Source organism: Chenopodium album, chromosome 22, assembly GCF_948465745.1.
Source record: "Chenopodium album chromosome 22, dcCheAlbu1.1, whole genome shotgun sequence".
Classification (NCBI taxonomy): Eukaryota; Viridiplantae; Streptophyta; class Magnoliopsida; order Caryophyllales; family Amaranthaceae; genus Chenopodium; species Chenopodium album.
Window position 1 is genome coordinate 20,977,571 of NC_137855.1, and position 72,089 is coordinate 21,049,659.

General features: G+C 36.4%; 1 protein-coding gene and 1 non-coding gene across 2 annotated transcripts; both read left to right on the forward strand.

Annotated features, from left to right (window-relative positions):
* The first annotated feature begins 7,353 nt into the window (after positions 1-7,353).
* LOC145605369 (NAC domain containing protein 50-like) lies at positions 7,354-14,927 on the forward strand. The gene is made up of 4 exons (XM_081661413.1): positions 7,354-7,870; positions 8,515-8,792; positions 11,115-11,282; positions 14,153-14,927. The coding sequence occupies exons 1-4, from the start codon at positions 7,624-7,626 to the stop codon at positions 14,699-14,701; spliced, it is 1,242 nt and encodes a 413-aa protein (XP_081517539.1). The 5' UTR covers positions 7,354-7,623; the 3' UTR covers positions 14,702-14,927.
* Positions 14,928-63,581: 48,654 nt separating this feature from the next.
* On the forward strand, positions 63,582-63,687 carry LOC145606525 (small nucleolar RNA R71). Its single transcript, XR_014105384.1, has one exon. It is a non-coding gene; the product is annotated as a small nucleolar RNA R71 (small nucleolar RNA).
* Positions 63,688-72,089: the final 8,402 nt, after the last annotated feature.

Consider the following 72,089-nt stretch of genomic DNA (forward strand, 5'->3'; position numbering starts at 1 on the left):
CTAAACCGGGCCTGGTTTGATTCTTATCTATGACCCAATGATCTAGAGGAGGGCCTATTACTATTCCTAAAGCTAGTAGGATTGATTATAGTCTTCTAGAATCATCTAGAAGATTCTTTTTTATCCTAGTAAGATTAGGATTGATAATTATTCTTTACGAGTTTTACTTGGAATAAAATAAGTGTTTTTATCAAAATACGATTTTACCCTTAACACGGATTCTAGGACTGAGAAGTGGATTCCGTGTGGAAAACGTGTTAAATGCCATTGCACCACCTGACGACAAGTTTGTCGCCTGGCGACGCACCTGTCGTCTGGCGACAAGATATGTTTTATTTCTTTTTAAACTCTAACTCTTTTCTATCGGTTTCCGGACTATATTCTTATAAATAGGGTCCTTGGACTTCCGTTTGCAATCATAAACAATCACCCAATTCTCTCTCTTCTTTCTAAGCTAAAGCTTATTCTTTCTCTCTCTCTTTCTAGCTAACCCCTTTTACAAACGCAATTCCGCATTCACAAGTTCTAGAAACACTTAGACACGTTCGAAGTTGCCTTCGCCCCAAACGTGAAAGGTTGATACCTTTCTGAGGGTTTGGTCCCAAATCTAGTATAAACTTTTTATCTCTTTCTTTCAACTATTTATTTTAATTCTTTGATTTATTATTTCATTAAAGTTTACTAACGCGTGTATTTTGTTATTAGAAAGAGGCACGAGGCAAGTATTTAATCTTATTGCTTTTTTCTTGTAGAAAGCATGTTTAGATTTTATTAATTCCTAGTATCATGTTAGGATGTTATTGCTTTCTAGTATCATGTTTAGGGTGCTTCTTATGCTTTCTAATATCATATTGATATCATGTTAGGGCTAAAGCTTTGATCTTTGATATTTAGTGACATGCTAGGGTTTGTTATTAATCTTGTTAGTATCATGCCTAGGATCTTGATTTTATTATTATGCTTTAGCGTTGATATGATTGTGATTATTATGATGTTTGTGTTATTATTATGTTGCTTGATATATTATTGTTATTGGTTGATCACGCCTTTTACGCAGGTTTAAAGAGAATTTGTACTTGAATTCACGCCTAATAAGATAATTAATAATTTGGTTTAGGCTAATATGATTTTAATTCAAGTGATTGCCAATAATATTTTTATTTGTGCATTTATATTCAACCAATATAGATTAACCAGATTTAGGGTTAATCTAATGATTCCATGTCAGTCAGAAAGTGCACATGAATACGAGTAGAATAAAGTAGAGGCCTATTTTATAGGGCAGGTTCTTTCTCTTTTAGATTGGATTCGTACCCTCATCCCCGAACACTAGTCATGGTTCCAGACCTATTGGAGTTGACGATCTCCTGGATCGTTAAGGGGTGTAACCTTCACCCTGTGAACGGTTTACAAGTTCCTAAAACTTGTTGGCGACTCTTTTTCTCTAGCTTTCTTCCCTTTGGACGCCACCATGCTTAAGTCTATGATCACAGTGAGGTTCAAGTTTGAGGTAATGCCTGAAATATTCCCTACAGTTTTTGGCAACTCCACTGGGATGATTTCTATTTGAATTCCTAAAATTTATTTTTGGCAATGATTTAGAATGAGCGGATGAGACTCGAAAAGTTCTAAGTATTTCATGTGCGTAATTTTGATTAACATTATTGTCATATGCACAAAAAAGGTCCTCATTGGAAAGACCATCCGAAATGAGTAAAAAACGTAGGTTTTTTACACGTAGGAAATTTGAGAAATATCTTTCACAACTAGAATCGAAATAATACTGCAAAAACTGGAAAACTCTAAGAACACCGAAAGCTGCTGAGGCATGTAGGAACTAGCGTTGAGAAAATAGAGCTCATTGCCTGTAAAATAGCTCTGTCGCAAGGCGACGACAATGTCGTCTGGCGACAAAGTTATTTTCTGGCGACAGACTCTGTTGTCTCGCGCTGTGTTCTTCCAATACCGAGGCAGATTTCTGCCTTCTTGTTTTGACTTGTTCTAGCACTGTTGGCTCGATTCTACTTCTTGATTGAGTTTTTCTCTCTTTTCTAAAACCCATATGTGTTCTACTGGCCATAACCCTCTGGGAGTTCACGCTCCATCTACTCAATCGAACGCTGTTGGCAACGACGGGTACATCCGAGTTTGTGAACGCACCAAACTGTGGAAGCAAGTTTAACTTGCGGGGTTCCATCCATACGTGCCAACCCTTCTAAAAGTAAGGATTCCGAGCGATGCATCCGGACTCATAACCATGGAACCTCTTTGACTAACCTATATCCTTGAACTTTAGAGAACTAGAGCCATGGTTAGGTTGCAAACTCATTGCATCATATTGTGCTTACTTGACTACTTGTGCGTTCTTTGCTTGTGCATAACCTATGTGTGTTTACACTAACCGCTTGTTTGACTTGTGATTGAGTCTAAATAAACCAATTAATGACTAAAAGGACTTTGGCTAATTAATTAGTTAATTAATTTGAGTATATTAAAGTCTAATAAATTAATCAAAACTGACTTAGTACGACTTTAGGTCTGTCCCTTTAGAGTAAAATACTAGAAACAGTCCCAGATTGATGTTCCAGCAATGGCGCTAAGGTTTAGGATGTGGCGCCAAACGCTGTTGTGCAACGCCTGGCGACAGCTTTATCGTCTGGCGCTGCACTTCAGTGTGCGGCGACAGTCTTGTTGCTTTGGCGACAATCCAGTTTCTTGGTCGAGTCATCACGATGAGTCTAATTAAACAGTTTGTCAATTAGTTTGACCAATTTATTAATGGCAGTAGCAATATTTGGTCCTTAATTGAGTCTAAAAACTTAGTCCCATGGTCATACACAAGAGTCAATGCATGTCACTTGCACTCACTAATAAAGCACACACCTAATATGCATGTCTGACTAGGGTTGAAACTAGGTCGTTGAAACTAACTCTACCATAGGCCAAACAACATTTATAGTCTCTTAACACACCCTTACACAAGTATAATGGTAAGTTGAGGGTCGAACCACTAAGGAATTGAGGGTGATTATCTATTGTCTAAGTCAAGCTATTCCAAAATAGAAGGGTAAGGTGTGTACGCTAAGGACAAGGACAACTAAAGCAAACAGGTTGAAATCATGTATATAAAACACTAGGGCTAGGATCCACATATAAGGATTCAACTAATTGGGAGGTCAAAATGACTAAGTCGGATGATGCGAGGGAAAACCAATCATGCAATCAAAAGCTATTTTCCTAGAGGTCTAACTAGCGTCAACCACGAGAAACTCTAGCTAGGAACGTCACAAGACACCTCAATCGACAAAAGCAAGCCACAAATCCATTGTCCGTATCAATGTGAACTTACAATGCAATCTAGTGCAACAATCAAAGTTAGCTACTCTCGGAGGGATTGATCCGAGATTGCCTACATTGATTCAAAAAAAAATAAAAAACTTAAAAATTATAAAAAAAAACTTGCGAATTCAAAATTTTTTTAAATACACAATTACACATCTCGAAGGGATTCTCTCGGGTCTTGAACCTTTCACCCTTTGTTCTTCACCTATAAGCTTAACCACTTTACAACCCTCAAAAGACCTCTTTGAGGTGTACACATACTTGTGCAAAATTCGGTTAGAGCTACGTTCGGCCTAATTCCTAACGGATACGTAGGCAATCTCACATCGAGGTGCGGCCACATTCATATTCATATCCAGCATGATCAAGTCATATCCAATGCTTATCCATACCCATATAGCGCTAGACTTGGGGGCTTAAACCCACATCACTTACATTACCCAGCCTAACGAGAGTCATCATCTTTGACTCTTCTCACCTCTATTTCTATCACCACAACCTTTACAGCCAACCTTAGTTTCACTTTCACACACTTCACTCACACATACCTAGCCATATCATCCTTCCCTTAGGAACCCCTTATCATGAAATCTTGTTTCAAGAAAACATTCATTAAAACACGGTATACTTGCTTAGCTTCCTGACCTGAGCCCTTGTTTCACGCATCGCATGTGGTGCTTAGCTTCCTAACTTGAGCGATGTTTATCAAAGATCTGTAATAATACAAAGCATATCGTGCTTAACTCCTCGACCTAAGCAACATTCATTATGCAATACACATCGATCACTTCATCTATATACGTGCTAAGCTTCCAGACCTAACACTACTAAAATTCGGCGAAATTGCGACCGTCAGAGACGGTCGCAGATTATAGTAAAAACGGTCGCAATTAGTAATTGCGACCGTCAACGGTCGTAAGGTGGTGGTCGTTATTCACGCGGTCGCAAAAAATCATTATTGCGACCGTTTGGCGGTCGCAGATTTTTTGCGACCGTTTTTATTAATTTCAACAACCGGTTAGACAACGGTCGCAAATTTTACAAATTGCGACCGGTTACAAAGCAGTCGCAAATATGGATTTAGCGACGGTCCTAGGCGGTCGCAAAAAAAATTAAAAAAACAAAAAAAAAGAAAAAAAACGCAGCCACCTCCTGAACTTCGCAACCTACCCCACCACCACTTCCCACCCAAACCCTCTTTACCCACCACCACTGGCCACCCTAAAACACCACCGCCCAGCCTCAACCACCTTTAACCACCACCCATATTCAACCCAAAAATTGTATAAATTTATAAAAAATAATTCAACCCCAAAAAAAAACCCACAAAATTTCGAACAAAATTACACAAATCAAACCGAAAATGTAACAAAAATTAAATCAAAATTCGAACAAAATATAACCCACAAAAACTAATTAAAATTTGAACAAAAATAAAAAAAAATTAAACCCAGCAAAATTGAAACCCACAACGAACAGAAATCACAAAAAAATTACGAACAAAACTCGAAAAACAAATCAACAAAATTTGAAAAAAACTTCGAACCAACATTCAAACAAAAATTCGAACAAAAACTGAAATAAAACAACAAAAATCGAAAATAAAACAAAATTATTTTAAAAAAAATCAGAAAATCAACATACCTTTCCTAATATTTCTTCCTCATGGGGTTTATATGGTCAAATTCGACCATGAAAACTCCAGATCTGGAGTTTTCATGGTCGAATTTGACCATGAAAACCGAAATTCTTGAAAAGGATGGTGACGGCGCGTCGATCTCGTTCATTCGTTGCTTGCTGTGACTGTGGGGCTTGATCTGATGTGATTTAATGAAGAAAGGAGATGAAGAGAAAGAAAGAAAGAGGAGATGAGAAAGAAAGAAAGAGGAGAAGAGAAAGAGGAGATGAAGAGAAAGGAGGGCGTGAGAAGGGAGAAGGAAGGAGAAGATGGAGAAAATGAGGAGAGAGAAAATGATGAGAAAAACGGCTGCTTCAACAAAAATTAGGGTTAGGGTGGGTTGGCAGCACTTTTATACTGCATTTTATTAAAAAAAATCATTATTTTATTACGACCGCTCTTAGCGGTCGCAATTGGTCGCAAATTGCGACCGTTTCTATAACGGTCGTAATGGTTGCAATTTGCGACTGGTTTTGGCGGTCGCAAATGGTCGCAAATTGCGACCGTTTATGTAACGGTCGTAAATGTCGCAATTTGCGACCGTTTTTGACAGTCGTAATAAAATTGTTTAAATTTAGAATTATTTTTAACGTGTATATTATTTTAAAAAAAATTTTAAATACTTTTGCGACCGTTAAATAGCCTAAAAACGGTCGCAAATCTGCGACCGCCTTAAAAACGGTCGCAAATCTGCGACCGCCTTAAAAACGGTCGCAAATATTATATTTTGCGACTGTTTTAATGACGGTCATAAAAAACGGTCGCAATTTGACCGAATTTTAGTAGTGTAAGTTACATTCAAGATCATTTCTTTACACCATATATGATGCTTAGCTCCATGACCTAAGTTAATTCATCTATCATGTCACATGATGTAATTGTCTTTAGCCTCCTGACCTAAGAACATGTATCATGCATACATTATCTTCAAGATAAGCAATTTGATCCATGCATGCGATTCATTTCGTCTTGCTCGACGAGGAAATTCAAAACTTCTTCCCTTTTTCATGTTTTTTCTTTTTGGGGAACTTTAAAAACTTTTTCAAATTTCTTTTTCGAAGGAAGTTCAAAAACAATAATTCAACTTTCACGTCTTTCTTTTTCAGGAGAAAGTCAGTACCCTCCACTCATCTCATTGATTATGAATGGGGTGTAACCTTCACGGGTCAATCGTTGTTGCCTATTGTTTGTCCCTTTATTCGTGGTTGCCTTTTTATGATCCGTGAACAGTTTACAAGTTCCTTAAAAACTTGTTGGCGGCTCCCTACTTTGCTTTGTCCCTTATTGTTGTCCCTAATCGTAATGTCAATTCCCACTTCCTATGAGTGCCAAGTATATTCACACATGCTTTAACGTAGGCGCACTTCGAACAACGCCTACGGTAATGGATAGATAACATAGCTCATTAATGACAATATAGTGTTTGTCATTGACATTTGGTGAATTTTGAAAAACCCGATAGCATTTGGTGAATTTTTAAAGTACCAGTGGCATTTGGTGAAATAGCCGTAAAATAAAAGATGACTTACACTTTGTTTGGGTAGCAAATAAGGATGGAAAGGAAGGGGAGGGAAGTAGGAGTAAGGGAAGTGGAAAGAAAGGGCAAGGGAGGTGACCTCCAATTTCCCTCCAAATCTTTTCAATTTTGGAGGAATTATGCTTATTGAAGAGAGTGGGAAAATCAATCCATCCCCTTCCTTTCTCTCCTTCCCTCAATTCTTTACCCAAACAAGTGATTTTGTTCCCCTCCCTTTTCCTTCCCTTTTTTCTTCTATCCAAACAAAGTATTGTCTTACTAAATCATTCACCAATATAAAGCTAAAAATAATATTCCCTCTGTTTCAATATGATAGTCCCATATGGAATCAATCACATAAAATAAGAAAAGAGAAATATTTGGAATCTAGCATTAAAGTAAAAACAATTCACAAATAGTTTTGGCTTGTTTAATTTTTTTAGGAAAGCATTAGCCATAATGGCATAAATCATGGGAGTAATTTCTTTACTTAGAGTCATTTCATTAATTCACAATCAATTAATTTAAGCAATCAGAATTTATTATGTATAAAATAGGAAAAAAAAACTAAGTTAAAAGTAGAATACATTCAATGTGGGTAGATCTTTTTGAAACGCCCAAAATAGTATATGGGACTAACAAATTGAAACGGAGGGAGTAAAAAAAAAAAAGAAAATTATAAAAAAAAAAAAAAAAAAAAAACCAAATGGCAAAATCACTATAATCCAATCTTTCTTGTTTGAGTATCTATGATAATGTGATAATGATGATGATGAATGCAGTAGCGGCAGAACACAAATAGGGGTAACAACAACAATAACAACAACAATAACAACAACAGAAGCGGGTTTAACTTCAATGGCACGCCTCTCTCGCCTTTTCTTGACCCTTACTCAATCCCACCCACTCTCTTTCTTCCTCTCCACCCTACCTTCACCTTCACCTTCACCTTCACCTTCATCTCATTCTTCTTCCTTTCAATTCCTTCTCTTACCATTCTTGTAATATCTCCAATTTTTCTCCCTTAATTCTTCAACAATCTGCCAAAATTCTGCTCCTTTCTCTCTTTGATACCACACCTTCTTCTATGGGAACCGAACCTCCTCCTCCGCCTCCGCCGCCACCACCGCCGTCGTCTCCGCCGAGGTTGCTTCTCCCTCCTCCGTCGCCGACCCCCGCAACGGCTACATCGCTTGCTCCTGGCTTCAGATTCCATCCTACTGACCAAGAGCTTGTTAGCTACTATCTTAAACGCAAAATTTGTGGCAAACCCATTCGCTTTGACGCCATTTCTGAGACTGATATCTATAAGTCTGAACCGTGGGACCTACCAGGTTCAATTCTTCACTCTAATTTTTTTTTTCAGGTTGATTATTGATGATGATTAAGTATGGGGTTGAGGGTATTTACAAATTTTAATAACTCGACGGAGTTTTGACATGCAATTGTTTTTTTTTCTGGTTGTCTATTTGAATTGGCAAAAATTAGAATAAAGTGAATTAATGGATTTTTTTTTTTTTTGAGGGAAGTGAATTAATGGATTGTTATTTTTTAATTGTTATTTTTTTTAATTGATTTGATTATGGTTTAAATGTTTTTGTTTATAACTTTTTGTTGATTTATAATGTACAAGTTGTGATTTAATGCTAAATTATGAATTGGTCAACTGTATTCGATGTCAATTAGAATGCTTTGTTCTTTGAAATACTGTGTAAAAGCTTAGGATATGGAAATTGAAGTTGGGTTTTTTTTTTTTTTTTTTTTTTTTTTTTGAAATTGTTTAATGAATTGGATTTTGCCTAACAGTTTTAAGATTTGATAATTTACCAGTTTAAAAAAATGAATTGATTTCTTGTGAATGCTTGTTACCCTTAGAAGATTTAGTTGCCCGGAAGTTGTGTTCAGGGTATAATTTGGTTGTAATTTGGTTGTAATTTGGTCTAATTTGGTTTTGTTTACTTTGTGTTGTTAATTACAGCTTTGTCAAAGCTGAAGAGCAGAGACAATGAATGGTACTTTTTTGGTGTACAAGATAGAAAGTATGTGAATGGTTCTAGAGTGAATCGAGCAACAGGTAAAGGGTATTGGAAAGCCACAGGTAATGATCGCCCTATTGTACACAACTTTCGCACAGTTGGTATGAAGAAGACTCTTGTGTTTTACAGTGGACGAGCACCCTGTGGGAAGCGTACGAATTGGGTTATGCATGAGTACAGATTAACGGATGAAGAGCTTGCTAAAAGTGGTATAGTAATGGTAAGATCTGCCAAGAACTACTGTGTGGATGTTCTCTTCTTTTCTTTCATTTTATTTCTTATGTGTTTCGTAAAAGGGATGTCTATTAGTGTCAAATGATATGGTAGGGGCACATCATTTACAACCTTCTTTTAGACTCCACCACTGGTGGGACCCATACTGTGATGGCGCTGTTTTGCAATACATATGTCAGTTTTCAAAAGCTCATGAAGAGGCGTTGTAGCTTACCTATTTTATATACTTCCCCCTATATTGTCTTAACACCTTGCTGAACATGAGTGTCACATGTTGGATCCTCCAATACTTCGATACGACACAACAGCCAATCATATAGTGGCCTTATATGAAATTTTATAAAATCTAGATTGACGGAGGATCCGTCACCGTGTTAGACATGGCACCAAAATCTTTTGGCGACATAACTTCCTCCTTTCTCCTTTAATCTCAAAGTGTTTTGCAAGTTAATTGCAACATAACTGTATTTGGCCAGTTCTGCTATCTTTCTCTCCTCTTCACATGGGTCATTCTTTTTTTTATCTTCCTCTCTCTCTTCTCTCCTAAAATATCGTGTATCCACTCCATGTTGTGATTAAATGTGAACTATGGAAGTGTAATCTAGGTTGCAATTTTAAAACTGATACTGTGTAATGTGAGTGTATCGTGATCGATGAAGATTCTTCTACCAAGGGTGTAATTCATCCCCTGGCAGGTTTGTTAAAAGAGTAGCCTGCCGTTGGAGATCCTATCAAATGTGAAATGTCTATAAGGCTCATGGATTTATAGGCCTTTTGTTTTTTGTGTGGTAGTTTTATCTTCTAAAGCCATGCTTGATCATAACTATTATTTTGTTATTTTGTGTCCCTAAAAATGATTTTAAACTGATTGGAAAGCTTCCATGGCAAGGACTGCTCACTAGTAAGACTGTAAGAGAAACAAAGATCACTGAGTTTGTAAACCTACAAATTTTGGTGTATGTTGCTACGATCTTTGCTAGGCAAACCAACATTGACACTTTTCTTGTAAGCATAAGTATGTTAAGCTTGTAGATTTCAAAAGAAATGTCTTGAAGAGAATTTGCTTGGAATATGACAAAAATTTTGTGATTTGGTAGCTAGGGCTAGTGTGTTCATCATAAATACATACCTGCTTTTCTTTCCAGCGGTTGAACGGTTGGTGGAAATTGAGTTAAGTTGATTCTTCGGACAAATATATGATATAGGAGTCACGGCAATATCTCTGTTCTTTCCATTTCCACCATTTTTGTTATTTTCCAATTACAATATTGCAGAATGCCCCTTTTCCCATTCCAGATTCTATACTGAGGTTTTGGTACCAGTTTCTTGGAAATGTTATATGGTGTAGAACTTCTAGAAATTGTGATTTTGAGTTGTTTATCTAAATTAAAAGTAAAATATTTCGTCGCATCGGAGGGCTCTGATGCCAGGGTTCAAAGGATGATTTTGCTGTCCTTATACCCTTGTTGTGTAAAAAGAGTATTGTTTGTTACTTTGTTTCGAAAGGGTTTGGGATTTGCCAAACTGATCCCAGGGTTTTTTTTTTCCTTTGTTTTTATTTTCATTTAAGGTTTTTTTTTTTCTTGCATAAAGTGACTAGTTAGTTCAGGAAATGTTTTTCTATTTTGTTCCTTCAAATTAGCATTAATTGCAAATTATTTTTTGCAACTGGATTATTATGTCACCTGGTACCAGTGGAGTTTGTGTATGTGTGTGTGTGTGTTTAACTTAAGATTAAGTTCATTGTCAATTTATACTGCCATATATCTTTCATTGCTTGTTTTTTCATCAAATTGTTCACAATTAAAACCTTCTCTCTTATGGACTATTTGAAGTTATATACCCCGTAGTACACTTAAGTTCTTATTAGAATAATTCAAGCTTATTACCTCTGTTTCAAATGATCTGCAACGATTTGACGTACAGTGTGAGTAGAAAATGTCTAATTGTTGCATATAATTCGAGACAAAGGTAGGAATTTAAGCCTCTTGCATGACTGGGTTGGACAAAATTTAGCCCTATTCTAATGTGATCAATGAGGAAATATTTTGTTTTCTTTAATGTGTAAATTGATTTTCTTTTTGAAATGAAAGTTATGGTATTGATTTTCTGTCTTTATAACTTCGTATATGACTTCAAATAACTTCATTGCAGATTTTTTTTATCCTTGTTTTGGAATATCATGATTGTCAATTGGCTTAATTAGCTTTTTTGGGCGTCCATTTTATTGACATATTAAACATGTGGTAAAATTAGTACTCTCTAATCTGTTATATACTATATTAACTAGTTCATTTTGGATGCATAGGATTCATATTTACTATGTAAAATATTGAAGAAAAGTGGTCCAGGATTTAAGCCTGGTGAGCAGTATGGACCCTTTGTAGAGGAGGAATGGGAGAAGGATGAATCTACCCTTGTCCCTGGAGAGGAGGGTGATGATGAGGCAGCCGGTAATGATGATGCACGTGTTGAGGTGAGTTGAACTTTAGTTGGATTCTTCATGGTTTGTTTTTATTGGTTAACAGGTAGTAATATTATTATGTTTAAATTCATTGTTGGCTACTTTAATAATGCTTGGCTGAGCAATGTGATGTTGAGTTGGGTGTTGTACGTTTCACTTTTCAGTTGCCTTTGTGGAAGCATGCTTAGTTGGGTATTTGAGTTTTTGGCTGATCTGTGGCCTATTTGTTTTCCTTGTTAACGTTCTGAGAGTAGTATGTGATGCATGATGCTCTTACTAATGTTAGCATGTTCTATAGTACCTATAGGAAATTCCAGTGTTAGTCTAATGCCAGTCTGTCGCAAGCTCTAAGATTTCCTTTGGTAGGTTATTGGTGAAGATTTGGTTGGCATGATGTGATTCTGATAGATTTCATGTGAAACTTTATTCTTTTCCTGTTGCAGCTATTTCCTTTTTGGTAATTTTTTGATAGTTGCCAGATTATTTATTTGAATTCGTCTTCTCTGTTTCACTCTCCTCAACACTGGGTCCCACTTTTCTTTATTTTCTTTATTTTCTTTCTTTATTTATTTTTTATTATTAAATCTCTCTCCTCATCACATGGGCTCCTTGATATGAGGATCTCACCGAGTTGGAAAAAGAGGGTACGTCTTTTTCTTCCGCACGGAGTTTGTGACTAATTAATGAATATCCCATCTGCGAATTTGTCAACAACATCTGTGACTTAAAAAGGGTGGGTCAAAGGATTTGGAGTTAATATCGGTTGTTACTTGTTCTTTTTAACTTCCTGCACTGTGATTTGGTTGCATATCTTCCGCTGCACCAGCGGGTTGATGGCCTTTGTATTCGTTAGTTTTTCTGGCGTCAAGGAGAACTGTTGTTTTCTCTAAGGAATGTTACTCTTGGCATATATCTGGCCGTATTTGTCAAATAATTGCCACTGAATTACTTAGACCATTAATCAACTTCCACAGCCTACCTTTCATTCTTTTCATTTGGCCAACACAATCTGTTTCGTCAAGAAGAAAGTAAATTAGATTGCTGAAACTATACCATGTTTGGTTGGTAGGTGTAGATTTTAAATGGCTGTAGCTTTTGTATGCACAATGGTCTTAAACGAAATGAATTTAGAGCATCAGTCACTTGTACTATGTAAATCTCATATCATCAAGTATCTACAAGGCTACAAATACTTAAAAATTATTTTACAGTGATCTGGTTGTATAAGGTGACAAGCAAAGGTATTTCCGAGATAATATTGATTGATACATGTTATTTTTAACTACTTTATTTTTTTTTTCTCTATCAGATATGTGCCTAAAACTACAAAATGAATATTGATAAAATGATTAATTCTTTGTCCTTGCTTTTGTGTTATTTGTTCTATCTTTCCAATTATAAAAAAAGATCTGTCACAAACATTAGTTTGGCCCATTTCTTGAAAGGTTATAATAAAAAGAAAAAAGAAAAAAAAAAGACAGCTGTAAAGTGTTGAGTTGTGTATGCAATGACGTATGTGTTGAATTCTTGAAACATGTTTTTAGATGTCTGATAGAATTTATGTGAATCTTGCATTTCCGAATGCATATTCAATTCTCTTGAACTTTTCCATTTTTTTGTTCGAGGATGGTTCTTGTTGGAAGAGGTGATTAGACAGTTTGGTGTTTTTAATTGCCAATACCATTTAGATCATGGTGTTTGTGAATTTCTATAATATCAACAGTACAGGGAATAACTCAAATATTTCTCTCTTTTCGTATATCAGTCATGAATAATAGGGAGCTATAGTTTATAATTTCATATTTGTGAAATGTGAGGCTATTTTGTATCATCCCTGGGGTTCAGAAACTCATACTCTTGAACTACAAGGATATAATTTTCATCCTTGGTTTCAATCCGAGATCTTGGGCACCACCCGTCAAAGATTGCATTAGCATGATAAATATCATTGTCTTTCAAACACTGCCACCCAAAAAGAGAAAACAGAAAGTTAAAAATGGCTCTGTTTAGGTGATGTGTTATGTGAAGTATGCCCATATGTTTAATGTAGACATCTAATGTGCCCCAAGTGTTTCGGTGCCAGAAATAACAGAATTAACTCTGCTAATGCCCCTATTTCTTTTTCTAAAATAATCACATAATAATATTTCCTTTCCTCTTGCATTATTTTGTTTCAAGATCATATAGCTTTCGCACCATTTCTTTCTTTCTTGCATCTGCAAGTCAAATATTATACCCAAGTGCCTTTACGTTGCATCAGTTCTGCTTTTTGCTGAGGTCCATTTTGTCTTTAAAGAGAAGGATGCTCTCCAAACTTTCTTGTTAATACATATATAACCATTGAAGGGGGTGAAAGAGGGGAGATAACAGGCTAACAGCTATTTTGTGATCTTTTACATGCCCATTTTTTCCTTTTAGACAATTGTCGCACAGTTTCAGACTTGCATTGTGTTTGTTACTTCTGATGCCGGCAATCTGCCCTTGTGTCTTCAACATCTGGCTGATAATCTCCAATTTGGTGATGTTTTCTTGTTGATCTCGAAGTTGATGGTTTCTTTGTTTGCGGTAAAGTATAAAGAGGAAATTCAGTCCATGCAACTCAAGCAAATGATGTGAAACCGTCCTATATTCTCCCTGTACTTGATGCAAAAGAATGTTAAACTTAGTTTACAATGAGAAGCATCCATTAGCAAATATTTCTTTGTGAAGTATGATTATTTTATTTAATATTGCTGATGTCTAAAATTCTGAATTCCTTATTTTTCTTAAGTCAAATCTTATAACTAAAGGATGGGTGTAGTAGGTGGGTTTGTGGGGAAGACAGTGCATAAAGTGTTTTTTTTTTTCCCCCTCCCTTAAATTCTGCTCTTCACTTGTTTCAGGATTCCATCCCGTCCATTAACAATTCAGAATCTGCCCCAGTAACCAGCTGCGGGCTTTCGACTGAGGTTCAAGAGATTCCGCCTCTTTGCAAAGTGGAAAGGGCAGAAGAAGGTCCAGTACCTTGTACTGTTGATCCTGAACCATTGTCTCTTGGGCCAAATAAACGTTTAAGGCGTAGTGAGCTTGACACCTGTCATTCTAACGCTTCAGAGATCTCAACCACAATAACACAGGGTCCCTGTTCTTCATCTACTGGGACTACAAATTTCTCTTCTGGGCTTTTGGATTTCCCATTGCTGGAATCGATGGAGCCAAAAGAGCGGCCCTCTCCTCCTCCGGCAAATGTCATAGACATTAACGTCCCTCCAAGCTATTTGAAACTATTCGAAGAGCTGCGCAATGAAATTTATCGGACATCAATAGAGAAAGAGTCTCTAAAGATTGAAGTGATGAGCGCCAGGACCATGATTAACATTCTTCAGACAAAAGTTGATCATCTGACGAAGGAAAATGAGGACCTGAAGAAGTGCAACTCGCGGGATGGCTAGGTTTTGTAGAGGTTTTACCCCCTTTTTTTGGTTGTAGGCACATCTGTTGTAATATCAAATTGTCGCATTGTTCGACAATCATTATGAATAGCGTTGTGCTCTCAACTCTTGTAGTTTAACTGTCAGACATCTAGTTTTTGTATTTCTTTTAGTTACTCCTGCTAAGATTGTCTGCCTTATTATGTTGACATTATTATGGCTATTATATCTCTACCCTTTCTCTTCCCATTCTGCTTCATTGGATATACCCACTTAAAATGTTTAGATCTTAACGTAATTATGTTTTTAACTTGCCATTAAACAACATAATGATTTGTAAATGTTCTTAATTGAATTACAAAACAAATTGACTTTACTTAACAGTTTGGTTGAATAGATTCAAGTATTTATGTTGGTTCAATTAGTTTCGAAACCTCTTTCTCCCTCGATTTCCTCTTCAACCAAAGTCTGCAAAATGCAAACCCTAGGACTCTTGGAGAACGTCGTTAAAGAAATAGGAGTGTTGGTAGGTCAATTGATTTTTAACCTGACCTGAAAACTTTACCCAGCCACCCATTTTTCATGGGTTTTGAACAAATCTTTTTTTTGGGTCGATACTCTATTTAACCCAAATCCGTTTAACTTATAAGTTTGCTTGTCAAACTCGACTCGACCCAACCCAACTTATAAGCCTAGCTCTTTCATTGCAATTAGTCTAATGTACACCCTTCTGCACCTTAGATAGGTGCAACAACGTAAAAAAATCAATACTACGCACTACAAAATGAACATTCAGTTAAAAAATATGAACATTTAATAGAAAAATATGAACATGAAAAAAATGAATATTTAATAATAAAAAATGAACACGTAAAAAAATGAACATTTAATACTTATAATGCATATGTTTTATAATCATATTAGTTTTTATTACTTCAAATTTTTATGTTCATACTTAAATGAATTATATTCATAATAATATTTTATATGTTCATATATAATTTCAAATATTTATAATGTAAATATGTAGTGTTGTTCATGAAATATTAATTAAATCTGTTTATGCATATGTTGTCTTTTTTAAATATTTGTGTTCATATTTTTTTACGTATATGTTCACCTTTTAAATGTTTATATTCACTTTAAGAAAACCATTGCTTACATTCATATTTTGAAATGTTATGTTCACTTTCTGAAATGCATAAGTTCATATTTTTTATGCCTATGTTCACTTTCTAAAAGTTAATGTTCACATTTAAGGGAACCTATGCATATGTTCATATTTTGCATGATTATGTTCACTGATAAAAAAAATGCAGAAAATTAGATAAAATTCAATTCATTAGAATTAAGAAAATCATATACAACCTCCGTTAACATTTAGTTGCAACTTTGGAATATTTTATGTCTCTCAAATACTACCTCAAAGTTGCAACTAAATGTTGACAGAGGTAATATAAGTGTATAACCTAATCCCGAAATTAATCACAAATTCACCACATAAGAAATCAAAAATCACACATTTTTATGCCCATGTTCACTTTCTAAAAAGCTAATGTTCATATTTTTAATGTCTATGTTCACTTTCCGAAAAGCTAATGTTCATATTGTGCTGTTGTTACACCTATTTCTAGGTGCATGAGTGTGCACCTAAGAATATGCGCTTTCATTGGATTGATCATCCATTCACCATTCTACATTCATTTCTCTCTCGTCTGTCTATCTCAGATCCACACCAATCGCTAACCACACCAACCTACTACCCCGCATGATACGAGTATATATTGTTGTGGATCAGAGATAGACAAACGAGAGAGAAATGATATATAATCCCTTTGATTAATGTAGATAACATATTGATATATAATCCCTTTGATTAATGTAGATGATATGTACGAGTATATAATCCCTTTGATTAATGCAGATAATATATTGCTAATCAAAAGCTAAAAATAACTAAATAAAAAAAAATTATTTCTAAACCCGTCAAGTTGACACGAACCAGAAAAGACTGAGTTAGGGTTGAGAATATCTTGATCTGGGATTCGAAATGAGCTATGACTCGAAGTGATCCGACATGATTGACAAGTCTAAGTGTTGGGTTTCTCTATCGCTATCGTTAGGGGGTCGCCATGACAAAAGAATACCATGATAGGAATACGGTAAAGGTAGGGTTAAGGTTTTGTACAGTGGCAAATCTAGCATTTTACGGGTGTTAAGTTACCGTCATCCATTGATAAAAAAGGTTGATTTTATGAAGGATGATTTTTTGATGGAGAATGATTTTGTGAAGGACAAGGATGACTTTTAGGACTAAAGAAACTTGTTGTATCACATTTATTTTTACATTTTCATTCTAAAAATTAGGAAATTTACACTTTGGTGTCCCAACGTTAAAGTAAATTCCACTTTGGTGACCCATGGTTTCAATATTCCCATTTTAGTGTCCTGTCATTAGATAATTGTTCAATATTAGTGCCTAATAGTTAACGGTGTTTAATTCTCCGTAAACAAAAAAAAGAAAAAAAAAACTAAAGTTGTATAATTAATGAATTATATTAGGGTCTCTTAAATTTCCCCCAAAACCCATTTACCTCATCTATCTCTCTCAAAATTTCCCACTAAGGCCCTGTTTGATTCACCTTAATTTTGCTGAACTGAAATTATTTTTACTGAACTGAACTTATTTTTACTAAACTTAACTTAATTTTACTGAACTGAAATTATTTTTACAATTATTTTTACTGAACGGAAATTATTTTTACTGATTTTCTATTATAATTCTTCTTTAAGAAAACTGAATTTTACTGAACTGAACTTTTTTTTACCGAACTGAAATTATTTATACTGAACTGAAATAAATTTTACTGAATTGAACTTATTTTTACTGAACTGAAATTATTTTTACTTAATATTATTTTTTTAAGGTGAAGAGAACAGGGCCTAACTTCTACGCCTCTAGGTTCTACACTGCTACCCATTTCCAAAATTCATCACAAACTAAGTATCTCCTCTAATAAAATAAAATTTGTCTCATTCATTGGTGAAGATAATGCCGCAATCGTAAAACTCAATCCAAGCGACAAGATCTTACAACAGTTGCATCATCGCAATACGCCAAGTTCCTCACTAAACAATAGTATTCTAGGGTTTTTATTTTATTAACATTATTTTTTGGGCATGCATGTAGTCATGAAATTTTTTGGGTTACAAAAAATGATGTTAAAAGTGCAGTACATTGACTTTTTAATTATTTTTAATCAATTTATGCATGCCTAAGGATATATTTTTGTTTAATTAGCTGTAATCTTAGTTTCATGAGGAGAAAGAAGTTCCACTACTATTGACATCTTTTACACGTAGTAGTAGTAGTAGTAGTGTGTATATATATATATATATATATATATATATATATATATATATATATATATATATATCATGGTCTGGTTATGTTTTAATGCTAATATTTAGCTTTAGTGCTTTAGTTTAATTAAAATATATTGATATTTTTCCAAAAAAAAAAAAATAACGGAGAGTTTAACACCGTTAACTATTAGGCATTAATATTGAACAACTATCTAATGACAGGACACTATAGTGGCAATATTAAAACCATGGGTCACCAAAGTGGAAGTCACTTAAATGTTGGGACACTAAAGTGTAAATTTTCCTAAAAATTAATTTACAATTTCAGTGAGATTAATTCATATTACTCATATAACATAGGTTACTATTATGGACTACATAGCTAGGATTAAACAAATAAAAGTAATGACGGATTCAAAGCATATCACTTATGGGTTTGGACTTTCGGAGTTATTAAACATTGTATAAGATAACTTAAATTAGTTAATTGATGTATATAATAAAATACATACATGTACAAAATAAAATTATGATTGTGTTTATACATGTACATAATTTTATTTCGTTATATATATATATATATATATATATATATATATATATATATATATATATATATATATATATATATTATATACGGTAAAAAAAATAAAAGGAAGAAAAAAAAATTATAGAAAATAATAGGCTAGTATAGTATGTAAATTGTCAATTGTCAAAGAAAAAGTATGAAAGTTTTTTTTTAAAAAAATAAAACAATTAGGCCCAAACAATAATATATACAAATAAAATGAACAACAGAAAAACCAAATATAGTACAATCTAATATATATATATAAAGGGGAGTTTTTCCCGAGTTTGTAGAGAGCCACGTAGGATTTAATTTTCTTAGTGCGCCACGTAGGATTATAAAGTTTAGTTGTAGCCAATTAAATAAGAGATTATTAATTTATTTTACAATTAAATAATTCAAATGCCACGTAAGCAAAATTGACAAATGATATATTTAAGTTTAAATTAATTATATATAAAAATATTATCTTTTGATGTTAAGAATTTTATCTAAATATGCAACAAGTTTTAGCAAAAAAATATATTTTAGAAAATTCAAACAAACTGTGCATCGCACGGGCTTCATCTAGTACTGTCTAATAGGCTACTGTAGCATATAATAATGGAAAAGAAAAATGTCTAATAGGCTATTGTAGCATATAAAAGGGGAAAAAAAATATATAAAGGGCTTGGTATGGGATCCGGTCTGCTGCCAATGTAGGAAACAATTTCACTCAATGTAGTTACTGCTGATATAGAGAGCATCATTTGAAACACTCTTGCCTTAATTTATTTTTATCCCTTATTTTTTCTGGATCACGTGACCCATCGTGAACAACGTTGGGTCCACCATTGGTTTTGTAGACCTCTTGTGATTGGCCACAAATTCTCTACTACTTTGAGTTTTTCTTTATTGAGGTTACACTTGGTGGGTAACATCTCTTTTGTTTTGGGGTTTTGCTAGGTGCCTCCATTTAAGTGGATTATATTTAAGTGCGTGGCTCAATCTTATGGCTAAAAACTTTAGTTGACTCATAAGTCGGTCTTCATATTAGCCTAAACAAAATTATCAAAATCTTATTAGGCGTGATTTCAAGTACAAATTCCCTTTAAACCTGCATAAAAGGTGTGATCAAGCAATAACAATAATATATATCAAGCAAAATAATAATATTGATACAACAAATCATCATCTTCATAATAAATCATAATAATATTAGCAAGATCCTAGGAAGGATACTAACAAGATTAATAACAACTCCTAGCATGTCACTAAACAATAAAGATCAAAGTTTTAACCCTAACATGATACTAACATGATATTAGAAAGCATAGGGAGCACCCTAAACATGATACTAGATAGCAATAAAAATATCCTAACACGATACTAGAAATTAATTAAATCGAAATATGCTTTGTACAATAATAGAGTAATAAAATTACTCACTTTGATGCCTCGTACCTCTTTCTAATTACAAAATACACACGTTAGTAAACTTCAATAAAATATTAAATTAAACAATTAAATTAAATAAATGGAATAGGGATTTGGTTCCAAACCCTCAGAAAGTATCAACCTTTCACGTCGAGGGCGAAGACAACTTCGAACTTGGTTAGGTGTGCCTAGAACTTGTGTATGCGATATGGTGTTTGTAAAATGCTAGTTTAGAAAGCGAGAGAGAGAAAGAATAAGCTATTGCTTAAGAGAGAGAAGAGACAGAATTGTGATGATTCTAGACGATTGTTGGTGATTTGAAAACTGGGAATAAGGACCTTATTTATAAGAAAAATAGTCCAGAAACGATTGAAAAGAGATCGAATTAGACTCGGAAATAAACTAGCTTTTGTCGTTCAGCGCTAAACGAAAGGAATCACGCATGGCGACAGTCGCAGTGCGACAAACTTGTCGTTTGGCGCTGATTAAAAGATAAAACTCGCTTTTGTACAGAATCCTTTTCCTAATATTATTAAGTAATTAGACTCCATGTTTATTAGGTTTAAAATCAGGTTTACCATAAAACACTTTGTTTTATCTCAAATCAAACTCTTTATTTTCTAAAAATATAATTATTAATCCTAATTCCATTAAAATTTAAAAGAAGCTTTTAGATTATTCTAGAAGATTATTTAAATTACATCCTAATAACTTTAGGAATAGTAATTAATAGACCCTCCTCTAGATCATTGGGCCGCATATAAAATTCATTTCGAGCCCGACTTAGTATTTTGGCCATAACTTCCTCCTTATTCATCAGAATTGGGCTTTAAATATATTGTTGGAAAGCTCTTTGCGAACCCAATCCAACTACAATATTATTGGACCCTTATAATGGACCATGCTAAATTGGACTGACTATTTTCATAAATAGAGTACATTTTCGAAAATAGAAAGAAGGTATTTTATTAAAAACAACCGCATAACAAGACTTTTCACATTTTCACTTCGTTCGATAATCATTGACGTGAAAGGTATTCATCACTGGGTTTGGTTTTTGGGGAGACACATTTGGGTGTCTACAGAAGTCCCCACTTTGACTGAGTTTGGAGAAACGTATGTTTCGAAAACAAAAGTCAAAGTAGCGATAGGGACGGAGAATGACTTAGAACATTCTGCGATCCTAAATCATTCTTGTAACACCAATACCTGCAAACTAGCGTTAGTTAAACAGATAAAAGAGTTAAAAAAATACGTGTATCTTGCACCATCGAGCACACGTCTCTGGGGTAACCGATTTTGTTGCTGCATTTTTGTGACGACCTTCACAATGACTCGTTAACGCCATCGTCTAGGACCACTGCTTGTAGCCATCTTCATTTGTTTGTGACAATCCTCCACATCATAGGGAACAATGTCGAATGTGACTGCTTGTAGCCATCCTCAGTTTTGCTGTGACAATCTTCTCATCCTAGAGAATATCATTGAAGACCACTACTTGTAGTTGTCTTAAGATTTTCTATGACAATCTTCCACAACCTAGGGAACATCGTCGAAGACCGCTGCTTGTAGCTGTCTCCAAAATCTCGTTTGTGCCTTGAATTGATCCTTTAATTGGAAACTTTCTCATCCTAGTGAAAGTCGTCGAAGACCTCATTGCCTTGTGATCCTCTATCCGCTGATGCTTCACTTGAATGCTTGTTATGTTGATGCTTTGTTGTAATTGCTTTCCGTGCCAGTACCTCGGCGCATTTTGTAAATGAGTCGGCACTTTAGCGCTTGTGCTTGCTTATGAACCATTACCTCGGTGCTTGTGATGAGCCAATACTTAGGCGCTTAAGCTAAGTGAGACGACCGTTATCAGGTTAATCAGTTACTGCAATTGTAATCGAGTCGACTACTAATCATGTCAATTTCCTTATAGGGGCTAATTGGTGTACCACGGAACCCAAAATTGCTACATATGGTCCGCATAAATCATTATGGGGCCATAAGCTGTGTCGCTGAGCTAGCGCGTACTTCTACGTAATGTCGTTGAGAATTAAGGGTATCACAATGTGACAAGAATCACGCATCGCGTGATATCTATCGTTTTGCGCTGGAGTAGGGTTTTCCGAATAAAACCCCTTCTTCCTCATTTCGCTGCTGTTGTTCTTCGTTTGTGTTCTTCTCAAAATCGTTCGTTCTTGCTCGTTTGTCAACCAAATTTGCTCAAACTTGTTGCAAATTAAATCTCTTCATCTCTAATTTCCTGATCTATGTAAGTTTTACTCAAACTTACCTCGGTTTTGACGAATTTTGTGTGTTTTGCTCGCTGGTTTTCGAAAAATTCAAACCCAATTATGCTTAATTTGCTTTTTTTGTTAAATTTTATGCTATGAATCTGCTTGTTTATGCTTCTATATTTCTTTGGGAGTGTTTTGAAACTTGTTTGACTCAATTTGATGAAGAAATGAACGTTTTGCCATTGTTTAGCCCTTTGAGTTCATGAGAACAATGTGGCTTGTTCTTCATGTTTTTGCTAGCTATTCATGCTAAATTTGTTACAACATTTGTCATAGTATTGCAAGAAATTATTTAATTGCTTGAAAATGCTATTTCTGCTCGAATCAAAATCATGCTCTATTTTAGTACTACATAGTACATACTCTGTGTTTGATGAACATAGTGTCATGCGACTAGGCGAACCTTAGATACTAAGAACCTTTAATTTACTGTTGCTTTGCATAATTTAGCATGTCTCGACTGAAGGAATTATGTCTTCAATAAGTGCAATTACTAGATATATCAAGGATCACTATTATGGAGATAATAAGTTCATTCTTTTGGGTCGTTATTGTTTGTTGCTTCATATGACAAATGATCCAATAGTTAAATAGTCCAAAACTCAATAGAATGGATCCTTTTAGGTCACACAACAAGGGTGTTGGGTTAAAAAAGTAAGAGGCCCATTAATGGGTCTCATGAGATTATTTTTTTCTTGGTGTTTAAAGAGCCACGAGGGCGGGGTGAGAATCGATCCCAGGATCTCCTGGAATCGGGAGGGAGCTCTAACCACTTGAGCTATCCCTCACTCTCGGTCTCATGAGATTATGACATACCATGTAGATTGTTGGGCTAGAGTAGTTTGTTTAGGATAAAGTGTTTGGGTTTGACATGGACTCTTATTTAGAGATATGATCTATAAATAAGATCCATGCCTAAGGTTGAACTGTACAATGAACATTCAGTGAATTGTGGAACAAGCAACCAAGTCCCAAAACCCTAAGCACTTTCCTCACCTCACGGCCCTCCCCTCTCTCCTCACGTCCGTACGTCCGGCGCCTTCTCGTGGTGTCTCGTGGTGTTCGTCGTGGTGGTTCGTGGTTAGTTCATGTCTCTCTTCTCCGTTTAAGGTTGATTGAAGCGTTCATTCACGACTAACTAGCATTAGTACAGGTTTAACTTGTGCCCGTGGACCAAGTAGCGGAATCACGCTTGGGGTTCTTTATCTCCCATTGTTCTTGCTCGATCGCACGTGGAATCACGCTTCAAAAGTACAATTATATGTTCTTTATGTGTTATGCATTAGATCTTGGGATTAGGTACTTTATGAATATGATTCATGTTTTTCCGCAATCAATACCTATAAACTCTTACAGTGGTATCGGTTAGCCTACTGCATTTACACATATTGAATCTTGATTCTTTGATAGTCCACAATTTTATTTCAATTAGGAGGGAGAATAATTTAATTATGGTTCAATCTTTATATTAAATGGAGATTTAATTTTTAGGATATGTTTAAATGTGATTTAAATTGCTCAATTCATCTAGAAAAATCCGTATTAAGCCCTAATTTTCGAAAATTTTGATTAAAATAAAGCCTTAAAATTTTGATTTTGTCCTTAATTTTGATTATTTTTGAATATTTATGCTTCATAAATTTAATTAGACTGATTTGATACATAAAATTTGATTTTTTATATATAATTAATAATTTGATTAAAGAGTTAAATTAAATTTGAATCAATTTAGTAAAGAATCCTAAAATTGAAATTGAATTATGAATTTAATTTCAAAATTGAATTAGGCATAAATTTTAAATTGAATCAATTTAGTGATTCACAAGAACCAAAGGCTCCTCAAACAAAGACTGCAAGAGAACACGCTCGCCTAAGAACCAAGCGTCTGTCCTCTGAAGCACAATAGTCCCTGATAAAGGGCCCGGAAACAGCAACGAACCATGCCTGCCCGGACATCCTCAGGGACCCCGACGATCAAACTTCAAGGATGGAGATCGATCTACAAAACACAACTTGTAGGGAATATTTCAAGCTCTATAACCCCAAGCTTGAACCCCACTGTGATCATACACTTAAGTATGGTGGCGTTCCAAAGGGAAAGAAAAGAGAGAAAAAGAGTCGCCAACAAGTTTTAGGAACTTGTAAACCAATCACGAGGTGAAGGTTACACCCCTTAAACGATCCAGGAGATCATCAACTCCATAAGGTCTTGAACCAAATAGGGTTCGGGGATGAGGGTACGAATCCAATCTATAAAAGAAAGGACTCGCCCTATAAAAATAGGCCTCTACTTTGTTCTACTCGTATTCATGTGCGCTTTTCTGACTAACATGCAAACATTAGATTTACCCTAAACCTGTTTAATCTATGTTGGTTGAATATTAATGCACAAATAAACCTATTATTGGCGATCACTTGAATTAAAGTCATATTAGGCTAAACCAAATTATTAATTATCTTATTAAACGTGATTTCAAGTACAAATTCCCTTTAAACATCATAAAAGGTGGGATCAAGCAATAACAATAAAATAAATCAAGCAACATAATAATAAGCAATAATAATAATCATAATATAATCATAATCATGATAAGGCATAATAAAGCTTAATAATAATAGCAAGATCCTAGGTATGATACTAACAAGATTAATAACAAATCCTAGCATGTCACTAAACAATAAAGATCAAAGCTTTAAACCTAACATGGCACTAACATGATATTAGAAATAATAAAAGGCACCCTAAACATGATACTAGAAAGCAATAAATAATATCCTAACATGATACCAGGAATATTAAACAATCATAAACATGCTTTCTACATTGTGAAAGGAATAGGGGGTAAGCTAATCTACTTACTTTAAAGCCTCGTACCACTTTCTAACAACAAAATACACAAGTTAGTAAATTTCAATGAAAATATTAAAGAATTTAAGGAATTAAATCACAATCAAATTAAATAAAGTTTTGAAGATTTGGACCAAACCCTCAGAAAATATTAAACATTGCACGTCTAGGGTGAAGGCAACTTCGAACTTGGTTAGGTGATTCTAAATCTTGTGTATGCGGAATTATGTTTAATAAAAGGTTGGTTTAGAAAGAGAGAGAGAAAGAAAGCATATATTGCTCAAGAGAGAAAATAGAGAGAATCAAGTAATTCTTGATTAGAGTTGATTGATTGTTGATGAAAGTTGATGATTGTGGATGATTGGAAAAGGGGAGATATGACCTCTATTTATAGGAAAAAAGAGATTCGAAGAATAAGAAAAGAATCCGAATTCGAATCGAAATAAAACTTGTAGACAACAGTTTTTGCGTATTTTGTTTTTATCATATCTTTTGATCCAGAAGTCCAAATAAAGGCATATAATATGTCGTTGGAAAGCTCTTGAAGTCTACTTTTTAACCCAATTAGAATCAGATTAAAATATTTTGTAGATAAAAAGATATGGCCGAAATAATAGGACGGTGTCAGTTTTGGATAGAGTTTCGTATTCCTTTCATATCTTTTTCGTTACAGCTTGGAATTAATATTATAATATATCAAGATAATTTCAAGATCTATCCAACCATATAAAATTTGGATAAAAAATATGAGGTACAAAAATAATATCTTACTGTCTTTGAACATCTTTAAATCCGAATAGAATTAGGACTCTAAAAAAGGAAAGTTTTATTCAAATTCAAACTCTATAATCTTATCTTTTCAAAAAAGGATAATTAAGATATTTTAAAAACTTATAGAAGATTCTAATCAATCCTAATTAGTTTAGAAATAGGATTAAACCTTTGGACCCTCCTCATGATCATTGGGTCGTAGGTAAAATTCGGTTTGGGCCCAGTTTAGTATTTTGGCCATAACTTCCTCATTATTCATCGGAATTGGGATTATAATATATCGTTGGAAAGGTCTTTTCAAGCCCCATCCAACTACACTATTATTGGACCCATATCATGGACCAAACTAAACTGGATTGGACGTTTTCATAAAATTTAGTGGGTTTTTGAAAACAGGAAGAAAGATTTTTAATAAAAACTAACCGCAACACTTGACTTTTCACACTTTCACCTTATTCGATTATGATTCGACATGAAAGGTATTCATCACTGGGTTTGGTTTTGGGGAGACACAAATGGGTGTCTACACAACCACATGAGAAAATCATTCAAAAAATATACGTATATATGAGCATGTGTGTTATCAAAATACTAACCGACGCACAAGTCGCCAAAAAAATCCTCTAGCAAAAGTCGTCGGCTGATGTTGGTCGTTTCTTCCTAATCATGACTAGACGATGGTCGATAGGAAAACGAGCCTCCTCAAGTATCCTAGGGACTAAGAAAGGCAGGTATAAGCTTGATCCTTGGTAGATAGTAGGTCCGGACGACATAACATCCGGATCGGAGTGTTCGCAAGAACCAAAGGCTCCTCAGATGAAGACCGCCAGAGAACACGCTGCCTAAGAACTAAGCGTCTGTCCTCTGAAGCAAAGAGAGTCCCTGAAAAAGGGCCCGGAAACGGCAACGAACCATGCCTGCCTGGACATCCTCAGGGACCCCGACAATCAAGCTCCAAGGATGGAGATCGATCTACAAAACACAACCACATGAGCAAATCATTCAAAATATACGTATATATGCACATGTGTGTTGTTAAAATACTCACAATAAAAGCAACTGGCTGCAGAAGTTGATGAATAATAGAATAAACATTAATATTAGAAGCAATTCAACAATAAATCCAACAATATAAAATCGTTAGAAAAATAATAGAAATAAAAGGAACATGATTCCTTACTTAATAAAATAATAGGTTAATTGTAGGCGTCGTTCGAAGTGTGCCTACGTAAAAGCATGTGTAAATATGCTAGACACTCATAGGAAGTGGGAATTGACATGCGATTAGGGACAAGGAAAGTAGGGAGCAGCCAACAAGTTTTTAAGGAACTTGTAAAGCGTTCACGGATCATTTAAGGCAACCACGATTAAGGGACAACTAAGGCAACAACGATTGACCCGTGAAGGTTGTACCCCATTCATAATTTATGAGATTATTAACTCCATACGGTTCGGAACCACGAAATTAGGATTGGGAATAGGGGTGAGCAAAACCGGGTACCCGGTTGATTTCGGTGGACCCGGTCTTGGAACTGGTTATACCGGGTCCTAAATATTTGGAACTGGTCTTGGAACCGGTTATAACGGGTCCTAAATTTTTGGACCCAGTCTTGGAACCAGTTGGAACAAGTTCCAAAACCGGGGACCCGGTTTCATTTCTTTCCCCTTCATTTTCACAAATTCATTAATTTCAATATCAACATTTCATCATAATCTAATCCAAAAAAGAGCAAAATTCGCATAAACATAGACAATAACTACAAATCTCAAGCAATATAAATCACCCATAAAGAAAAAATAAAATAAAAAAACAGAAAATTTACAAGGTATAAATTAGTAATACAAGCTCAAAAACGATTCTTTAATAAGACGAGGCGTGACGGCCGATCTATGAACAAGATAAGCCTTAAAATGGGCTTAATAGTTTTAGCAGCACTGCAGCAGTATCTTTAAAGAGCAACTAAAAGATGAATATTTCTAATTGGAAGATTCAAGGGAATGCATTGAAGGAGAAATAACAGTAAATAATTATCTTGATTATTATGAAGTGGGTGTCTTTGATTTTGATGGGCTCAAGAGAAATTAAGGTTGTAATTATGGGGGGTTTGAGTTTGAAAAAGCTGAGTGGTGTGGAGGTTTTGGAGGCGTGATGGTGAAGGGGTGAGAGATTGAGAGGTAAAAGAGTATGTGATGGAGGCTGTAAGATTTTAGGGTTAATGCAATATACTGTTGACATTGAGAAAGAATATGACTAAAAATATGTTGGGCTTGTTTTGACTTGGGCTGTAAAGATTAGACACAAGTACTAATTTACTACTATTTAACAAAGTCAGCCCTGTAACAATTTATCTCAGCTATACAACCGGGTACCCAGTGGGTACCGGGTCCAAAAATTGTGGATCCGGAATTGGAACCGGTATCAACCGGGTCCTAAATTTTGGACCCGAAATTGGAACCGGTGAAACCAGTTCCGGGTCCGGACCCGCCGGGTCCAAACCAGTTCCGGTTCCAAAACTGGGTACCCACAATTTTTGCTCACCCCTAATTGGGAATGATGGTACGAAGTAAGTCATGGAGTCACATTCGCCCGTATTGGCCTCTACTCGATTTTTATTGTGAAAAAGCATTGTTGTGAACTCAAAGGCATACAAACAATTATTCAATTTGGTCCAAACTATTATTATGCTAAATTGGTTGAATATTAATGCAACATATAATTCTAAATTATCGTGATCACTTGATTAAACAACAAGATTAAAAAGGAACCTAAACCGGTCATCCAAATTATGTTATTAGGCGTGATTTTCAATTACATATTCCCTTTAAAAATGCAATATGGTGATCATAATAAATAATAGAATAAACATTAATATTAGAAGCAATTCAACAATAAATCCACCAATATAAAATCGTTAGAAAAATAATAGAAATAAAATGAACATGATTCCTTACTTTGATTTTTCTTGCTTGTAACTGTAAAAACAATAAATGCGTTAGTAACTTCAAGGAAAACTAATAAAACGATGATTAAAATGAAATTAAATAGAGTTGGTTTGGGGCCAAACCCTCAATTAGTTCTACCTTTCACCACTAGGCGAAAATACAAGTTAGCCACCGGTTCAAAACCCCCCTATGCCACCGGTTTTGAACCGGTGGTCATTTGGGGGGTGGCAATACTCCAAAGCAAGGCCACCGGTTCAAAACCGGTGGCAAAAAGGGGTATTGCCACCGGTTAACCGGTGGCAAATATCGTCTCGCGCTTTTTTTTTTGGGTATTAATTATTTTTGCCACCGGATAACCGGTGGCAATAACATGTATACATAATAATTTTATTTATTTATTTTTTTTGTCTTTTTTCAAAAAGAAATATAGCAGAACAATTCAGTCAAAAAAAATTACAAACATCAAAATATAAATCAAACAATATCAATCTATATAATAGAAATTTTATTTATAGTATAAATCAATAAAATTGATCAATTACAACATATAAATCAAAAAAAAAAATACAATATAAATCAAAAAAAAAAATTACATCATCAAAATAAAAAAAAACCCATACAACATCAAAAACAATATTCCTGCATCATGATTCTTCGATTAAGATCTAAATCAATGTACCTGCATCAACCAAAACAAAAAATAAATAGACTAATATACATAAGCTGCGAAAAAAAAAACAAAACTCAAAACACTATGCATGTATCCATAAATCGAGCATGTACCCATAAATTGATTAAAATCATTTTATAAAAAAAAAACCCAGAAAAAGCATGTACCCATAATTAAAATCGAATTAAGCCCATAAGAAGATCGAATAAAAATCAAATAGAAATCGAATTAAAATCGATTTTAAAACTCATAAAATTCGATTTAAAAAACCCAAAAAAATCGATTTTAAAACCAGAAAAAACCAGAAGAAATCGAATAAAATTGATTAAAATCACATAAAAATCGAATTAAAATCGATTTTAAAACTCAAAACTTGGATTTTAAAAACCCAGAAAATTCTAATAAAAAAACCAAAATATGCTAATAAAAAAGACCCAGAAAATTTCTAATAAAAAACCCAGAAGAAATCGAAGAAAATGAAGAAAATCGATTAAAATCACATACAAAACCGAATTAAAAACCCAAAACTTCGATTTAAAAACCCAGAAGAAATCGAATCAAAAGCGAATACAAAGAGATTAAAATCATATAAAATCGATTAAAATCAAACCCTAACCTTGATTAAAGTCGTTGTTGCTCATGCATGTGTTCGTGGTTGCGGCGGTGGTCTTGGTGGTGGTGGAAATGAAAGAGAAGGAGAAGGAGACAAGAAGGAGATCAAAGGAGAAGAGATCAGATCGAAGGAGAAGAAGATGAGAAAGAGAAGGAGGAGAGGGGAGAGAGGAGAGATAAAGAAAGGGGAGAACTGATGTCGGATTACGAAGCAGGAGAGGGGAGTGCAGGAGAGAGAAAGAGGAGGGGGGGAGGGGAGAGAGAAACGGCTGAGGAGGAGGGGGGGGAGAGGAGTGATGATCCAATTAGGGTTTGGGGTTTATAATTAAGGGGCGAATTTTTTTTTTTTAAAATTATATCTAAGCCACCGGTTTGAACCGGTGGGATTTTTATTTTCCCACCGATTCGGTTTGAACCGGTGGCAATTCTAATACCTCAAAATTCCGCCCATTTCTTCCTCTATTTTTGCCACCGGTTTTCAAAAATCGGTGGCCATTGAGCGGTGCCTTTTTAACTTTTTCTACTAGTGCATGCCTTGGTTTAAGGACAGAACCTCGAGTAAAGTACGGACTCCTCGGAGTGCTTAAGGAAGGTATTTTGAGAGAATAGGGTAGGCTAGTGTTTAGGCTAGAGCTTAGAAGAGAGAATGAGAGAGTTAATTGATGCCCCGTACATCAGAAATGAGGGGGTATTTATAGGAAAAATGAGTAGAGGGAACACACGAAACCCTAAAATGGATTTAAAAAAACCATAAAAACACTACCATGACACGACAAATACTACCGTGACACGAGAGAAAATGTCGCGACACGGGAAATATTTGTGTGACACGGACATATTTGACCTACGGGAAGTGAAAACGCATGAAGGGTTTACGCGAAAAAGGCACGGAACTGTCCCATGTCACGGTACTGGCACCGTGTCACGGGAAACTGTGCCATGGCGCGGCAGTGTGTCCCGTGGCGCGACACAGTATGCCGTGACACGGCAGACCATGCCTCCCTTTTTCCGTCTAAATACATTTTTTCCCTAATTATTCTCAGCCTTTTTATGTGTCGTTTCATATTTTCGGGCTATTTTTTATTTATTATTAATTAATTAGGCTAGAATAATAGTGATTTGGGTCAAAATAGAAACTAAACTATGCTTTAACTAAACATGAAGACTGACTCGTTGAATATTTTATGAGCTGAATTCGATTAATCATGAATTTTAAGCACTCCCAGGATTAAATACTAAACCCGAAAAATAGTGGCGGTGAAAGGCTCTTCATCATTGGGCTTGGTTTAGGGGAGACTTTTTTAGGTGTCTACACTCACCGACGCACGAGTCGCCGAAAGAATCCTCTACCAAAGTCGCCGGCTGAAGTTGGTCGTTTCTTCCTAATCATGACCAGATTGATGGTCGATGGGAAAACGAGCCTCTTCAAGTATCCTAGGGGCTAAGAAAGGAAGGTATGAGTACCCCCAAGCCTAAAAGAAAAAAGAGAAAACAATGAGATCAAAAAGCCAAAATGGTGATTAAGATAAAAAAAAAATTAAGGAAAATACGCACCTTAAGGATACGACCATGCCACTAAATGGAGATCCGAGGCACCTCAGTAACTGCCGCGGAATCCATCACCCGGGTCCCCTTGCCCATAACTATAAGCATATGGACATACGACACCTCCGCCCATCTCAGATTACCTACTTTCCCCAAATCACTAAGGTAAATAAGTAACCCGATAGCGAAACGCTCTCCCTGATCACTCAAGATAGTGACTGAAATAACGTGAGCAATGTATATATGAGCCAGCTGCTCAGGTGTACATTGCCGACCAACCTCGTTAGCCGACAGCTCGTCGGCAAGTACCGAGTACGGACAAGACTGCGCGTACATATGAAGGGCCGCCGCAAGGCGGTCCCTCATAAGGTTACTTAGTCTCTCGTCTAACCCATTTACAGTCTCCATAACCACAAGCTCACCTCCAAAAGGAAAGCCCATAATCATAGAGAAATCGAAAGGGGTAACTGTTATGGGGTAATTTTGTACAATGGTTGACCGATAATGATAGTCAACGATCGACGCTACAAGACCATGTCAAGATAGTTAGCAGTGGTCCCTAAAGTCAAGGAGAAATAATAGGTCAACAAGAATAAGTACTCAAGGTTGTTACGATGTATGTACTCCCTAATAAAGTCCAAGATCGTCGGAAGACCAAGTAAAGATGTCAACCGCCACCTCCCACTTCCAAGGAGTTCATCCCTACTACTCTCCAACCATCTACTGTGTACTACCTAAAGTTCTATAAATAGAAGGGTCTTCTTCTCATGAAAAATACACACATCCTACGTATACTAGCCTTATATACAATCATGTAATATCTATTTCTAAGCCCAAGCCTTCCCACCATAATTATCTAATGCCAACCCCAATATACACCCATGAATCCTTCGTATCAATGTCATTTCATTCTTAATAAATCATCCACCTAGACAATCCATTACAAAGGACCTATATACACTTTGTAAGCCTTGATTCCACTCTATTTATCTCCACATATACAATCCACTAGCCATACTACTATATTTTAACCCTTCAAGAACTAACTTCCACATATGTTATTCCAATTATCCCCCTGTCATACTAACAAAGCTATACGCCCGACTATGTTTATTCCTCTACATTATTTTGTATCTATATATATTGAGTGCACATTGTAATTGTAATATTTGGCTTCGTGCCCATACTATAGTGGATTGGTGGCCTCATTGCCACCCGCGGTTTTTACCCATCTTCATTGGGGTTTTCCGCGTCACCATATTGTGTCTCCCCTCTCTTTCTTTATTTTTCCGTCATTTAATTTCCGCATCCAACATTCCTTATTTTAATTTTGTTGATCCGTAGCCCGTATCCCACATCAATTCCCACGTCCGAATTAAGTAAAAGGCAAGGACATTGCAAATTCGTAAAAAAAAACAAAAAATTGAAAAAGTGAAAAATTCAAAGATATTTTGATGTATTCTTTTCGCCTTCTAAGCATTGAGGACAATGCTTCATTTTAGCTTGGGGGAGAAGCGTGTACGCTTTTTGTATATATTTCTTTGTGAGTATAGCTTCAAGTAAGCTTGGGGGTGTTGTTTTTGTTTGGTAATTTCTTGATTGTGGTGTTAAGGATTGATCACCCTTTTGCTTCACTTTTTAGGAAAATCACCAAAAATTAAATTTTAGCCTACCTTCACCCTTTATGCCTTACGTTACAACCTTGGGGAAAGACCTTTCGACCTAGATAGTTGAGTCACTATTCGGGGGAGGGAATCATGGGTCATTGCCTAAGGAAAGGGGATGCATAGTCAAGATTATCGAGTAGCCTAAAAATAATTCTTTTTCCGGTTCCTTCGAGGAATCATTGGGATACTCACTAAGGGGAGATTTGAGACTAGTGGGGAGAACGCGGTAAGATTGTTTGGGATGAACGTGGATTGTGATGACTAGTTCCTATGCCTAGCATACCCTATGTTTCAATCAACCTTAGATATCTTGAAAAGTGCATACCTTAACTACTTGAGAAAGATTGTCATTCACTTGCATTATAGTCTTTATGTGAGTTCATTTCGCAAAGGTTTTTTTTCATTTTCTTTTCCTTTCTTTTTATGGTTTGCCTCATTGATGTTTGGTGGAGAGTTATGGGTCAAACTCTTAGGATACCCTTACGAGACCTCACTCGTCCTCATAGGCGACTTTGGGGTTTAAAGGGCTTGTTGTAGCTAAAAGCAACCGTGATTCCTACGACAGTGAGTCTTAGTGTATATTCTTATATTGAGTTTTTCTTTTTCATTTTCAATAAATTTTTCATCCTTGATCTTTCTTGCTTTGTTTTGCTTGAGGACGAGCAAAAGTTTAGCTTGGGGGAATTTGATGAGTGGCATTTATGGCACTCATTTGGTCCCTTTTTGGATGAATTTCATTTCATTTTATTACTCTTTTCTTTAGTTTTCCTTAGTTTTATTCTTATTTTCTTCATTTTATGCTTTTTGTAGTTAGTTTCTCTATTTTATGCATTTTCTAGTTTACTTGTTATTTTTCCCTTTTACTTGCTTTTTATCCTTTGTTTGTAGGTTGTGATTGATTGTCCAAGAATTCCCGAGCTTCCTCTCCATGATCTTTCATTGTTTTTCATGCCTAATGCTTGTGCAAGGAATTTCAAGTCAAAGGTGGATCCAAGGAGCATGCTTCAAGGCCTTGTATATGCTTTTCTCATGGCTTATACTCTTCAAGAATTCCAAGGAAGTTGCTGCCTACCTTGTTCTCCATCATCATCATCTAGGATGTGTGCACCACTAGAGCTAGGACGAAGAGAAGAAGAGGCTATACCCAGCTTTATGCGGGCGCACTCGGGGAGTGTGCGGCCGCACACCTGGTGCGTGCGGGCGCACCTTTCTGGGTGTGTTCCCATGCGCACTTCTCTCTCTTCTCCAAGCGCCCGCACCGGCGTGGGTCTATTTTTGGGCATCATTACCGACCTCCTCTTTGTATATATAGTTATTTCTTTCTATTTTTGGATAAGTTTTAGACATTATAATTCATATAGTTAGTTTTTTATTAGAATTTTAGAGAGAGAAACTCAAGGATTGAAGAGAGAGAAACTCATGGTTTATGGTTGATTGTTCAAGAATTCTTCATTGTAATTGATCTTTAGATCAAAGTTTGTAAGGATCTTCTTCTTGATTTAAATACAAGTTTGATTTTAGTTAATTTCATTTGTTTTCCATATTATTGTTGATTGATTGAAGTTTGTTTGATGTTTGATTGAAGTTTAATTGAAGTTTGATTGATTGTTGATTAATTGTTGATTTGATCTTTGATTTCAAATATGTTGATGATGAAATTGATGATTAGTGTAGTTTTGATCTTGATTTCCATGGCTAGTGAGTAGTTTTCTAGCTAGGGAAATGGTGAAGCATGTTTGAGTGATGGATTAGAGTAATTTGGGGATAATTGATGGAGTTGATGATATGATTAAATTTGGTTGATAATTCATGTGCATGTGTGTAATTGATTGAAGCATGACAATCTTTAATTGTTGCACTAGATTGCATTGTAGGCTTGCTATGATACGCACCATTGATTAGTAACTTGCAATTTCACGATTGAGGTGCCTTGTGACGTTTCCCAGGTAGTGTTTAGCGTAGTTGACGCTAGTTAGACCCCTAGGAGAATTATCTTGGTATGCTCTTTTGGATACATGATTGATCTTCCTTCATATCACTTGACTTAGTCGGTTTGACCTCCCAAATTACCATTCTCCATTACAATTACATGTGGATCCATTGCCCTAGTGTCTTTTAGATTGATTTAATACAAGTTCTTGCATCATTTAGCTCTAGCTCTAGTTTCCATCATAAACCCCTTATTTGATTTCGGAATAGATTGACTTAGGCAATATACATTCGACCTCCATTCCTTTGGGTTCGACCTTGACTTACCACTACACTTTATAGGGGTTTGTTGAGTTACAAATTTTGTTTGATTGGGTGGGGTGGTAGCCCAACGACCTACCGTTCTTCATCCCATCAAAATGGTACCAATATCGAATATGACATCGGGGGCTAAACCTGACTTAATCTTCCCGAGTGATCCAACATTGAGGGCTCGATTTAAATGACATAAATTCTTATCAAGGTAACTTTCCATTATTTAAAATGTATGTCGACTTCCATCAATCCTGTCACAAACCGTGGTAGTTAATGACACTATTGAGGTACACCACATTATCGCTTTTAGTTTCTACATTTACATTGTCATGATCATGCTCTTTAATTTATTGTCTAGCTTAAATAGTTATTTCTATTTCCATTGATCATCTTCATTAACGTACTATTACTTTGATTTTCTAATTAGCATTGTCATTTACATGATTCTACCGCCTTAAAGTTTTACTTGTTATGTCTATCATCTTGGTTGACGTAGTAATACTACATAGTTAATTTATGTTTTCGTTATTTGGCCTATTTCTTATTCTTAATTGATTATCAGTAATTCTCGTGATGAAACATGTGGTTACATCTTGATTTATGAATCAATGTCATATGCAATATCTAAATCTTTTTATGCATCGTTTACACTTCAAATTTTCAATTTATTAATGACTAATGAAAAAAATTCGACATTAGTGTTCAAAGTGATGACGAATAGGTTACTTGACGACGAGATTAAGCATAACGACTTCAATATTATGTATGAAAACATCATATACCTCAACGCCATGATAATGGTGATGTAATCAAAGTCCATGACGGCATGTGTGAAGACGAAACCACAATGTTATTTCGGATGATATACTACAAGAGGGGAGGTGAATTGTAGTATGTTCCCAGTGCCTACTTTTCGCGGAATATAAAACTGATTTCTGTTAGGAACTTAGACAATGCAAAGCGGATTTTACGAGGAAACCATCCAGGGCCCAACTGGAAGTAAAACCTCGACCCTACCATAGGGATTTCAAACACAAACCATTTCACTATGATAGGGCAAACACCAAGTTACAACCTATTATGCACAGACCTTTACTCACAAGTTCCTGCTCGGAAATTTGCTACTTGATAGGACCCTATCCTACCTAATCTAAGTCCCACACTTAGATTCACTCGTACTACCAAAGTACTACCCACTCGGCCTCTCACTAGAAGCTCAATCGGCTTCACTTAGAAGCTCACACAATGCACTCTTACAATATAATTATTACGAGAATCCTCACGAACTCTCACACCCCAATACATAAAACACTCAAAACCCTTTTTCCCAATTACAAGATCTCAAAGAATAACTCTAAATACATACCAATGAATAAAGAGGTAAAACTAATATGCTGGACACTCAAGATCTGAACAGGAACTGTCTGGACGAACTGAAACCAAACCTGACTGGAACTTCGACCTGGAAGTCTGACTTAGCTTCGTGGTGAAGGATGAAACCATTAAGCACGACCACTAAGCTTCGTTAAACTCGACTTTGAATGAATACATATGAGCATATTTATAGTACACTCGAATCATTCTTTTCGTAAAAGATAAGTTTTACTAAAAGATAGAAATAAAAGATATTTTCCAAAGATAAGTTTTCCATAATTATATCTTTTGTCAAGAATATATTCTGTCAATAATAATAAGATATAATTACCATAAAATCTGATTTTATCTAGATCATATATTTTCCAAATATACTAATATATCTTACCATATCTTTTTACAAAAGATATACTTGCCATAAAATTAGATTTTATTTAAAACTTATTTTGCTGAAAATATTTTCCAAAAATAACTTATCTTTTTCCACAAGGATTTAATAGAAAATAAATATCTTTATTCTATAAAACCAAATCCTTAAAAGATATGCACGTGGTAGATAAATATATAATCATTAAATTCGACCTGGGACCTTTAACAACGTGCAGACGTAAGTTCCAATTAGGTTTTGGAACTCTGACGGTCTCTGAGTTCCTGACAAGTCAGTAACTCTAATTTCATTGACTATCATGAGTTCACCTTGGTTCTTTAGACTTGTTCCAGACTGACTTTTATGTCCAACATACTTACATGAATCCTAGAGCGATATACTTCGATTTCTCCGTCTTCATGTTGTTTCTTTGAAACTATTGTTCTAAAATCTTGTAGTATTGATGTATTCTAGTTCTTGGGGCAACGTTTCACTTTTGGAACCGTAAGCCAAGTTCCTATTGGAACTTGCTGTCTTCATGTTCCTGTTAGCGAACTCTTCATGTACCTGTTAGGGAACATGGAACTCTTCATGTACCTGTTAGGGAACATGCTCTGGCTTGATGCGTGCCATTTATGGCACCTTTAGGCTATGTATTCTTTATATTTCTATGCTCCTTTGTATTCGTTTATGTCGTGTTTTTAGTGAATAATGTTCGATTCGCGTGTTTTTGTGTTAGTTTAGAGAAATGCATGCTTTTAATGGGTTTCTTATCATTTTATTCATTTCTCGGCTATTTCTCTTGCTTCTTCGTTTTTTTGTCCTGTTTTGTAGGTACGTCGCGGGCTATATGCATGGGAATTGAAAATAGCACCCACTAGGATCAATATGCACTTTTCGGAATTGAATTTGAGTTTGAAACAAAGGAAAACGAAGGATTGCAAAGTATCAAATAGGACCTTTGTGCATTGTTTTAGTCATATCTCAAGTTCTACAGATCGGATTAGGGTAATTCAAGTTGGGTTGGAAACTAGACTTGAAGAGATTTCGAATGATAGGTCGCACGCCTTCATACGATTCTTAGATCGGAAGTTACAGCCTTCTGAAGTTGGCCTAGGAAAACTCCCGCGGGCGCGGGCTACAGTACCCGCGGGCGCGGGGTTGCTGCTGCTCCAAAATTGTCGTATTTGGGTAGTAAGCACCCGCGGTTGTCCCGAGGGCTCCCCGAGGGCGCGGGCGCGGGCTTGGGCCGCGGGCGCGGCTATCGGGGTGTCCGTTCCCCTCCGCGGGCACGGCCGATTTCTCCGCGGGCGCGGGTTTTCGGGTGTTTTACGATTTTTAAGCTTCTTTTCTCCTTTTGGTTATATAGTTTTGGTTTCCTTTATTCTTCATTCATGTAATTCTTTAGTTTTAGAATAGTTTTCTCTCTCTTAGGTTGAGAGCTTATCTCTCTAGATTAGGCTAGATTAGGAGTAGTTTTTGAGAGAGAAAGTGAGGAATTTCATTGGTGATTGAGAGATTGAAGATGCAAGTGTGACAATTGTGTTGGAGATCTTCCTAATTATCAATGAGCATTTCTAAACTCTATCACATTCAATTGTTTTGTTTAATTTGATGTTTGTTTGGTTTGATTTTGATATTTGATGTTTGATTAGAGTAATTGTTCTTGATATTTTGTTGATTCTTGTTTTCTATAGTTGATAGTAGATTTGATGATGATGTTTCTTGAGTAGTTTACTTGCTAGGGTTTGGGTAAACATGTATGATTGATGGATTGAGATTGATTTGGGAATTTGAGTAGTTCTTGTGTTGTGATTAAATTGATTCATAGAGGTTTGCATGTTGCATAAGTTTGATTGGAGTAGCTAACCATGATTGCTGGCATTGATTGCATGATTGAATTGATTGACATGACCACTTGATATCGATTTGATCATAATTAGTTGAGTATTTGATTATGTTTCTTAATATTGTTTAGCACTAGAGAAATCTATGTTAGAGAGTGTGAGGATGATTAGTTGAATGCCCCTAATTGCTCCTACTATTTTTCTTTGCATTGCTTGGATTGCTTGACTCCCTAATTAGCTTGGTTATCATGAATGCATGTTGATCCCCATTCCCTAGTGTTTCATTTGTTTGGGTTCTTGATTTAGGAAGTAGAATAGTGTTACCTTTCACCTTAGACTTCGACCTAGCTTAGGCGTTAATTAGAAATACTTGAACATAACTGTTCCTAGTGGTTCGACCCTTGACTTACCTCTATACTTGTATTTAGGTAGTTGAGTGATTATAAATTTGTTTGACCGTAGGGAGGATTAGTTCAACGACATAGTTTTCCCGACGTCACGGCTCTTGTGGGAAAGCCTGCCGAAAATTCCTTCTGGATCTTGTTAGAGAATACCTTCAGGTTCCTTCGTAGTTTAGTTCTCGTGGGAGAACCTGCTTTAGGTTTATTCATTCTCTCTTGTTCCTCTTGAAGTCTTCTATGTTCCAACCCATTGACTTCACCTAAGTCAGTTCCTATCTTCACATAAACACTTAAGAGAAACATTAGATTGAAGTTTGTTTGTCATAAACAAACTTCAAGTGAGAGAACTAATTAAACTTAAAGCTTATGTAAATACTCCTACACATATACGACTCATGTATGCATAGTGTACTTACCTCATGAAGCTAACATATGCAAACACCTATTTACATAGTTATCTTCATGGTTCCTTAGCCATCATCATGCTTATCAACCATAGCACTCATCATTGTTCTTGTTCTTCTATTGCTTATCATATATTGCTCAGTTTCCTTATATTTATACTTGTCATTGCTCATGTTCCTTGTATCCTGTTTCAAGCATAACTTGTTCTTTCTATGCACAACTTAACAAACACGTTAGATAGATAATCATCATTAGTTTACAATCATCAAAACCTAATTACTCAACAATTTCCCCCTTTTTGATGATGACAAACTAATGATGCTTATCACACATTAAAGGATAAATCGTCGTACATTTATTCCCCCTTAGTTCTTCAAGGAAATAACATTTAGAACAAGTTAGGAACATACACAGGAACTTCACCTAGTTAGGAACTTAGCAATACACATCATTATAGCAATATATATACTTTCAACAATCATGATGTAAGAACTTTAGACGACTTAACTACTGCATACCATAAGCATCATACATATTCTTCCCCCTTTTGTCATTATCAAAAAGGGTATTGTTCCACACGTTTGTTTTCCGTAAATTACACACACGTAAAGTCATATGTCACACCTACCACCATATAATAAGTAAATATATAATGGTTAAACACTTATTGTTCCTAAAAGCCTCAAGGTACTCACTTTTCAAACCGGATACCATTTCCACACTAATTTCCAACTCACAATCTAAAGGCCCAACTTCAAAACCCTTGATTGAACTTGACAAATAAAAAGTTAAAAATCAAGTAAAGATCAGAGCTAAAAAGTTAGAAAAGGATTGCATGAATACGCAAATGAAAGCGCAAGCTCAAAGGATATATAAAGAAGCATATGGAACAGAATAAGTAGAGGGAACTTGAAGTGGAATTTGTGCTCTTCGTTTAGACCTTTTGAGATGATAAGGTTCATCACATTTTTTCTTCATTTCATACTCTTGAACCTTCTGCTAAACACAACACATATTCATCTTGCTATTTGATAACCAAGTTCCCTTACTTCAACCACCAACTTCTTTGAGGAACATTCTGCTCATTGGAACTTAAATAGATTTCAGCTTCATAGTCAAGTTCCTTCAACATTTATTATTGTTCCTTCACTATCTCACCAACTATACGAGTACACGACATCAACATAGTCAATATTCTTCATATTTAGATATCCAGGAAATTAAATATTTAATCACCCTTTTTTTTAATTTTTTTTTTTTAAATAAGGTGTCATTACATAGATTTCGCATGCTTTCCTAGAATAACACATTTTAAATTAGTGAAGATAATACTTACTCATACACTTGAGTTCCACAACCAGATATGAACCATTTTGATTTCTTGGTTCCTACCTTATTCCCCCTGAGTTCCTTACCATTCTTCTTCCTTTTCAAGTGCGTACTTCTTTTCTTTTTCTTCAACTTCCCCCTCAACATGTAATCACCATTCTTCACGTTTTATCGAATCATAAAAAGATGATGAATAAACTTAGAGCACATGGGAATTAAGAATAAGAAGTAGGTATATATGAAAGGATAAGGAGATTGGGTGGATAAGAATCTTCGAATATATGAAAATATGAAATAAGTAAAACGCAACACGGACACACAACTAAAAGTTGTAGAATAATGTTGCATTCGAAGATATATGATGTGGATGCTTGAAAGTTGGCTAAAAGATAGGTTAGTTCCCTCTGAAATTTAATCAAGTGAGGTACAAACGGTCTGAGAACTTACCTGTCTTGTTCCATCAAAGTTTCTTCCATTGTTCCTTTGGCAACTTAGAACTTCGTGTTTGACAGCACTCATAGTTCTATTATGAGACCTCTAATACTCTTAGGCAAGTGAGTATGTCTTTTACAACACAAGAACTAAGTGTGACACATAAACAATAAGTGCACATTCTTCACTTTAAGTTTAACATGCATAGGAACCCCAGCTTGACATAACTTAAGAAAAAAACACTTTATACTCATGTTATGTTTCATCAAGTCTTGTTCCCTTAAGCAATATACAAGAATATGACAAATTAAGACAGAACCATAAGATAATCAATTCACAACTTCACATATTACATTATTCCTACAAAAATTATATCAATTCAATCCATATAAAGACATATTGTGAAAAGGAACTTATGTCTTATGTAGTCTTTTACCAGTAAAAATATAACTTTTAAAACATTGGTTGATACGACAGCTTACCTTGGAGTTCTCTTGAAGTGTCTGTTCTGTTCCTTGATGATCTCAAATCTAATATGAACTTTCACTTCTAACTAAAGTTCCATTGGCAGTGGTTAATGCTTACAAATATATATTCTCATCATAGAATCATCAAAAACCAATGCACAATGGCTCGTTAGTTCCACCAAAAATATAGTCAATGTAAGTAAGTACAACTAATAAACAATTCCATCTTGAAAAGAAAATTTGATAATATTTAAGCTCAATTTTCAAGAAGGAACTTGGATAGCAATCTATCCTAGAGTATGTTCCACATAGACATCTATAATAGAAAGTTATACATAAGAAATCCAAGACATCCATGTGGTACAACTCTAATCCCATATAAATAGCAAGATCAAATAATATTCAATTATTTTCAAGTCTAGCTACACAAGCAACAAGTTCCTTAAAAACAATACATACCTTTGTATTGGTTGTTTCCTTTAAGAACCAACCTGGCCTTGTTCCATTCACGTGCCTTACTCAACAAACTTTTTCCAGAACACCCTTTTTAATCTCCGACCCTTTTTAGGTGTTCTAGAATAGGTTTAGGATGTAAGAAACCCCTTCTTCCTTTTAAGCTCATTGAGTTCCTGTTGCACATCTAACCTTCAAGCTACATCCTCAAATGTTTTAATGTCGTGAGGCTCCTCCTTAGTTACATATGTATGAAAGACACTGTATTTCCATAGATTGTTGAGATTTTGCTAGTCGAAACAAATATGATCTCAGCTCTGGAACTTCGTCGGAACTTGCTTTCTTGTATTGAGTTCATTGAACTTTGCTGCATGAGTTGGAACTTAACATCTAAAAGTTCCTCAACATATGTAGCTAGCCCTTGCTGTTATCATTAGTGACATATTTCTTTACTAGGAACTTGGTTAGTTCTACACGAATATGTGAGTTCATCTTTTGTAACCTGCTTGATAGGAACAAACCTGTTAGTCTCAAAATATGTTCACTAAATTGCACATTAAACATGATGGTGTAAACTCTTTATGTTTTACTAGTCTAGGCGATTATGTATTAATTTCCTAGGCACTTCTATCATCAAACATCCCTAAGTGGAACATAGGGTGTCTTGTTCATCAAAGATCTATTGCTTCAGTATTGATGATGTAGCAAGAGACATTGAAAACTATTCCAAAGAACCTGCAAAGACCATTAGCATATAACTTTGTTTTCTTCGTGTCTTTCATAATTCAAAGTTGGAAACTTGTTGTCAATCCTGCGTTCCTGCAACAAACATCAACCATGACTAGAACTAGGTTCCATTGTTAGATCTATAACCTCATAAATGATGAACACTTAACCACATACCCTGTGATAGAAAAGACTTTCAACAAACAGTTCATCATCTCTTCTATTAAGAAAAGTAACCAAGTATTCATTTGCTTTCATTACTTACAAACAAGACATCTCTTTCAATTAGTCTCTAAATATCACATGATAAACAAATCCATATCACTAAGATCCAATGGATTAGTGTTGCTTACCATCTACCCGATGTTAAAAGAGAATGTAACATGTGTTTGATTCTCATGCTTCTCGATCTTCACCTGTTTGGAACTTACAGATACATATACCTATTATCAAGTTCCTACTAGGTTTATCAAGCATGAAAAGATTAACATGTTTACCGTTTAAAGCATAGAAGTGTTTCATAAAACATCTAGAGTTACAAACATTTAAACACCAAAATGTGCATCAAAAACTCGACAAGAAAAATGTTCACAATGGTATAGGAACTTGACTTACTAACCACCTGTTATGAAACAATTTTACTTTTTGTGTTAGTCTTATAAGTCCAAGTTTTTCCATTGCAGGTTTCTAGTAGGAAATATCTTGATTTGACAATCATTATCCCTTTGGAACCTCGCTGTCGAGATACTACGAGTTCCTTCCTACTATGCACCTTCAACTGTTCATGTTCCTATTTATATCAGGTTGGAACATGCCCTTCTGGTCCTTTTCACCATTGTATCTTGGATAGAGGAACGTGTTGATTTAATCTCAAATTTTTCAACACCTTGTCAAAGTTTCTCAAATATTCATTCTAAAGATATAACCTGAAAAATCAAAACCCAAGAGAATTCTTTTGTGCTTTCAAAAGGTTAGTAGGTTAGTTAAGAGAGATAGATAAAACCTAAAGCATAAAAGTATTGATATATAAAGTTCCAGTAAGAATACTTCTGCTACAAGAATTAATGCTTGGTTCCAAAGAACTTTAAATAATAGGAACTTGACTGGAACTTGCATAAGAAGCTGACAGGAACTTGTACAATAACTCCTATAGCACCTTGATATAGAAGCTTTGTTATTCCTGTATCCTAAATCTGTTTTATCAATTCAAGTTCATCAAGTTCTAACTAATTAAGCACCAAGCTCCTAACGGAACAAACTTTTAATGCACCGATTTATCTCAATGGACAAACCTACAAAACAATCATTAACAACCAGCACAAAACTAGAAGAGAAGTTAGTTTGTCATGATATATGTTATAAGCTTCAAAACAACTTCTCTTTTACATCCATTCACTAATAACCTTCGTAGAAATGGGGAATTGAATTTTAATAGGAATTTGTGAAGGATCAATACATACCACAAGCACATGACTAATATTTACAGAGAGAAGTATAGGCGACTTACACACTTATCCATATTATCGCTTCACCTACTACAAACCTCTTATAAAGGCTCTGTAGTGAGAGGAACTTGCATATAATTCCTTATATACAAACAACCAAAAATCATCGTTATAAATAAGTTGTCTCCACTCACAAAGCCTGCAAAATCAGTCACCTTTTTGCTTTGGTTACCCAATATATATTGGGTACCTTCATGTTAGTAATAGACGTCAATAATCCATAATTAAAACAACTACGGTTAAACCAACTATCTTTACTAACAATTAACATCATGTGTCTACATAATAAATAATCAGAATAATAAGGACACATGATAAGGTCATTCTTTGGCAAATATTCAAAATATACGTTCATTACCTTGCACAAAGAATCAAGTTTCCAATCAGGGGTAATCCAGGTTCCAAAAGACTAAATATGCATAATTCTACACAATATGTTCCTTGAACTATTTCTAGTAAACCGATTCTTTAAAAATAAATCAATTCGTAAATCTGACAAATACTTTACACACTATATATCAGATTTGAGGTTACATAAAATTGATTTACAAACTTTCAAAACAAATTCCAAAATTTAACTAGAAATACTACAAGGAACTTGTACACATAATAACATGCATATTACCAAGAATTCAAAGATGAGACACTTACCTCCAATATGTTAATATTTGAATTACTTCTACTTTACAAGCAGATTTTGGTCTTTATGTGGTGTAGGGAACATTCTAGGTCTGAGTTCCAGTTGCTGCATTCCTCGTAGATATCCATCCTAGCCTGGAACTTGCTCCTCGAGGTTGCCCGGTTTATCAAGAGCACTGGCTCTGATACCAATTGTTATTTCGGATGATATACTACAAGAGTACTACAAGAGGGGGGTGAATTGTAGTATGTTCCTAGTGCCTACTTTTCGCGGAATATAAAACTGATTGTTGTTAGGAACTTAGACAATGCAAAGCGGATTTTACCAGGAAACCATATAGGGCCCAACTGGAAGTAAAACCTCAACCCTAGGGCTGAGCAAAACTATCTGAAAATCCGAAAATCCGATGATCCGATCCGCATTCGATCCGAAAAATATGGATACCCGATCCGAAATAGATTTCAAATCGGATATCCGATCCGAAAAAATCGGATATCGGATCGGATATCGGATATCCAAATTTTAGATTTTGGATATCCGATATCCGAAATCCAAAAAATCACTTATTGCTACGCACTATGTTTTGGTGAAGAAATGCTTCCCTCAAAGGCCCAAGGCCCAAACCAACTAACCCTAATTCCCTCAAAATCTCCCCCCAGCCCCTACCGCCTCTTTTCTCACCATCTCTGTAACTCTCTCTCTCTCTCTCTAACTTTCTCTCTCCTTCCATTTTCTGAAATTTAAATCTCAATATCTCAGATCTTATTAATAGCTAGTTTAGTAGTTTTTAGTACCTTAGCAGTTTCATTCCTTCAGTTAGGCACCTTTGCGGCTTTAGTGCTTCACTCACTTGTTCAGGCGGCTTTGCGGTTTCGCTTGTTCTCACCGTTCATTCAAGCGACTTTTTGGTTTCATTTTCACCGTTCGTTCTACTGTTATGAGAATCGTGTGAACGGAGAATAGACATCTACGTTTATTTACAGATTATTCATATAAATTAATTTCGTTTTTCACGATTTCTTTGTATATGACTCATATTTTTCCGAGTACTTTGATTTCGATTCTGATTTGTTTTTTTTTTTTTAATTTTTTTTATTTGGGTTTTAATCATTTAGATTTTGGAATTTGTGGGATATTTAGATTCAAATAATTTGAAGAATTATATACGAGTTTGTTTTTGTAGTCATGAATGTTAAGATACTTGACAAAGATGAAAGGACTCTTTAAGTTCAATAAATCAATTTTCCTTTAAAAACCAAAAAATAATTAAAATTTGAACAATATTATCAAATTCATCGGATATTGGATATCCGAACTATCCGATCCGAATATTTCGGATATTCGATTTATCGGATATCCGAAAATTTCGGATCGGATACGGATATCAAATATTTGAATTTTCGGATACGGATATCCGATCCGAAAATGAATGTCGGATCGGATATCCGATCCGTGCTCACCCCTACTCAACCCTACCATAGGGATTGCAAACACAAACCATTTCACTATAATAGGGCAAACACCAAGTTACAACCTATTATGCAAAGACCTTTACTCACAAGTTCCTGCTCGGAAACTTGCTACTCGATAGGACCCTATCCTACCCAATCTAAGTCCCACACTTAGATTCACTCGTACTACCAAAGTACTACCCACTCGGCCTCTCACTAGAAGCTCAATCGGCTTCACGTAGAAGCTCACACATTGCACTCTTACAATATAATTATTACGAGGATCCTCACGAACTCTCACACCCCAATACATAAAACACTCAAAACCCTTTTTCCCAATTACAAGATCTCAAAGAATAACTCTAAATACATACCAATGAATAAAGAGGTAAAACTAATATGCTGGACACTCAAGATCTGAACAGGAACTGTCTGGACTAACTGAAACCAAACCTGACTTGAACTTCGACCTGGAAGTCTGACTTAGCTTCGTGGTGAAGGATGAAACCATTAAGCACGACCACTAAGCTTCGTCAACCTCGACTTTGAATAAATACATATGAGCATATTTATAGTACACTCAAATCATTCTTTTCGTAAAAGATAAGTTTTATTAAAAGATAGAAATAAAAGATATTTTCCAAAGATAAGTTTTCCATAATTATATCTTTTGTCAAGAATATATTCTGTCAATAATAATAAGATATAATTACCATAAAATCTGATTTTATCTAGATCATATATTTTCCAAATATACTAATATATCTTACCATATCTTTTTACAAAAGATATAATTACCATATCTTTTTTACAAAAGATATACATGCCATAAAATTAGATTTTATTTAAAACTTATTTTGCTGAAAATATTTTCCAAAAATAACTTATCTTTTTCCACAAGGATTTTTAATAGAAAATAAATCTCTTTATTCTGTAAAACCAAATCCTTAAAAGATATGCACGTGGTAAATAAATATATAATCATTAAATTCGACCTGCGACCTTTAAAGACGTGCAGACGTAAGTTCCAATTAGGTTTTGGAACTCTGACAGTGTCTGAGTTCCTGACAAGTCAGTAACTCTAATTTCATTGACTATCATGAGTTCACCTTGGTTCTTTAAACTTGTTCCAGACTGACTTTTATGTCCAACATACTTACATGAATCCTAGAGCGATATACTTTGATTTCTCCGTCTTCATGTTGTTTCTTTGAAACTCTTGTTCTGGAATCTTGTAGTATTGATGAATTCTAGTTCTTGGGGCAACGTTTCACTTCTAGAACCGCAAGCCAAGTTCCTATTGGAACTTGATGTCTTCATGTTCCTGTTAGGGAACTCTTCATGTACCTGTTAGGGAACATGGAACTCTTCATGTACCTGTTAGGGAACATGCTCCGGCTCTTGTGGGAAAGCCTGCTAAAAATTCCTTCTGGATCTTGTTAGAGAATACCTTCAGGTTCCTTCGTAGTTTAGTTCTCGTGGGAGAACCTGCTTTAGCTTTATTCATTCTCTCTTGTTCCTCTTGAAGTCTTCTATGTTCCAACCCTTTGACTTCACCTAAGTCAGTTCATGTCATCACATAAACACTTAAGAGAAACATTAGATTGAAGTTTGTTTGTCATAAACAAACTTCAAGTGAGAGAACTAATTAAACTTAAAGCTTATGTAAATACTCCTACACATATACGACTCATGTATGCATAGTGTACTTACCTCATGAAGCTAACATATGCAAACACCTATTTACATAGTTATCTTCATGGTTCCTTAGCCATCATCATGCTTATCAACCATAGCACTCATCATTGTTCTTGTTCTTCTATTGCTTATCATATATTACTCAGTTTCCTTATATTTATACTAGTCATTGCTTATGTTCCTTGTATCCTGTTCCAAGCATAACTTGTTCTTTCTATGCACAACTTAACAAACACGTTAGATAGATAATCATCATTAGTTTATGATGGGAAGGAGAACGGTAGGTCGTTGGGCTACCACCCCACCCAATCAAATAAAATTTGTAACTCAACTAACCCCTATGAAGTGTAGTGGTAAGTCAAGGTCGAACCCAAAGGAATGGAGGTCGAATGCACGATGCCTAAGTTAAGCTATTCCGAAATCTAGTAGGGGTTTATGGTAGAAACTAGGGCTAAGCTAGGCGATGCAAAAGGCTAGTACTAATTGAATGCTAAGGCACTAGGGGAATGGATCCACATGCATCAACGATGAAGTTCAATCAACTTGGGGAATCAACCAATCATGTCAAGCAATGTGAGGGAAAACCGAAATTGCAACCAAGAGAGTACATCAAGCTATTCTCCTAGAGGTCTAATTAGCGTCAACTACATCAAACTCTAGCTAGGAAACATCACAAGATATCTCAATCGAGTAAATGTAAGTCACAAATCAATGGTCCGTATCAATGTGAACTCACAATGCAATCTAGTGTGAATAACAAGGGTGATCAAGCCTAATCAAGCACACACATGCACAAAATCAATCAACCAATTTAATCACATTATCAACTCAATCAATTTTCCCCAAATTAATCTCAATTCATCATCAATACATGCTTCACCACTACCCTAGCAAATAAACTACTCACAATCCATGAAGAACATCAAAATCATAGCTAAACTAATCATCATTCCCAAATTCATCAATTGAAATCAAATTGAAACCAACAAATTCAATCAAAATCAATCAAACTATCAATTAACCAAATCAAACAACAATACTAATGAAATCAAACATTGAATTGCATTAAAGAGTAAAGAATTCTTACAAACTTGATAGAAATCAAATCAAATGAAGCAATCTTCAATCATCAAACCCACACTTTCTCTCTCTAAAAATGCTAAGAACTAGTGTTTTCTCTCTCTAAAATCTAATCTAATCTAATTCTCACTAATGAAGATCTAATCTTCTCTCTATAAATGGAAAGAAATAACTAACAATCCCAAGAGGAAGTTGGGAAAGACGTCCAAAAATAGACCCACGTCGGTGCGGGCGCTCGAAGGAGAGAGAATGGTGCGCACGGGAGCACACCCAGACAGGTGCGCCCGCACGCACCTGGTGTGCGGCCGCACACTCCTCTAGTGCGCCCGCACAACTCTGCTGCTTCCTTCTCTTCTTCTTTGTCCTAGCTCACGCGGTGCACACATCCTAGATGATGGTGATGGAGGACAAGGTAGGCAGGAACTTCCTTGAATTTCTTGAAGGATAGAAGCCATGAGGAAGGCATAAACAAGACCTTGAAGCATGCTCCTTGAACCTCCCTTTGACTTGAAACTTCTTGCACAAGCTTTAGGCATGAAAATCAATGGAAAACTATGGAGAGGAAGCTCGGGAATCCATCACAACCTACAATCAAAGGATAAAAAGCAAGTAAAAGGGAAAAATAGCAAGTAAACTAGAAAAATGCATAAAATAGAGAAACTAACTACAAAAGCATAAAATGAAGAAAACAAGAATAAAACTAAGGAGAACTAAAGAAAAGAGAGATAAAATGAAATAGAAATCATCCAAAAAGGGACCAAATGAGTGCCATAAATGTCACTCATCAAATTCCCCCAAGCTGAACTTTTGCTCGTCCTCGAGCAAAAACCAAGCAAGAAAGATAAAGGATGAAAATTTTATTGAAAACGAAAAAGAAAGACTCAAGATAAGAATATACACTAAAACTCACTGTCGTAGGAATCACGGTTGTTTTTAGCTACAACAAGCCCTTTAAACCCCAAAGTCGCCTATGAGGACGAGTGAGGTCTCGTAAGGGTGTCCTAAGAGTTTGACCCATAACTCTCCACCAAACATCCATGAGGCAAACCAAAGAAAAGGAAAGAAAATGAAATAAAAACAAACCTTTGCGAAATGAACCAACATAAAGATTATAATGCAAATGAATGACAATCTTTCTCAAGTAGTTAAGGTATGCACGTTTCAAGATATCCAAGGTTGATTGAAACATAGGGTATGCTAGGCATAGGAACTAGTCATCACAATCCACGTTCATCCCAAACAATCTTACCGCGTTCTCTCCACTAGTCTCAAATCTCCCCTTAGTGAGTGTCCCAATTATTCCCCGAAGGAACCGGAAAAAGAAATATTTTTAGGCTACTCGACAATCTTGACTATGCATCCCCTTTCCTTAGGCAATGACCCATGATGCCCTCCCCCAAATAGTGACTCAACTATCTAGGTCGAAAGGTCTTTCCCCAAGGTTGTAACGTAAGGCAATAAGGGTGAAGGTAGGCTAAAAATTTGAAATTTGGTGGTTTTCCTAAAAGTGAAGCAAAGAACGGGCCCTTTCTTTAGAAACACAATCAAGTAATCACCAATCCAAACAAAAATACTCACACCCCCAAGCTTATTCAAAGCTATAAACCACAAACATATACACAAAAAGCGTGAGAACGCTTCCCCCCAAGCTTAAATGGAGCATTGTCCTCAATGCTCAAAAAGGGAGAAAACTCACATCAAAATATTTTTGTATTTTTTCATTTTTCACTTTTTTTTTCATTTTTTTTTCAATAATGCTTTGTCCTTGCCTCCTTCTACTTTGGACGGCTTTTTTGATTTTACACTTATTTGTCCATGTCTTTTATAATATAGGACGGCTTTTACTCATACTCATTTGCCATTATTCATAAAGAAATCATAACACAATCTTGCTTTCATAAGAACCAAACATTTCAACTTCTCACCACAAACTCCATCAAGTATGATCAATTGCTTCACAAAAACCAAGAAAAGAAAGAAAAATGAAACAAAAGGCCAAAGATCTAAAGATGTGGCTTGAAAAGAAGGCATAAGGCTCAAATGGTTGCAAGAAGGCAAATGTAAACCCAAAAATAAAGAAAATCACAAAATATAACAAAAATGAAAAATACCACCCCGAAAAATGTGCCTTTGTCCTCCCTAGATAGTTCGGTCTCGTGTTTGAGAATCATACATCAAGCTTTATTAGATTAGGTTTGCATAGTCAAGGATCCACGCCGCTCATTCAAAGAATGTTGAAGGCTAGAAAAACAAGTAACCTCACAAGGATGTGGCAAAAACTCACTAATGGTGTCAAATCAACTATAGGAAGCAACTACCAACGTACCACAAACAAGTAGATACCGGCTTCATGATCCCCCTAGTTCAAACCAACTACCCTAGCATACACCTATCCTAGAGTCAACCGAACATAGTCTCAAACCGTGCATACTTTTACAACCTAGGAAGAAAATAATGCAAAAGACAAAGTCCAATGTACAAGGTCCAATTCAAAAGAAAAGTGAAAAATAAGGCCTCAAAATCATACCACAAAGAAAAATGAAAGAAAATAAAAGAAAGGGAAAATAAAAGAAAATAAAAGCAAAGTAATGGAACATAGAAAAGGAAAATAGGAGAAATAATATGAAATGGACTAGAAGGCAAGTTAAACACATCGACAAACAAGTGATCGATCGACATCATCGTCATCGATCTCAAACACATTACGTGTTAACAAACATCCATCCTCGAACCATTCAACTTCCCCTAAACTAATCCTACTCTATGCAACCAAGAAAAATAAAGAGAAAAATAAGAAAGATCTCACCGGCTCCAAGCTTAGCAAAAATAAACGAAGTAAGTAGAAGCCACCTCGTTGCATTCCATAAACAAAAGCTTCTACCAAAAACCAAGTGAGAAAAAGAGAATAAAAGAATCTATATACAAAGAAAATTGTTAGTAACTTCCAAATGAAATCAGCCGAAAATTCGGCAGCATAACGACAGGAAATGAAAAATATATATCAAAGACAGTGAAACATCAGGAAACATCATCAGCAACAAGAATCGTCAGAGTAACAGCAGAGCAGATAGATAAAGAACAGAGCAAGTCATCATCAAAGAAACAGCAGATAAAACATCACAGAGACATCAGAGCAGACAAAGGACATAGAGGCGAAGAAGGAAAATGCGAAATGAACCACTAACAAGGAGGAGAACCATGCAAACCACAACCAACCTAAACCAACTCCCCCAAGCTAGAAATGAGCTACCCCTCCCCCAAGCTAAACCCAACCATAAGGCAAACATGAAACATAATCATAAAACATGCATACGGAGAGGGGTAGCCAACATGGCTCACTCGGCACTAAAGTAGATGGTAGAACTAGTACTCCCCCCACCCAATGAAACAACCTCCTTCCCTTTAGCCCTACCGAACCTCCGAAGGGCATCAGCAGCAAAATATTCAGACCAATCATCCAAGACAGGGGGCCCTGAACGACCCCACCTCCCCTCAGTCTCAGGGGAAGGGAAAGGAGCAGGGTTTGCTGGATCATAAGTCCAGTCACACCCTCCCGGCCTCCTGTAATCATAATCCCCTCTAGAGGTCCCACGAATGGCACTATGCGCCATATGTGGGCCCTCCCAATAGGGATAGCAAAGACGGGGCCCCACCGCCTTGTCAAAAGGCTCCCACTGTGGGATAGGGCCCTCTTGGACCGGGAGGTATGGGTAATTCACATAAGGCTCAATATCCCCCCTAGAAACATGATAGTCATACACCCTCCTAGCATGATAATCATAGCTACCCTCAAAACAAGCATTCCCCATAGAAGAAGAAGAAGACAAGGCAAAAGTAAGGGCATCAATTTTGTCATGCAAGCTAGATAAATCATACAAGGGAGGGGATGAAGGAGAAAGAGGAGTAGGAGAAGAAGTACGAGGGATACCTCCCTTAGATGAAGAGGCCTTAGACCTTGGATGAGCATTACCCGAAGAAGGCATGGAAACCCGACGAAAAGAACTCGGAATATCTCTCTTGGGCGGCTTCCAAGGGTAGGATGAATTTGTGTCTCTCACCATCGACCCTTCGTAGGGAATAAGGCACCAATCGGTAGTCCTAGACACTTTCCAAATAAACAAATCGTCCATGATAGTGCGCTCAATGAACTTTTGGTTGATCAAGGCAAATGTGCCCAACAAACAAGATGAAGACTTCTCTCTAGGGTCCTTAATCTCCTTAAGATCCCCAATCATGGATGCATACTTTTTGTTAAGCGATAGCACGATGATGGTAATCATACCCCCTATTTGTATGCTTCCCGAGAGAAAGAAGCAGTCCCGAATGTCGATGAAACGGTCGAGCAAGTGCCTTGCAAAATCGATCACCTCCACCATATCATCCCTATATCGATTAGCCAACCATAGCCAACTTAATTGTTCTTGAGATATGGCTCCAAGAGATTCCTTGGAGAAAAATGCATAAGTAAGTATGCGGCTAAAATAGCGCATCGCTCCATGGACTATAGAGGCCGATTTGGAAGATTGAGCACAATAAGCGTCTTCAATAGAAATATCATCCCACCAATCATTCTCATCATACCTATGGTTGCGATGAAGAGCTTCATAGGCCGGATAAATCAAAGGCATGCCGTCGATAGGTTCCGGAAAATTGAACATCTTGTTTAGGAATGAAAGGGGAATAGAATAATCTTCATTGAATACTTGGAAAGATAGTGTTGGACATTCATTGTCATTGCCATCCTTTTGCACATCGAGCGATGATAGAAATTCATAAGTGAGCCTTGCATAGGTGGGAGCACTAAGGTCAATGAATTGCTCAAGGCCAAAATTCCGAGCTAACATCCATACATCATCGTCGATCCCTAGAAGAGTAGTGGTGTCACGATCATAGAATCTTGTAGAATACAATTTCCTTGATGAAAGACTCTCGAATCGGTCCCAATGCTCTTGAACCGTGAACTTGATGCCATAAGTTTCTTTGATGGTGGAAGGTGGATCAATAGTTTTCCTTGAATTTGTAACCTTGGTGCGCTTAGCTTGTCTTGAACCACCCATCTACAAAATAATGCACGAAGAAAATGGTTTCAAAAATAGGAATAGTGTGCCAAAAATTAATCATGAGTATGGGGAAAAATAAAGTGCACAATATTACATGAGTTAAGCAAAAATTCAATAGAGGTGAATAATGCATAATCAAGACATCACAATTGACACAAATATTACCCCAAATCACAATTAAGAAAAGCAACTATATACCATACTACCAACAACCACTTTCTCCATTATCACCATCAACATCAACAAAATACCCTAAAACTAAACATATGAAAATCCAACAAGATTCATGCCAAAATTCATAAATGCTCAAGTAATATCATCATCATAATTAAATTTCACAAAACCAACATCAACATTTCCATAGTCATCAACATAAAAACAAGTGGTAGTAATGGTGGGGAGTGTGAGGGTAGTACTAGTCATGCTCAAATTCTCATGAGGTATGAAAATTGAAACTTTATCACATAAAACATGCAATTATACTCTCAATTGATAGAAAATCACAAGATTTAAGCAAGAAAAACACTACTACACATAAACATCTCCAACAATCATACCAACAAGTTTCAATTAAAAAGTACCCAAAATTTTCAAACTAGGAGTGAGAAAATTACCTTTAAAGATGTAGAATGAAGACTTGGGTAGCAAAATTAGTGAGAATTATGGAGAATTTGATGAGGAAAGATGAAAAATAATATGATGAAAATGGAGGATAACTATGAGCAACCACAATAGACCTAAGAAGGAAGTAGAATGAAGTAGGAGAGAGGGAGAGAAGGAAAATCGGGCTTAAAAGAGGAGGGAAAACTAGCCCTCGTATACCCAGCAAGGTGCGGCCGCATAAGAGAGATGTGCGCCCGCACAGAGCTCGTGTGCGGCCGCACATTACTGATAAGCGGGCGCACAAAAACTGGGGATAATTTCCGAGTTTCTTCCTCCCTCATCATGTGCGCACACCCCTATGATGGTCATGGGGAACCATATAGGCAGTAGCTACACTTCATATTGGAGAATGAAAAATATGAAAATCATGAAAATAAACATAAGTATTCACCATTCTCCATACTTACCCACTCTTCCAACTTAAGAATTGGGACAAGTTTACCTCAAAATTGGCATCAAAATTGTTGGAAATCAACTCAAACCATCCTACAACATCAAACACAACAAAATTAGATCACAAAAAACACCATCAAAACACAAAGAAAAACCAAAAGAAAAAGGAAGAAAAAGTTAGAAAACACGGGTTGCCTCCCGTGAAGCGCTTAATTTAGAGTCTTAAGCTAGACATCCTCCACCTCTTTCAAGGCGGATCATAGAGAGTCATGTCATGAATGACCCCCATAAACACTCCATCATAATACCGCTTAAGTCTATGTCCGTTGACCTTAAAAGTTCTCGAAAAATCCAAAGGAGAAATTTCTATAGAGCCATTTGAGAACACCTCTTGAACAACAAAAGGGCCGGTCCAACGAGACATCAATTTTCCGGGAAAAAGCCTCATTTTGGAATTGAAAAGAAGCACCTTATCCCCCGGAACAAACTCTTTCTTCTCAATGAGCTTATCATGCACCTCTTTAGTTCTAGCTTTATACAAGCTAGCACAATCATATGCATCCAACCGAAGCTCTTCTAACTCATGAAGGTCTAACCAACGTTGCTCACCCGCACTAGCCAAATCAAAATTGATCTTTTTAATAGCCCAATGAGTGCGGTGCTCAAGCTCAACCGGAAGGTGACAAGACTTTCCATAAACCAAGTGATAAGGAGTGGTACCAATAGGAGTTTTGAAAGCCGTTCTATATGCCCACAAGGCATCATCAAGCTTATTTGCCCAATCTTTCCTACTCCTTGCAACCGTCTTCTCAAGAATCAACTTAATTTGATGATTAGATACCTCAACTTGCCCATTGGTTTGAGGATGATAAGGAAGACCAAATCTTTGGTTCACTCCATGCTTCTTCAACATCTTCCGGAAAGCATAGTGCACAAAATGGGAGCCATTATCACTTATAACTGCTTTGGGGATGCCAAACCTAGGGAATATTATCTTTTTGAACAATTTCATCACCACTTTATGGTCATTAGTGGGAGAAGCAATGGCTTCCACCCACTTTGACACATAATCAACGGCAACAAGAATATATTGATTCCCATAAGAAGATGGAAAAGGACCCATAAAATCTATACCCCAAACATCAAATATTTCCAATTCAAGTATTGGTTGTTGGGGCATCTCATTCCTCCTCGAAATATTCCCGGTCCTTTGGCATTGATCACAAATTTTGACATACTCCCAAGCATTCTTGAAGAGGTTAGGCCACCATAATCCACATTGAAGCACCTTAGAGGCCGTTCTTGAAACACCCATATGACCGCCACTAGGGTCCGAGTGGCACATCTTCAAAACATTTGGTATTTCCTCATTTGGCACACACCGGCGCAACAATCCATCCACACCTCTTTTGTACAAGATTGGTTCATCCCAAACATAGTGCCTAGCTTCTCTCTTGAGCTTCCTCCTTTGATTGTTGGAAAAGGTCGGAGGGAACTCCCCACAAGCAAGAAAATTCACCAAATTGGCAAACCAAGGGAGCTCCTTCACATTGATAACATATAATGAATCATCCAACATCCGGTCCTCTGTAGGAGACCCATCATCTTGAACTTGAAAATCCTCAAGTCTAGACAAATGATCCGCAACAACATTTTCCGCACCTTTTTTATCCCGGATCTCAAGATCAAAAGATTGAAGCTCAAGGACCCAACGAATCAACCTCGGTTTGGATTCCTTTTTTCCAAAAAGATACTTCAAAGCCGCATGATCGGTGAAAACTATAGTCTTAGACCCCAACAAATAACAACGGAATTTCTCAAAAGAATGAACAATAGCCAAGAATTCCTTTTCCGTTGTTGTGTAATTTCTTTGAGCACCATTGAGAGTCTTTGACATATAATAGATGACATGGAGCTTTTTGTCGATTCTTTGACCCAACACACCTCCTATGGCCGTATCACTTGCATCACACATGAGCTCAAATGGCAAATCCCATCTAGGGGCTTGGACAATAGAAGTAGAAGTCAAAGCTTTCTTCAATCTATTAAAAGCTTCCAAACAAGCATCATTAAAGACAAAATCAACATCTTTTTGGAGAAGATCATTTAAGGGCTTAGCAATGAGAGAAAAGTCTTTGATAAACCTTCTATAAAATCCGGCATGACCCAAAAACGATCTTACCCCTTTCACATTGACCGGGGGGGCAACTTCTCTATCACCTCAATCTTAGCCTTGTCAACTTCAATGCCTTTATTGGAAATTTTATGGCCTAGAACAATCCCTTCTTCCACCATGAAGTGGCATTTTTCCCAATTAAGCACCAAATTGACCTTTTCACATCTCTCAAGGCATTTTTCAAGATTTTTGAGGCAATCCTCAAATGAAACACCTCCCACGGAAAAATCATCCATGAAGAATTCGATTTCCTCTTCAAGTGTAATACCCCGTATTTTCATACGTATTTTCCTAATTAATTAAGGATTATTTTATAAAAAGGGTATTTTAGTAAATTTATTATTTGGAGCCAAAATAATATTTGAATTTTGGCGCCAAAAGCATTTTGAAAACTAATCATTATTTTGGATAAGATTTATTATCCATTTATCTTATTTTAAAAACCGAATTATTTACATATTTCGGATATTTTAATTTAAGAAAAATAATATTTTATAAATTAATTATTATGGCCGAAAATTCCCATTTATTTAGCTAGGAAATTTGGATTTTCTATGTATAGAAAATATGATTTTCTTAGTTAATTATTGGTGAATAATTGGTATTTTAATTAATTAATTATTTATTTAATTATTCTATATTATTTACACAATTATTTTTATTCCTTAAACCGAGCAAAATCTACCTAAATACTAGTAAGGGAATCTCCTATTTCCCTTAATTCTAATTCTCCATCTTTTTAGTATCCAATCATCATATTCTCTTGCCTTTTGTTCCTCTTGATTATTCCCGAAGTAATTCTAATTTCCTTATTATTTTTCATGACATACATACCTTCCATATTCAAGTATACACAATCACCTTAATATCCAAACTTTCCTTAATTCTTTATTCACTTCTCCAAGTTATCTCTTAAACCCTAATTACCATAATTTTTCCTACATTTTCCTACCATAATTCATGCTCATACTAGCCTATAAATACCCCTTCATACCTCTCACATTCTTCACACCAATTCTCTTCTTTTCTTCTCCTCAATTTTACACAAATCATCCCGTTCATCTTTGAAGCCAATTTTCGGGCACTTATGGTCAGTTTTTGGGGTAGTGACGTTTCACAGAAGAGTGTTCCTCTCAAAAAATCCTTGAGGTTAGGCTCAAGAATCACCCAATTCGGAGTTATATCGAAGGACTTATAGCCTCTGCAAGTTCTGCCTATTATTTCCTACGAAATTCCAATTCTTCTCTTTTCCTTGGTTTCTTATCTTTTCTTCTTCTCTTCTTTTATTCAATTATTGTTATTATTATTATGGGAGATTAATATAAAATTATTATGAGTATTTTTAATTATATAAAATCATATTTTAATGATGTTTATGAGAAATTAATTAAAAGGTTCATGTACTGGGGGTTTTTAATTATTTGTTAACCTTATATTGATTAAGGTTATATATTTATTTGTAGGGTGTGTTCTATCAAGATTCTTGAGGTTCTTTTGGTGTGTTTGCTAAGCAAGGATCAAGGTACGTTAGGTGGCTAGATACCTTTGAAAGTGATTGGATTGAATAACATGTTTTATATGATTTGATTGGTGATTGAATTAAATTGATTTGAATTATGATTTTGAAATAAATTATGTTTGGATGTATTGATAAAAGTATTTTGAATGATTGATTTTTGAATCATGTTTTGAATGGTTTGAATTACTTATCGTGTTTAAATAAAAGATTTGATTTTAAAAGGTTTGTTGAATTAAATAAAAGGTTTTCAAGGAAGAGTTATTGATTTTGAAAAGTATTAATATGAGATTTTATTCTCAAGTATTTATTTAAAAGGTTTTGATTTTGAAAGCATGTGGAAGGAGTTTGAATTATATTGGAATTATTGGATATTAAAAGGATTTATTATTGAACCATTGAAATATTATTATTAATGCTTTATAAGCATGTTGGTAATCCCACTATGCGGATTTGGTTTATTGATAAGACTATGGACTTTGTATGACCTAGTCTTTCCTCAAGAATAGCCTTGTAATATAAGGAGACTAGCTTGGGGGGTGTGCACACTTGGGTGAGGAATTGGATTTAAAGAAATTGGTTCAAAAAGGAATTGGATTTTAAAGGAATTGGTTTATCAATTATTTTGAATGTTGAATCATTGGAATTGGTTTTGAATCTTGAGTTTTGGAATTATTGGATTATTTATTGGAAATTGGTTTTAAAGCATGTTTGCGAATAAATTGAGTTTACATTATCTTGCACTTATCGTACATAGCATATTTTGCTAATCCGTATTTCCTATTTGTTTTGGTTCGCCCTGTTTACCGTAATGGTAAGCAGTGTTGACTATTTTCAGGTGGAGTCATGAATGAGCATATGGGAGTCCCGGGATTTGCTTCACCTAGTTTAGGAATGTTGGTCTTGTGTTTATTTAGAGTACTCATAACAATGTTACTATTTTCATAAGTATTAATAAAAGAAAGTTGAGTTTCCGCTGCAAAGTATTGGTTTTAGTTAGTAAGTCTGAGTAGCCTTGCGTAATCACGCGGCGGTAACACGCCCAAGTCTATCTCTACGGTATAATTATACGTATTATACTAGTATTTCCGTAGAGGGAGATTTGGGGGTGTTACATCAAGCATGTCCCCAAAAATGCTCATCATACACCTTTGAAAGGTCGCCGGAGCATTACACAATCCAAAGGGCATTCTTCTATATGCAAAAGTACCATAGGGCATGTGAAGGTTGTCTTTTCTTGATCCTCGGGATGAATAGGAATTTGAAAGAATCCCGAATATCCATCAAGGAAGCAATAGAATTTGTGCCTAGTCAACCTTTCAAGCATTTGGTCAATAAAAGGGAGAGGGAAGTGATCCTTTTTGGTTGACGTGTTTAGACGTCTATAGTCTATACACATCCTCCAACCGGTGACCGTTCTAGTTGGAATGAGCTCACCTTTCTCATTCTCAACTACGGTCATACCCCCCTTTTTAGGAACAACATGCACGGGGGAGACCCACCTTGAGCTTGAGATGGGGAATATGATTCCCGCATCCAAAAGCTTGGTGATCTCTTTCTTGACTACTTCTCCCATTTGGGGATGTAGTTTCCTTTGTCGTTCAATAGAAGGTAGGGTGCCTTCCTCAAGTGTTATGTGGTGTGTACACAAGGCGGGGCTTATGCCTTTAAGATCATCAATTGTGTATCCCAAAGCACCTTGGTGCTTTCTCAAAACACCACATAACACTTGAGCTTGGCTCTCACTCAAGGATGCACTAACAATAACGGGATATGTAGAATTAGGGCCTAAGAATTCATACCTAAGGTGTGATGGTAGAGGTTTTAGCTCTACCATGGGAACACCTTTACCTTCTTTGGTTGAGGCCACTTGCAAAGCATCTTGACTTGATATCCCCATACAAGTTTCTTCTTCACTCCCTATATTGCCTCCATTAAGCAAATCTTCATACAATTGCTCTTCCTTGGTTGGGATACATATCTTTTCCTTATTCAACAAGACACACTCAATAGGATCATTAGATGTGAGCAAGTGCTCATGCATGGAATTCACAATATTATCAAGCACTTCAACTCTCATGCAATTTTCTAAAGAAGAAGAGGGATATTTCATTCCTTCATTCAAGTCAAATTCAACTACTTCCTCTCCAATCTTAAGAGAAATCTTTGCACTTTTAACATCTATCATAGCCCCCGATGTAGCAAGGAAAGGTCTACCTAAGATGATAGGTATTGTAGCATCTTCATCCATATCCAACACTACAAAATCAACCGGGATAACAAATTTCCCTACCCTTAAAGGCACATCTTCTACCTTTCCCTTAGGAATCTTGATCGACCTATCGGCTAATTGCAAAGTAATCTTTGAAGGTAGAAATTCTCCTAGACCTAATCTTTGATAAACCGAATATGGTATAAGGCTAACACTAGCTCCTAAGTCACATAAGGCATTATCAATTTGGGTCTTGTTGATGGCACAAGGGATGGAAAAATTTCCGAGATCCTTCAACTTAGGAGGCATCTTGTTCATGATGATTGCACTACAATGCTCGGTAAGGCTAATGGTCTCCACCACATCACAAGTCCTTTTTCCACTCAAAATCTCCTTAAGGAACTTAGCATAGTTTGGCATTTGTTCAACAACATCGGTGAAAGGAAGAGTTAAATGAAGTTGCTTAAGCATCTCTACAAATTTCCCAAATTGCTCATCCAACTTATATCTATTATATCTTTGGGGATAGGGAAGCCTTGGTTTGCAAACCTCTTTCTCTTTCTCTATCACCTTCTCTACTTGTTCCTCATCAACATTTTCGCTCAAGGGACATTCACCACCTTCAACTTCAATGGAATTCTTACTAGTTCTCTCATTAGCAACACTCTTCTTAGGCACACCTCCCTCAAGGACCTTACCACTTCTAGTAATAATGGCATCCATAGGGTTCCTAGAATCTAGGCTAGGTGGAGTCAAAGAAGAAGAGTTTGCATATTCCTTGAATACACTAGTCAATTGAGAAAGTTTTTCACTCAAATCCTTGTTATAAGCCAACATGTAATTAAACTTCTCTTCATTCAAAACCATACACATTTCCAAAGTTTTGGCTTGTTTCTCAATGACACTTTCCAAAAATTCCCTAGAAGAAAATGATTGATCATGGGAATTATCATTTGAACTTTGAGCATTTGGAACTAAATCAATTGGGGAACCATCTTGAAAACTTGCTTGAAAATATCCCCTGGTTTGATTATTCCAATTACCCCTAGTTTCATTTTGGCTCCTTTGTTGACCATGGTTATCATAACCTTGATTATGATCCCCATGTCTATAGCCATGACCATGACCATTACAACCATGATGGTTATAGTTACCATGAATCCCTTGGTATCCATGATTTCTACATCCTCCATTTTGGTTATAATCATCATGATTCATATGATAATTCCTATTTCCAACATTCCTTTGAACATCAATTCTAGGTTCACAATCATGATTATTGACATAATTCACATGTTCCATTTCACTTCCATCACATTCACTACAAGGAACATTTGGGCACATAGAAGCATTATGATCATTCATTCCACACAATTCACATGGCCAACATTCCACAATCATGCAACAAGAAGAAAGATTGGAGTTAGAGTGAGAAGATGTACCTCTCCCCTTAATTTGGGAGGGAAGAATTGGAGCTTGGGAAGGGGGCTTCTCAAGCTTTTCTTTGAGAGACATAACTTCTTTCCCTAAGTCCGCAATCAAAGTAGTCAAATCATTGATGGCACTAAGTTGTTCGATCGAGTAACCCTTGCTTGTTGGTTCTCTCTCCACTTCTTGCCAATTCATATAATGACGAGCTACTTCATCAATTGCATCAACCACTTCTTCTTTCGTTTTGTTCATGACTGGGCCTCCGGCTCCGGCATCCAAACTTGCTCTCCCATGAGAACTCAACCCACCATAAAAGATATGTATGATTTGATAGGTAGGAATCCCATGGTGTGGACACTCCCTTTGATAATCCTTAAATCTTTCCCATGCTTCATAGAGACTTTCATTTGGCTTTTGCTTGAACCCTTGAATCAAAGCTCTTGCCTCCGCCGTTTTCTTTTGAGGATAGAAACGGAACAAGAAAGCTTTGGTGACATCATCCCAAGTTCTCAATGAATTGGGCTTCACCTCTTTGTCTAGCCATTCCAAAGACCTTCCTATGAGGGAGAAAGGGAACAACTTAAGGCGGATGAATTCTTGAGACACTCCATTAACCTTGATCGTGTTGCAATATTTTTCAAACTCCTTAAGATGGTTCAATGGGCTCTCGTTCTTTGCCCCACTATATTGTCTCCTCTCAATTAGGGTGATCATTGCCGGCCGAATTTCAAAGTCATTTGCCGGTGTTGTAGGTGGAGCTATGCCGCTCTCATACCTATATGCACCGGGTACTCCCAATTCTTTCAAGGCAACTCTTGAATTACCTCCCAATATTAGTAGCACGGCTACAAGTGTAGCCTAAAGTGTAAAATCTTTTTGTATTTTGCAAATAAAGTGGAATAAACTCAACAACAACATGCACTCAAAGCACCATTCCCCGGCAACGGCGCCATTTTGATGGGAAGGAGAACGGTAGGTCGTTGGGCTACCACCCCACCCAATCAAACAAAATTTGTAACTCAACTAACCCCTATGAAGTGTAGTGGTAAGTCAAGGTCGAACCCAAAGGAATGGAGGTCGAATGCACGATGCCTAAGTTAAGCTATTCCGAAATCTAGTAGGGGTTTATGGTAGAAACTAGGGCTAAGCTAGGCGATGCAAAAGGCTAGTACTAATTGAATGCTAAGGCACTAGGGGAATAGATCCACATGCATCAACGATGAAGTTCAATCAACTTGGGGAATTAACCAATCAAGTCAAGCAATGTGAGGGAAAACCGAAATTGCTACCAAGAGAGTACATCAAGCTATTCTCCTAGAGGTCTAATTAGCGTCAACTACATCAAACTCTAGCTAGGAAACATCACAAGATATCTCAATCAAGTAAATGTAAGTCACAAATCAATGGTCCGTATCAATGTGAACTCACAATGCAATCTAGTGTGAATAACAAGGGTGATCAAGCCTAATCAAGCACACACATGCACAAAATCAATCAACCAATTTAATCACATTATCAACTCAATCAATTTTCCCCAAATTAATCTCAATTCATCATCAATACATGCTTCACCACTACCCTAGCAAATAAACTACTCACAATCCATGAAGAACATCAAAATCAAAGCTAAACTAATCATCATTCCCAAATTCATCAATTGAAATCAAATTGAAACCAACAAATTCAATCAAAATCAATCAAACTATCAATTAACCAAATCAAACAACAATACTAATGAAATCAAACATTGAATTGCATTAAAGAGTAAAGAATTCTTACAAACTTGATAGAAATCAAATCAAATGAAGCAATCTTCAATCATCAAACCCACACTTTCTCTCTCTAAAAATGCTAAGAACTAGTGTTTTCTCTCTCTAAAATCTAATCTAATCTAATTCTCACTAATGAAGATCTAATCTTCTCTCTATAAATGGAAAGAAATAACTAACAATCCCAAGAGGAAGTTGGGAAAGACGTCCAAAAATAGACCCACGTCGGTGCGGGCGCTCGAAGGAGAGAGAATGGTGCGCACGGGAGCACACCCAGACAGGTGCGCCCGCACGCACCTGGTGTGCGGCCGCACACTCCTCTAGTGCGCCCGCACAACTCTGCTGCTTCCTTCTCTTCTTCTTTGTCCTAGCTCACGCGGTGCACACATCCTAGATGATGGTGATGGAGGACAAGGTAGGCAGGAACTTCCTTGAATTTCTTGAAGGATAGAAGCCATGAGGAAGGCATAAACAAGACCTTGAAGCATGCTCCTTGAACCTCCCTTTGACTTGAAACTTCTTGCACAAGCTTTAGGCATGAAAATCAATGGAAAACTATGGAGAGGAAGCTCGGGAATCCATCACAACCTACAATCAAAGGATAAAAAGCAAGTAAAAGGGAAAAATAGCAAGTAAACTAGAAAAATGCATAAAATAGAGAAACTAACTACAAAAGCATAAAATGAAGAAAACAAGAATAAAACTAAGGAGAACTAAAGAAAAGAGAGATAAAATGAAATAGAAATCATCCAAAAAGGGACCAAATGAGTGCCATAAATGTCACTCATCAGTTTACAATAATCAAAACCTAATTACTCAACACACAATTTCATGGCAATGATAACCAAGGGTCACACCAGCAAATTGTAGCGACATTGACAAAAGATTGGAGCATCAAATTATTATGATCAAGGGTCATGACGACATGAAAGTAAACTCTAACCCATTCAAATACATTTGATTTAGTCATCTTGTATGTTCTTTATCATAATTGCTTTTTGTTGCCTACATATCTATGATATATGCTATTCATAGAAATAGAGATTATTTTAAATATTTCTTATGTTTACGATAAGCCACTAACTAAGTCGTCAAAAGAATATCCATTGCTTTACCCAATATTTTGCAGAATGCAGTGAACGACGATGTCAAAGGAATAAAGTTCATGACCTACAACACAAGTAAATGACGAAAGAAAACAATCGACATCGGCTACACTGACATCCTTTGAAAGGGTGAGGAAAGTCGCCGTTCAAACGGACAATCGAAGCAAAACGAAGCCCGGGCAAAATACACCCTAGCGTCAGACGTCAAACACCCGGTACGGCGGTACCTGAACTACCAGTTTAATCCTCAGTGTTCAGCGTCAGACGCCAGGGCGCAAGGGGTATTGACGTACAACGATGGCCATACAACGATAGTATAACTTTTTTCAAAGTTATTCTTCAAAGGTACATCGAAAGGATTGGTCGTAATGATCGATCATATTGACAAATGAAACACCGCAAAGCGCGCAAATCCTAAAGTCCATATAGTGTCTTAAGTCTACAACGTGTCATAAACATGTAGAGTATCGTCAGTGTTGATAAAAATCGTTTTAGAAAAACATTCTTTTATTCATTTGCACGTCTTCAATATTTTATCTATGAAACATTTATTTTTAGTTCTCTAATTTAATTTAGTTTTGTCATGCGTCGGTAACATAGACACGTAATGTCCAATGTCGACAGCTCTAGAACTACATTAGAGTTTACCCTCTGATACAAAGTCATGCAATGATCATATTTGCTCACAAGTCTTTGTTCTCAACGATGTTACAAAAGTTATCACATACGATAAATATTTTGTGCTTTAAAGTACAAGACAAAGCGATCAAGTGTTATCTCCGAACAAAGTCAACGTTTGAAATGTTAATGTCCTTGACGCCGGAATTTATTATGACGAAAGCACCACTTGGTTGTGACACCAAGTTTGAACACTAAATACTTTCAAAGACCCTAGCGTCGTACTTTGTAAAAGAGTTCTCTCATTGGCCTTAATGCCAAAAATGAGTGAGCGCATTAAGAACATCTTCATCGATTACATTTGTATTACACATGTGGCCTTGCCGCCATACACCTCGTTGAAAAGAGTTTTCGTCACCCAAATGGGTTCAATAGCATATGTCATGACAAAGAGCTAACACGTCACCGTTCATTTAATATTCGTGGTTATTGACAGGATGACGAGACCATACAATTGTCGCTCTACTTTCTAATTAAGCGACCTTAGCTTAAAGCAATGTTACGAACATCAACAGGTCTGGTTTAATCTAATGTTTTTCATATTAATGAATTATATATTATCCTCTAACGATGTGTTGATGCAGGATCAAAAGTAAGTTTATTTATTGTCTTTCTATAAATCATTATCCATGTTTCAAGTTTTTCTATCATCTAATTGCCCAAGTACTCAATCTATGTTACAACATTCGAGATTTGGCATTATCGCCAATGTACACAGACATCTTTGCTTTCTTGAATGGTCTTAGCACCCGAATTATCAGCTTTGGCCTTGTCGCCAGTTTATTATTTGTTGGCAATCTTCGACTAATGTTGTGACCATTGTCACAACCAACGTTCAACATCGACAAAGTCCTTTCCGACGTCGACAACATTAGATTCCGTCCGTCGAAGATATTAGCTTCCGTCCGTCGACGATATCAGCTTTCATCCGTCGACGACATCAGCTTCTGTGCGTCGACGAAATCAGTGTTCGTCGGTCGACAATATCTGCTTCCGTCTGTCGACGACATCTGCTTCCGTCCGTCGATGAAATCAGCCTCCGTCCGTCGACGACATCAGCTTCCTTTGGTCGACGACACCGAATTTCGTCTGTTGACGACCAGCTCCCGTTCGTCATTGATGACACTTGCTTCCAGAGTTGACATTAGCTTTCGACTCGACGAACAACGTCCAACAATGTCATCGACATCAACGTGGCAGCTACTTAAGGTTACATATGAACAACGTGTATCATTAGAAAAAGACAATGACGAAGGCATGCAACGACACAAACATCAAAATGAAGACGAAGTCAAAATTAAAGTGAGCATAATTTTCCTAGTTGTTGTTGTACTCCAACTAAGAAAATGGGGGCTATTGTTATGGGGTAATTTTGTACAATGGTTGACCGATAATGAAAGTCAACGATCGACGCTACAAGACCATGTCAAGATAGTTAGTAGTGGTCCCTAAAGTCAAGGAGAAATAATAGGTCAACAAGAATAAGTACTCAAGGTTGTTACGATGTATGTACTCCCTAATAAAGTCCAAGATCGTCGGAAGACCAAGTAAAGATGTCAACCGCCACCTCCTACTTCCAAGGAGTTCATCCCTACTACTCTCCAACCATCTACTGTGTACTACCTAAAGTTCTATAAATAGAAGGGTCTTCTTCTCATGAAAAATACACACATCCTAGGTATACTAGCCTTATATACAATCATGTAATATCTATTTCTAAGCCCAAGCCTTCCCACCATAATTATCTACTGCCAACCCCAATATACACCCATGAATCCTTCGTATCAATATCATTTCATCCTTAATAAATCATCCACCTAGACAATCCATTACAAAGGACCTATCTACACTTCGTAAGCCTTGATTCCACTCTATTTATCTCCACATATACAATCCACTAGCCATACTAATATATTTTAACCCTTCAAGAACTAACTTCCACATATGCTATTCCAATTATCCCCCTGTCATACTAACAAAGCTATACGCCCGACTATGTTTATTCCTCTACATTATTTTGTATCTATATATATTGAGTGCACATTGTAATTGTAATATTTGGCTTCGTGCCCATACTATAGTGGATTGGTGGCCTCATTGCCACCCGCGGTTTTTACCCATCTTCATTGGGGTTTTCCGCGTCACCATATTGTGTCTCCCCTCTCTTTCTTTATTTTTCCGTCATTTAATTTCCGCATCCAACATTCTTTATTTTAATTTAGTTGATCCATAGCCCGTATCCCACATCAAATCCTACTTGACGAAATTTAGCATAAATAGTAACCGTCATCTCTCCCCATGGGAAGTGGAAAGTGTTGGTGGAATCCCACTAAAACTCCAGCAACCCACGAAGAAAAGCTGACGATGCAGGCTGACTCGATAAATCTCGAAGAGCCGCCATCTGGGAGCTGATCCTCGAAAGCTCTACTATATCCTTTACCACGTTGGGTAAACTCTTGAAACAGCCTCTCAAGTCACCTGACCTGTACACACGCATGCTAGGCTCACTCTATAAAAAAAATGTGGTTATGACTTTTAAACAAAAATAGAGAAAGACGATAAGAAAAAAAATGAAGACGCAAAAGAACACACTATGCCGCACCAACTCCGAATCGAAACGTGATGGGCTGGGTCCCACTTAAGGACCTGAGGGTCCCAGTTGGGAGGAGCCTCCCAGACCACATCCTCCTAGCGACATCGATCAGCTCCGACACGTCACTCTCGAACCTCCTCACTAGGACTTGTCACCCTCTTTCCAGGGCAAACTGCCTCGTTAGGCATGGGTCCTCCTAGGACCTCCTCAGCATCGACGAACGGAGGGGAGTCCTACTATAACGAAGAAAGTTCCCTGTTAATTAGTTCTCTTCCCAAAAAGACTAATACACTTTTTTAGACCCATTTCGGCATCATAACGACTGCCGAGAGGGCAAAACATAAAAATTAAATGCCACCCACGCTTGGGGGCTACGATACCTGAAGTTAAACTCAGTAAATGGGGGCTTTTAATACCCACAAAGCCATCCAATACCACTGTCAACTAAAGCATTCTAGAGATTATGTTCCTTATTCTTAGAGAATCAACTACTTTTAGATGAATTATGATAACATAAGCATAATTATTATAAACTAAACAATCTTGAGGTTCGAACATGGCAAAAACAAGCTAAAGTGTATACTTCGCGCCATTTTTGGGATTCAAAATTTTCAAAACATAATTCATGAAAGTTATAGTAGTTTAAAACTATGATTCACTTCATAATTAACAAGTATAACTAAAATGAGCAAGAAAAACAACATATTCGAGCTAAAATTCGAAGAAAAATGTCAAGAGCGTACTTAAACATAGAAATGCTCATACAAGGTTCAATACTCAACCATTTTTCATGAAGTTTGTTGCAAAACACTCTTTGAACATAGTATAACAACATGGAACAAGCAATTTCAAAAATAATGGACCGAATCAAAAAAACCCCCAAATTCGAAACTTGGCGTTCCGCGATTCAAAAATTCCCCAATTCAGCCATAAAATAGAACAAAACTAGTAAAAACTTACATTGGATTATGGAAAATACGAATAGGGGACAAGATCTACTTCCTTTAGGTTCAAAAAACAAATAATTTCGAGCTTTTTAGAGAGAGAAAGAAGCAAAAATGGCTAAGGAAGGAGAGAGAGAGCGAAATGAAAAATCGCGCTTAGCGATTTTCTTTTTGATTTAAATGTCGCACACAACTTAATCAATTGCGCATGACAGCCCAGTGCAACTCAGATTGATGCGTGCGCCTGGCCAGTGCGACCCACTGAGTTGCGCGCAGATGCTGGTCACTTAAAAGCTGGTATTAAGATTTCGAACCATTTTATTTATTTTTAACGGTTTTTGCTCGTTGTTAGACGTAATGGCACGCAAATTATGAAAATCGTTTTAATTGCTTTGCATCTTGTAGTTTATTTTCTTCTTTGATAGTTTTCTGCATAATTCTGCATGCACACCATGCTTTGTTCCTGCCTTAAGCATACGTTTTGAACGTTTTTCGTGAGTGTGTCCTAAAATGTTCCGCAGTGGTGCTTTATGTAAAAGCTCCCATAGACAGGTTTGTCATTTTACTGTACTGACTTTAGAAATTTCACGTTCTTTTCTTTCTTTTTGACATCCACAGCAAAAAGGATGACATTATTATATAGTGTAAAATTGTATGGGGTAGGTGTTGCGTAAAACTTCATCTCTTCCCAGCAACATGATCTACCTCTCGTAACTAAAACGGTAGAATTTGTTGGGGTTTAGTGAGTCTGACTCACCGCGGAAAAAACCTGAGCCAAGGATCACAATCGTAATAATTAAAATCATAAAAGCATAACAAAAGGGTATATTAGGAATTATACCTTTGTCACGTGCTTCGCCCGACCGACTGGGCTCTTACTTAAAAGCTAGCCTCGAAATTACGACGGCCTCCGACGGAGATCCACCCGCAAAACGACTACCGACTTTAAGGTCCATTGCCTTGGGGTTAGCAAGGCCCGACCAAGCCCGAGTATTAAGTGAGTTCAAGGGTTTTTGCAATGACAATGCCCTATTCAACTCCAACTCAAGCATCATTCCCAATACCCCAAGTTGGGTATTTATAGGGAATGATGAGAGTGTGAAATTCTCTCCCATCAATGTGGGACTATGAGATTTTCATATTTTATTTTAAGGCTAAAATAAAATAATTAAGCAAACTAGTAATAAATCAACAAGTGTCAACTACACATGAGGGAGTAGGTGAGGACCACTTGGAGAAGGGGAAACTTGCTCCTCACTCTCTCCCTTACCTTGCGCCACTTGGCAACTCCCTCCAACCCACTCATGTGGGCTTCCCAAATGCTGTCGCTACTATGTTCTCAGCCCAGCCAAGCCCCGCAGCAAACGCGGGCTGCTGATGCTAGCCTTCTCGGCCAGCACGCCCACGCATATGCATGCAGGCTACTGCTGTCGAGGGCTGCTGCTAGAATGCCTCGCACCTAGTACTAAGTGCGGGCTGCTGGCCGCAGCTTGCTAGCAAGCCTCAGACTTGGTGTGGGATGCTAGCTTGGCTAACCCCCTAGCACTCGGTGTTCCGATGCTTGGGGTATTTTTGTCATTAGTGATTTATTACTTTCGACTCGACTTCCGACGCTCGATTTCGACGCTCTAAGCTCGAATTTCCGACGTCTAAATATTTATTACTCGGGCGACTCATTAATTCTTTCCAAATTAATTCGTCGTGTCGGTTCGTTGGTTTCTTGGGTGTGACCCGAAGGGGTCAGTCAAGATTAAGTTG

Coding starts and splice junctions, on each gene's coding strand:
- LOC145605369 (XM_081661413.1), top strand. CDS start 7,624: ATGGGAACCGAACCTCCTCCTCCGCCTCCGCCGCCACCACCGCCGTCG. Junction 7,871..8,514: donor TGAACCGTGGGACCTACCAG/GTTCAATTCTTC, acceptor TGTTAATTACAG/CTTTGTCAAAGCTGAAGAGC. Junction 8,793..11,114: donor CTAAAAGTGGTATAGTAATG/GTAAGATCTGCC, acceptor TTGGATGCATAG/GATTCATATTTACTATGTAA.